General features: G+C 43.6%; 2 non-coding genes and 1 pseudogene across 2 annotated transcripts; 1 reads left to right on the top strand and 2 right to left on the bottom strand.

Annotated features, from left to right (window-relative positions):
- The first annotated feature begins 5939 nt into the window (after positions 1-5939).
- LOC113564699 lies at positions 5940-10270 on the top strand (annotated as a pseudogene).
- Positions 10271-31993: 21723 nt separating this feature from the next.
- Positions 31994-32172, bottom strand: LOC113564701. Its single transcript, XR_003408248.1, has one exon. It is a non-coding gene; the product is annotated as a 5.8S ribosomal RNA (ribosomal RNA).
- A 35276-nt stretch (positions 32173-67448) lies between these two features.
- LOC113564692 lies at positions 67449-67627 on the bottom strand. Its single transcript, XR_003408246.1, has one exon. It is a non-coding gene; the product is annotated as a 5.8S ribosomal RNA (ribosomal RNA).
- Between the last annotated feature and the right edge of the window lie 4462 nt (positions 67628-72089).

Genomic DNA, 72089 nt, shown 5'->3' with positions numbered 1-72089 from the left:
TTTAGACCGTCGTAAGACAGATTAGTATTACACTACTAATGACAAAACGTTGTTGCGACAGAATTCCTGCGTAGTACGAGAGGAACCGCAGGTACGGACCAATGGCACAATACTTGTTCGAGCGAACAGTGGTATGACGCTACGTCCGTTGGATTATGCCTGAACGCCTCTAAGGTCGTATCCGTGCTGGACTGCAATGATAAATAAGGGGCATTTTGCATTGTATGGCTTCTAAACCAATTAAAGTTTATAATTTACTCTATAAACGGCAATGGATGTGATGCCAATGTAATTTGTAACATAGTAAATTGGGAGGATCTTCGATCACCTAATGCCGCGCTAGTTACATATAAAAGCATTATTTAATACAATGACAAAGCCTAGAATCAATTGTAAACGACTTTTGTAACAGGCAAGGTGTTGTAAGTGGTTGACCAGCTGCCATACTGCGACCCACTGAAGCTTATCCTTTGCTTAATGATTCGATATAAAATATATAAGTACTCATGTACTTATAATGGGAAGCAGCATTCCATCCCACGGCGCCCAGAGTAGCCAAATGCCTCGTCATCAATTTGGTGACGCATATGATATTGTCCCTATCATATTAAAGAAATAAAGAACTTAAAGAAATCAAGTCAAGTTGCCAAGACGCATATGATAATGTCCTTATCATATTATAGAACTAAAGAACTTAAAGAAATCAAGTTGCCAAATGCTGTGTCAATTTAGCCATTGTCAGTTTTTTGACAACTCTCGTCGAGTGCTGACGTATAAAGTGTTTAATTTCCGAGTGATTTTCGCTGCGAAAAAGTTAACCTGAAATCTTTAAAAATGTACAGACAGTTTGGCCAAGTCCTGGAGTGCGTGTGATACACGAACGCAAGTTCATGCAACGTGTCCTTTGGCTGCAGATGGTATTTAATTTATTTGCAAAAGTGCACGTAGCTAGCAAATCAGCTGACTGGTGTCACCAGTCGTCGCCTACTCAGCTGGTGGAACAGCTGTTCCAGTGGTGTGTGTACTGGCTAAACCGAGTCCTATAACCACAACCAGTTTCGACATAGGTGGCGCCTTTACCCCTATAGTTAAAAATTACTCCGGCAGAGGGCGTCAATCAGTCGCATAAAGCAACGGCAGGTGGCGCTTTTTGCTCCCCCTTCTGCGTGCTACTGCACGCAGTTCCCGTGGGCAAAAACGCCATGGAAGTGGATAATGTAGCTTTACCCACTTCTAAGAAAAATGGTTGGCAAACGCTGGTGCCTAAGAAGAATGCAGGCAAGCGCAAGGTGCCACCTATCGTAGCCACGACTGTAAACCCCAAAGTTCCAAAGGTACTAAAACACATAAAGAAGACGTCGGCCACTGGCAGCTCCAGCTCCAGTGAAAGTGAATCTGACTATGAATCCGAGGAACCAGGTGAGGTACGACAGTTCACCGTGCCCCAAAAGAAAAAGACAGCTAAGCTGGCCAAAGTGAATGAGGTCAGCGATGCTAAGGAGCTGTTGTCAAACACCAACCGATTCGCTGCACTGCCTATCGAAGAGGACGTTATTACCAGGGAACCAGCTATACCAGTGGAGGCCGCTGTACCCAAGCCCCCTCCAATCATAATACCTGGGGTGCACAGCATCGCAGACATGCTAGCTGACCTTGGAGAAGTCACCGAGCCAGGTAGCTTCGCTTACAAGGCTACCGCAGGAGGTAGCGTAAAAATTATGCGGAAAGACAGCTCGACATATCGGAAAATTGTTAACCACATGGACAACCACAACATGGCCTTCAGGACTTTCCAGCTCAAGGAAAACCGAGCTTTTCGCGTGGTAATTAAGGGGCCACATTCAACAACGCCAGTTGACTACATCACTGAAGAATTAAAGGGGCTCGGACACATTGTTCGAGACATCAAGAACGCCATCTCAAGAACCACAAAGAACGAAAAGAGGCCCATACACCACCAGCGACAACCAACAACGCCACATCCTGTGGCTTTAGCTACGTTGACGTCAGCAGGGGAGGATACCCCCAGCAACAGCAACCCAAACACATCTTCAACCAACAAGGTCTCATTGACCGGGAGGCAGCGTGGGAGGAGAGAATAATGAGGCGCATGGAGAACATGATGGCCTCAATTTTCTCCCAGTTTAAAGACATGGTGATGGCCATGTTCTCCTGCCAGAGAACCATGCCATGTACACAGAAATAGTAATCTGGAAAGCTAACGGCTTGGCGAGAAACAAGCCAGAAGTGGAGCTCTACCTGAAAACCAACCAGGTGGATGTGAGACCCACTTTACAACGAGGTCTCACTTCAAAATCCCTGGCTACGAAGTGGACAGGATCAGAAGTAGATCCACAGTAATCGTGCGAAGTGGATTACTGTACGAGGAGATGGAGCCGGTGCAGCTGGACTGCATCCAATGCGCCTGGATTCAGCTGCTGACACATTCGGGCAAAATTTATATCGCGGCAGCATACTTGCCTCCGCGTTACACAATTAGGCATCCCGAGTTGTCATTGCAACTGAAAAACTTGGGTCCCAAATTTCTTATTGGCGGAGACTATAATGCCAAGCACACATGGTGGGGCTCCAGGATTGTCAACCCCAAGGGCAGCAATCTGCTGAGGTGCGTCAAAGAGTTGGGCTGCAATCTGCACACAACGGGAGAGCCGACATACTGGCCAAGTGACTCTAAGAAAATAATGGACCTCCTTAATCTAGGCATCAGTAGAGGCATCGACCCGGCGAAAGTATCTACAGTTGGGTGCTACGAGCTGTGCTCTGACCACACCATGGTCAGGATACTACTTAGGACCTCCTTCCTAAGGACTCCCGGAGGCACCAAACTGATCAGGCGAAATACCGTCACAACTGTGTTTAAAAGCTGCCTTGAAGAAAACGTTGACCCACATCCGGCTATCAGCACTGGAGGAGATATTGACGATGCCGTTGCTAGCCTTACTGGCAAAATCCACTAGGCGGCAAGGTTGGCCAAAACCCACACCTCTTACCAACAGTGGGAGACTCCAAGTGGCCCGCAGGGACAACCATCTATGGTCGACTGAACTGGCGTCGATGGTATCGGAGAAAGTCTAACAGAGCTCCGTCTGACAAGAGGGCCTACAACAGAGCCTGTAAGCAGCCATGAAGATGCTTCATGACTCAAAAAGCAAGGCGGTCGAGTAGTACCTAGTAGAACTGGAGCCTGGCAATGCTGAGCACTGGAACGCCACCAAATACCTGAAAAGGCCTGTGCGGAGGGTGCAACCTGTTAAAACAGCTGCAACCAGTGGAAACCAGTTTCCAGCTATTCGCCCTAAGTGATGACGAAGACGTTGAAGAGACAAAGCAGTTCGTTGACGCAGCCTGCCCGATGGACCTGCCTATCGCAGAGATAGGTAGTCAGGAGATTCTGGATGAGATCTCGTGCTTGAAGCTCACCAAATCTCCTGGCCATGACCAAATCGACGCAGCTGCCCTCAAGCTACTTTCAGCGAACTGCATAGAGTTCCTACACAAGCCGGGCAAGCCAGAAGCCGAGCTAGGCTCATATAGGCCGATCAGTCTACTCGCCATCCTGTCAAAAATCCTGGAGAAGCTGTTCCCCAAGAAGTTGCTGACCATTCTGGAAGAAAAGAGGATCATCCCCGACCACCAGTTCGGTTTTAGGCAAGGACATGGCGCCATTCAGCAGTGCCACCGGGTCGTCTCCAGGGTCTTGGACGCCTTCGAAAACAAGAAATATTGCGCAGCAGTCTTTCTGGATGTAAGGCAGGCTTTCGACAGGGTGTGGCACCTCGGCCTGCTATTTAAGCTGAAGCAACAGTTACCGACCCCATACTACATGTTCCTTAAGGCATACGTCGAAGAGAGGAGGTTTTACGTGAGGAGCAGTAACTCCAAATCACCCCAACACGTGGTGAGAGCCGGAGTACCTCAGGGCAGCGTACTCGGTCCTGTGCTGTACAACATATTCACCTCAGATATGCCAGTATCTGAAGACAACAAAATATTGACATGCACCTACGCGGACGACACAGCGCTCCTGTGCTCTGACGCAACTTCTACTCTGGCAGCGCAAGACACGATTCAGTCATGGCTGAAGAGGTGGAACATCAATATAAACGCTGACAAATCCACCTACGTCACGATTACACTCAGGCCAGGCAACTGTCCACCCGTCCACATCAACGGCACCAACATACCGTCCAATGCGACGGCCAAGTACCTGGAACTAACAATTAAATACTTGTATTTTTTCATATGTTCCTCCTATTTAAAAACCTGCATTAGTGCTCTTAAACGAGTGTTATTGTGGGTCGGTACTATTACTTTTAACAAATTAGAGTGAAATAAGTCCTCTGTTCTGCTTTCATTGGTTTTCAGATCAAGAGGTAATGATTAATGATTAAGCAGTTTGGGGGCATCAGTATTACGACGCGAGAGGTGAAATTCTTGGACCGTCGTAAGACTAACTTAAGCGAAAGCATTTGCCAAAGATGTTTTCATAAATAAAGAACGAAAGAGGTTCGAAGGCGATCAGATACCGCCCTAGTTCTAACCATAAACGATGCCAACTAGCAATTGGGTGTAGCTACTTTTATGGCTCTCTCAGTCGCTTCCCGAGAAACCAAAGCTTTTGGCCTCCGGGGGAAGTATGGTTGCAAAGCTGAAACTTAAAGGGCACCACCGGCTTAATTTAACTTAACACGGGAAAACTTACCAAGTCCGAACATAAGTGTGTAAGACAGATTAATAGCTCTTTCTCGAATCTATGGGTGGTGGTGCATAGTCGTTCTTAGTTCGTGGAGTGATTTGTCTGGTTTATGGTGCTGAAGCTTATATAGCCTTCATTCATGGTGGTAGTAAAATGTTTATTGTGTTTGAATATGTTTATGTAAGTGGAGTTGTACCTGTTGGTTTGTCCCATAATAGGGGCACTAGCTTCTTAAATGGATAAATTGCGTCTAGCAATAATGAGATTGAGCAATAACAGGTCTGGGACATCTAGTCCTGGGCTGCATGCGCGCTACAATGAAAGTATCAACGTGTATTTCCTAGACCGAGAGGACACTTTCATGCTTGGGATTGTGAACTGAAACTGTTCACATGAACTTGGAATTCCCAGTAAGTGTGAGTCATTAACTCGCATTGATCCCTGCCATTTGTACACACCGCCCGTCGCTACTACCGATTGAATTATTTAGTGAGGTCTCCGGACGTGATCACTGTGACGCCTTGCGTGTTACGGTTGTTTCGCAAAAGTTGACCGAACTTGATTATTTAGAGGAAGTAAAAGTCGTAACAAGGTTTCCGTAGGTGAACCTGCGGAAGGATCATTATTGTATAAAATCCGTACCGTTAATAAAAATTTGTTATAATACAAATACATTTTGAATTTACCAAAATTACTTACCAAATTAAAAAATTTACCAAATTTAAATTACCATATTATCAAATTTACTAGATTACCAAAATTACCAAATTACAAAAGCAAAGCGCATAATATGATATGATTATAGAACAAAACGATTTAATTGAATCAAAATAAAAAATTATATATAAATATATATTAAAATAAATGTTAAAATCAAAATAAAATGAAGATGGGTTTTTATTTATATGAGGCTTTGGCAACCTCAGAAGATTTTAACATTACAAAATGCTGTGTAATGGCGGGCACAACAAAAAAAATATTATATATATGTGGCTTTAAAATGTAAAAATAAAATTTCGAATATTGGAGATCGAAGGTATATCTCCAGATATATATTTAAAATCTATAATTGTCTCTTATTAATGATTCGGAAATAGAAAAAACTTGGTTATGTTATTATTCTTCGTTGGTTCGTTTAATGGAAAACACTTTGCTACAAGAAATAATGGAAATTTTATAACGAATTTAATAAAATGTTTTTATCATTATGTATAAAGAATTAATGGCAAGAAAAAGTTATATACAACCTCAACTCATATGGGAGCATATTAATTAGGGGAGGAAAAGAAACTGACAAGGATTTTCTTAGTAGCGGCGAGCGAAAAGAAAACAGTTTAGCACTAAGTCACTTTGTCTATGTGGCAAATGTGAGATGCAGTGTATGGAGCGTCAATATTCTAGTATGAGAAATTAACGCATAAAAGGTGCCAGGCCTGTATAAAGTTAATGATTACTAGATGATATTTCCAAAGAGTCGTGATACTTGAAAGTGCAGCACTACGTAGGTGGTAAACTCCATCTAAAACTAAATATAACCATGAGACCGATAGTAAACAAATACCGTGAGGGAAAGTTGAAGAGAACTCTGAATAGAGAGTTAAACAGTACGTGAAACTGCTTAGATGAACCTGAATATCCGTTATGGAAAATTCATCATTAAAATTGTAATATTTAAATAATATTATGAGGATAGTATGCATTTTTTCCATATAAGGACATTGTAATCTATTAGCATAAACCAAATGATTATCATTGATTTTTGTGTTTATTATATGCACTTGTATGATTAACAATGCGAAAGATTCAGGATACCTTCGGGACCCATCTTGAAACACGGACCAAGGAGTCTAGCATATGTGCAAGTTATTGAGATATAAACCTAATAGCGTAATTAACTTGACTAATAATGGGATTAGTTTTTTAACTATTTATAGCTAATTAACACAATCCCGGGGCGTTCTATATAGTTATGTATAATGTATATTTATATTATTTATGCCTCTAACTGGAACGTACCTTGAGCATATATGCTGTGACCCGAAAGATGGTGAACTATACTTGATCAGGTTGAAATCAGGGGAAACCCTGATGGAAGACCGAAACAGTTCTGACGTGCAAATCGATTGTCAGAATTGAGTATAGGGGCGAAAGACCAATCGAACCATTTAGAAGCTGGTTCCTTCCGAAGTTTCCCTCAGGATAGCTGGTGCATTTTAATATTATATAAAATAATCTTATCTGGTAAAGCGAATGATTAGAGGCCTTAGGGTCGAAACGATATTTCCCAAACGATCTATTCCCAAATTAACAACTCATGCAGATACCATGAAAGGCGTTGGTTGCTTAAAACAGCAGGACGGTGATCATGGAAGTCGAAATCCGCTAAGGAGTGTGTAACAACTCACCTGCCGAAGCAACTAGCCCTTAAAATTGATGGCGCTTAAGTTGTATACCTATACATTACCGCTAAAGTAGATGATTTATATTACTTGTGATATAAATTTTGAAACTTTAGTGAGTAGGAAGGTACAATGGTATGCGTATAAGTGTTTGGCGTAAGCCTGCATGGAGCTGCCATTGGTACAGATCCTGGTGGTAGTAGCAAATAATCGAATGAGACCTTGGAGGACTGGGTTTTGTGTGAACAGTGGTTGATCACGAGTTAGTCGGTCCCAAGTTCAAGGCGAAAGCCGAAAATTTTCAAGTAAAACAAAAATGCCAAATTATATAAACAAAGCGAAAATAATACACTTGAATAATTTTGAACGAAAGGGAATATGGTTCCAATTCCGTAACCTGTTATTAAATATGGGCCTCGTGCTCATCCTGGCAACAGGAACGACCATAAAGAAGCCGTCGAGAGATAACGGAAGAGTTTTCTTTTCTGTTTTTCTTTTTTATATACCATAGAAGTCTTTCGCAGAGAGATATGGTAGATGGGCTAGAAGAGCATGACATATACTGTTGTGTCGATATTTTCTCTTCCGACCTTGAAAATTTATGGTGGGGATACGCAAACTTCTCAACAGGCCGTACCAATATCCGCAGCTGGTCTCCAAGGTGAAGAGTCTATGTCGATAGAATAATGTAGGTAAGGGAAGTCGGCAAATTAGTTACTTGTTCCCCGGATAGTTTAGTTACGTAGCCAATTTTGGAACTTTCTTGCTAAAATTTGTAAGAATACTATTTGGGTTAAACCAATTAGTTCTTATTAATTATAACGATTATCAATTAACAATCAATTCAGAACTGGCACGGACTTGGGGAATCCGACTGTCTAATTAAAACAAAGCATTGTGATGGCCCTAGCGGGTGTGGACACAATGTGATTTCTGCCCAGTGCTCTGAATGTCAAAGTGAAGAAATTCAAGTAAGCGCGGGTCAACGGCGGGAGTAACTATGACTCTCTCAAGGTAGCCAAATGTCTCGTCATCTAATTAGTGACGCGCATGAATGGATTTACGAGATTCCTACTGTCCCTATCTACTTACTGTCACGGACGTGTTTTCTACGTTAATACGGTTATTTTTGGTGTAAATCCGCGTTATGACACCGCCGCACAGGTAGCTGCGAGGAGGCGACTGTCCTCCTGCCATAGACTGATCCTGCTTGGATGTCTATCTGTATGCCGAACAGTGTCCACCGCGGCACTGCAGGTTCTTGCTGGAGCCTCCCCGCTTGATTTGGCAGCTAAGAAATTAGAGGTCAAATACAAGCTGAAGCGTGGATAACCGCTATAGGAGAACGACTGGCTCTATGGCGAGGACATTGCGCGTCTAAGCCGGGAGCAAAAAGAGATTCGTCTAGAGGAATGCTTGCTATTGAGTTGGCAAAGCAGATGGGATGACGACAGCGAACCAGGACGGGTGACGCACAGGTTCATCCCGGACGTCACCCTTGTCTATCGGGATCCAAATTTTGGTTTCTCGATGATGGCGTCTGTCTTGCTCACTGGGCACGGGTCGTTCAACGCATTTCTGCATGGGAGAGCCCTCAGCGATACCACTGCTTGCGCATGTGGTGATCCATACGAGGATTGGGTGCACGTGTTGTGCGCCTGCCCCCTATATGCAGATTTGCGAGACCTCGACGGACTTGGAATGCAGCGCGCTGGCGAGGACTGGACATTTGAAAGAATCCTGGAGGATCGGGAGAGAACCCAACGTCTTCGCTGAGTTGGCGTTCCGCAGAAGAAGGGGCACTTAGCCTGACGCTTCGCCGTGTGGTTAGCGGTCGAGAATACTGCCACAGCTTGCCGCAGCTTGTCGTAGGAGGCGACTAATGCGGCAATAGGTCACTCCGCCCGTGCTTGTCGGCTAGGGGAAGTGCTTGCCCGGCAAGCAAGCACTCGAATTGCTACCGGGGTGGTCGCTATGTACATAGCTATAGCCTCCAGACCGGGACATTTTGTCTAGCGTATTTGGACACATGCATCATATGCTCACTTGTGGGTGTATAGGGTGCCGTGGTTGTAATCCCTTCAATGTGGAACACGCCACGTAAAACAAGTTCGGAGGGATCCGATTCAAACACTGTCCCTATCTACTATCTAGCGAAACCACAGCCAAGGGAACGGGCTTGGAATAATTAGCGGGGAAAGAAGACCCTTTTGTGCTTGACTCTAATCTGGCAGTGTTAGGAGACATAAGAGGTGTAGAATAAGTGGGAGATATTAGACCTCGGTTCGGTATCGCCACTACTCTTATTGTTTCCGTACTTACTTGATTAAATGGAACGTGTATCATTTCCTAGCCATTATACGGATATATTTATTATATCTTATGGCATTGGGTTTTGATGCAAGCTTCTTGATCAAAGTATCACGAGTTTGTTATATAATCCCAAACAAATTCATTAATAAAACGATGCATTTATGTATTTTTGGTTTGAAAATTTGGTATAACTCCAATTACTCAGGTATGATCCAATTCAAGGACATTGCCAGGTAGGGAGTTTGTCTGGGGCGGTACATCTCTCAAATAATAACGGATGTGTCCCAAGGCCAGCTCAGTGCGGACAGAAACCACACATAGAGCAAAAGGGCAAATGCTGACTTGATCTCGGTGTTCAGTACACAAAAGCTCAGCCTATCGATCCTTTTGGTTTAAAGAGTTTTTAACAAGAGGTTTCAGAAAAGTTACCATAGGGATAACTGGCTTGTGGCGGCCAAGCGTTTATAGTGATCATTGTGAAGCAAAATTCACCAAGCGTTGGATTGTTCACCCATGCAAGGGAACATGAGCTGGGTTTAGACCGTCGTGAGACAGGTTAGTATTACCCTACTAATGACAAAACGTTGTTGCGGCAAGGGGCAATTTGCATTGTATGGCTTCTAAACCATTTAAAGTTTATAATTTACTTTGTAACATAGTAAATTGGGAGGATCTTCGATCACCTGATGCCGCGCTAATTACATATAAAAGCATTATTTAATACAATGATAAAGCCTAGAATCAATTTTAAACGACTTTTGTAACAGGCAAGGTGTTGTAAGTGGTTGAGCAGCTGCTATATTGCGACCCACTGAAGCTTATCCTTTGCTTGATGATTCGATATAAAATATATAAGTACTCATCATGTCTTTATAATAGGAAGCAGCATTCCATCCCTCAGCGCCCAGAGTGCCAAATGCCTCGTCATCAATTTAGTGGAGTTTTTTGACAACTCTCGTCGAGTGCTGACGTGCCTACGAGTGAGTGAGTGATTTCTGAGTGATTTTCGCTGTAAAAAGTTAACCTGGAATCTTTAAAAAAGTACAGAAAGTTGGGCCAAGTCCTGGAGTGCGTGTGATACACAAACGCAAGTTCATGCAACGTGTCCTTTGGCTGCATATGGTATTTAACTTATTTGCAAAAGTGCACGTAGCTAGCAAATCAGCTGACTGGTGTCACCAGTCGTCGCCTACTCAGCTGGTGGAACAGCTGTTCCAGTGGTGTGTGTACTGGCTAAACCGAGTCCTATAACCACAACCATTTTCGACATAGGTGGCGCCTTTACCCCTATAGTTAAAAATTACTCCGCCAGAGGGCGTCAATCAGTCGCATAAAGCGCCAGCAGCACACACTCATACAGAAAAGGCAAAAATCTTAAAGACACGTGCTACTGCACGCAGTTCCCATGGACAAAAACGCTATAGAAGCGGATAATGTGGCTTCTAAGAAAAATGGTTGGCAAACGCTGGTGCCTAAGAAGAATGCAGGCAAGCGCAAGGAGCCACCTATCGTAGCCACGACTGTAAGCCCCAAAGTTCCAAAGGTACTAAAACACATAAAGAAGACGTCGGCCACTGGCAGCTCCAGCTCCAGCTCCAGTGAAAGTGAATCTGACAATGAATCCGAGGAACCAGGTGAGGTACGACAGTTCACCGTGCCTCAAAAGAAAAAGACAGGTAGCTTCGCTTACAAGGCTACCAGAGGAGGTAGCGTAAGAATTATGCCGAAAGACAGCTCGACATATCGGAAAATTGTTAACCACATGGACAACCACGACATGGCCTTCAGGACTTTCCAGCTCAAGGAAAACCGAGCTTTTCGCGTGGTAATTAAGGGGCTACATTCAACAACGCCAGTTGACTTCATCACTGAAGAACTGAAGGGGCTCGGACACACTGTTCGAGACATCAAGAACGCCATCTCAAGAACCACAAAGAACCCTATGGCTATGTTCTTTGTAAACTTGGAGCCTTCAAGTAACAATAAAAAGGTGTTCGAGAGGCTCTGCCACGCTGTGGTCTCTACCGAGAGCCCAGAAAATTCAATGACCTGGTGCAGTGCTACCGCTGCCAGGCTTACGGGCATACCAAGAGGTACTGCAGATTGCAGTACACGTGCTTAAAGTACGGTCAGGGGCATGCATCTATCGAGTGCACTAAGGCCAAAGACGCTCCTGCTACATGCGGTAACTGCGGGGAGGCGCACACTGCGTCATACCAAGGCTGTCGTGTATATATCGTGGCCAAGAAGAGGGCTTCCCCTAAGCCAAAAGCGAAGGCAATGACTCCACCGCCGAGAGAGGCCCATACACCACCAGCGACAACCAACAACGCCACATACTCTGGCTTTAGCTACGCTGACGTCCCCAGGGGAGGATATCCCCAGCAACAGCAACCCAAACACATCTTCAACCAACAAGGTCTCATTGACCGGGAGGCAGCGTTGGAGGCGCATGGAGAACATGATGGACTCAATGTTCTCCCAGTTTAAAGACATGGTGATGGCCATGTTCTCCTGCCAGAGAACCATGCCATGAACACACAAATAGTAATCTGGAATGCTAACGGCTTGTCGAGGAACAAGCCAGAAGTGGATCTCTACCTGAAAACCAACCAGGTAGATGTGATGCTGGTCAGCGAGACCCACTTTACAACGAGGTCTCACTTCAAAATCCCTGGCTACGAGGTGGTCAACGCCTTGCACCCGGCGGACAGGATCAGAGGTGGAGCAACAGTAATCGTGCGAAGTGGATTACTGCACGAGGAGGTGGAGCCGGTGCAGCTGGATTGGATGCAATGCGCCAGGACTCAGCTGCTGACACATTCGGGCAAAATCTGAATCGCGGCAGCATACTTGCCTCCGCGTTACACAATTAGCCATCCCGAGTTGTCTTTGCTGCTGAAAAACTTGGGTCCCAAATTTCTTATTGGCGGAGACTTCAATGCCAAGCACACATGGTGAGGCTCCAGGATTGTCAACCCCAAGAACAGCACTCTGCTGAGGTGCGTCAGAGAGTTGGGCTGCAATCTGCACACAACGGGAGAGCCGACATACTGGCCCAGTGACCCTAACAAAATACCGGACCTCCTTGGCACTCAGGCTATCAGCACTGGAGGAGACATTGATGATGCCGTTGCTAGCCTTACTGGCAAAATCCAGCAGGCGGCAAGGTTTGGCTCCAAGTGGCCCGCAGAGACAACCATCTATGGTCGACTGAACTGGCGTCGATGGTATCGGAGAAAAGGAGGCTGAGGAGAGTCTGGCAGTCTGGCAGAGCTCCGTCTGACAAGAGGGCCTACAACAGAGCCTGTAAGCAGCTCAAACAGATGCTTCATGACTCGAGAAGCAAGGCGCTCGAGGAGTACCTAGTAGACTGGAGCCTGGCAATGCTGAGCACAACATCTGGAAAGTCATCAAATACCTGAAGAGGCCTGTGCGGAGGGTGCCACCATCTGGTCCGTTTGCGGACCATCTGGAAACCAGTTTCCAGCCATTCGCCCAATTTGATGACGAAGACGTGGAAGAGACGAAACAGTTCGTTGACGCAGCCGATGGACCTGCCTACCGCAGAGATAGGTAGTCAGGAGATTCTGGATGAGATTTCGTGCTTGAAGCTCACCAAATCTCCTGGCCATGACAAAATTGACGCAGCTGCCCTCAAGCTACTCCCAGCGAACTGCATAAAGTTCCTGAAGGCTCTGATGAACCAATGCTTAGGACTGGGACACTTTCCTTCTCAGTGGAAGTGCGCTGAGGTTTTCCTCATTCACAAGCCGGGCAAGCCAGAAGCCGAGCTAGGCTCATACAGGCGGCATACTGTCAAATATCCTGGAGAAGCTGTTCCTCAAGAGGTTGCTGACCATCCTGGAGGTAAAGAGGATCATCCCCGACCACCAGTTCGGTTTCAGGCAAGGACATGGCGCCATTCAGCAGTGCCACCGGGTCGTCTTCAGGGTCTTGGATGCCTTCGAAAACAAGAAATATTGCGCGGCAGTCTTTCTGGATGTGAGGCAGGCTTTCGACAGGGTGTGGCACCTCAGGCCGAGGTATTCAAGCTGAAGCAACAGTTACCGACCCCATACTAAATGTTCCTTAAGGCATACGTCGAAGAGAGGAGGTTTTACGTGAGGAGCAGTAACTCCAAATCACCCCAACACGTGGTGAGAGCCGGAGTACCCCATGGCAGCGTACTCGGTCCTGTGCTGTACAACATATTCACCTCAGATATGCCAGTATCTGAAGACAACCGAATATTGACATGCACCTACGCGGACGACACAGCGCTCCTGTTCTCTGACGCAACTCCTACTCTGGCAGCGCAAGGGCTGCAACACGAGCTGGACACGATTCAGTCATGGCTGAAAAGGTGAAACATCACCATAAACGCTGACAAATCCACCTAATCCACTCAGACTAGGCAACTGTCCACCCGTCCACATTAACGGCACCAGCATACCGTCTAATGCGAAGCCCAAGTACCTGGGACTAACCCATGGAAGGACCACTTAGGGGAAAAAGTAAAACTCATGAGGCACAAATGCCGCTCCATGACATGGCTCCTGTGCAGACGAAACACGCTACCCACTACTGCTCTACAAAGCCATCATAAAGCCGGCTTGGACATACGGCATTGAGCTGTGGGGCACTGCCTCCCCTACAAATATCAAAAAACTACAGAGAGCAGAATGCCGCATTCTAAGATTTATCCTCAACTGTCCTTACTACGTGAGGGACACAACAATCAAAAGGCACCTCAAAATGCAAAGTGTCGCCGAGGAATCCAGGAAAGCTAGCAGGAGGCACCTGGAGAAGCTGGAGAACTACCAGAACCAACTTGCAATCAACCTTCTTGACAACAGCCTACAGCGCAGAAGACTCCGAAGAAACCACCCACTTGACCTACCTTTCCGGATTCCCTAAAGGAATCCTCTGATGACCCTAGCTAACAAATATAAGATTGCCTAAGGAATCTACATAACCGCCAACGTACCACAAAATTTAATTGATTGCCCTTCTGGGCAGATGTAAATAGGGATTCTGTAAACCTAGAAAAAAAAAAAAGAAATCAATTTAGTGACGCATATGATATTGTCCCTATCATATTATAGAAATAAAGATATTAAGAAATCAAGCCAACTTGCCAAGACGCATATGACATTGTCCCTAACTTATTATAGTAATAAAGAACTTAAAGAAATCAAGTCAAGTTGCCCAGAGGCATAAGATATTGTCCCTATCATATTATAGAAATAAATAACTTAAAGAAATCCAGTCAAGTTGCCAAATGCTTTGTCATTAATTTAGTCCGTTTTTTGACAGCTCTCGTCGAGTGCTGACGTGCCTACGAATAAAGTGTTTATTTTCTGAGTGATTTTCGCCGTGAAAAAGTTAACCTGGAATCTTTAAAAACGTACAGACAGTTGGGCCAAGTCCTGGAGTGCGTATGATACACGATCGCAAGTTCATGCAACGTGTCCTTTGACTGCAGATGGTATTTAACTTATTTGAAAAAGTGCACGTAGCTAGCAAATCAGCTGACTGGTGTCACCAGTCGTCGCCTACAGCTGTTCCAGCTGGGTGTACTGGCTAAACTGAATCCGATAACACCAACCAGTTTCGACATAGGTGGCGCCTTAACCGCTATAGTTAAGAATGCAGGCAAGCGCAAGGAGCCACCTAACGTAGCCACGACTGTAAACCCCAAAGTTCCCAAGGTTCTAAAACACATAAAGAAGAAGACTGGCAGCTCCAGCTCCAGCTCCAGTGAAAGTGAAAGTGAATCTGACAATGAATCCGAGGAACCAGGTGAGGTACAACAGTTCACCGTGCCCCAAAAGAAAAAGACAGCTAAGCTGACCAAAGTCAATGAGGTCAGCGATGTTGAGGAGCTGCTGTCAAACACCAACCGATTCGCTGCACTGCCTATCGAAGAGGACGTTGTTACCAAGGAACCAGCTATATCAGTGGAGGCTGCTGTACCCAAGCCCCCTCCAATCATAATACCTTGGGTGCACAGCATCGCAGGCATGCTAGCTGACCTTGAAGAAGTCACCGAGCCAGGTAGCTTCGCTTACAAGGCTACCGGAAAAGGTAGCGTAAAAATTATGCCGAAAGACAGCTGGACATATCGGAAAATTGTTAACCACATGGACAACCACAACATGGCCTTCTGGACTTTCCAGCTCAAGGAAAACCGAGCTTTTCGCGTGGTAATTAAGGGGCTACATTCAACAATGGGACACATTGTTCGAGACATCAAGAACGCCATCTCAAGAACCACAAAGAACCCCATGACAAAAAGGTGTTCACAACCGAGGAGCCCAGAAAGTTCAATGACCTGGTGCAGTACCAATAGGTACTGCAGTCTGCAGTACACTTGCGTAAAGTGCGGTCACGGGCATGCCTCTATCGAGTGCCCTAAGGCCAAGGACGCTCCTGCTACATGCGGTAACTGCGGGGAGGCGCACACTGCGTCATACCAAGGCTGCCGTGTATATATCGAGGCCAAGAAGAGGGCTTTCCCCAAGCCAAAAGCGAAGGCAATGACTCCACCGCCGATAGTAACCCATACACCACCAGCGGCAGCCAAGAACGCCACATACTCTGGCTGTAGCTACGCTGACGTCACCAGGGGAGTATACCGCTAGCAACAGCAACCCAAACACATCTTCAACCAACAAGGTCTCATTGACCGGGAGGCAGCCTTGGAGGAGACAATAATGAGGCGCATGGAGAACATGATGGCCTCAATGTTCTCCCAGTTTAAAGACATGGTGATGGCCATGTTCTCCTGCCATAGAACCATGCCATGAACACACAAATAGTAATCTGGAATGCTAACGGCTTGTCGAGGAACAAGCCAGAAGTGGATCTCTACCTGAAAACCAACCAGGTAGATGTGACGCTGGTCAGCGAGACCCACTTTACAACGAGGTCTCACTTCAAAATCCCTGGCTACGAGGTGGTCAACGCCTTGCACCCGGCGGACAGGATCAGAGGTGGAGCAACAGTAATCGTGCGAAGTGGATTACTGCACGAGGAGGTGGAGCCGGTGCAGCTGGATTGGATGCAATGCGCCAGGACTCAGCTGCTGACACATTCGGGCAAAATCTGAATCGCGGCAGCATACTTGCCTCCGCGTTACACAATTAGCCATCCCGAGTTGTCTTTGCTGCTGAAAAACTTGGGTCCCAAATTTCTTATTGGCAGAGACTTCAATGCCAAGCACACATGGTGAGGCTCCAGGATTGTCAACCCCAAGAACAGCACTCTGCTGAGGTGCGTCAGAGAGTTGGGCTGCAATCTGCACACAACGGGAGAGCCGACATACTGGCCCAGTGACCCTAACAAAATACCGGACCTCCTTGGCACTCAGGCTATCAGCACTGGAGGAGACATTGATGATGCCGTTGCTAGCCTTACTGGCAAAATCCAGCAGGCGGCAAGGTTTGGCTCCAAGTGGCCCGCAGAGACAACCATCTATGGTCGACTGAACTGGCGTCGATGGTATCGGAGAAAAGGAGGCTGAGGAGAGTCTGGCAGTCTGGCAGAGCTCCGTCTGACAAGAGGGCCTACAACAGAGCCTGTAAGCAGCTCAAACAGATGCTTCATGACTCGAGAAGCAAGGTGCTCGAGGAGTACCTAGTAGACTGGAGCCTGGCAATGCTGAGCACAACATCTGGAAAGTCATCAAATACCTGAAGAGGCCTGTGCGGAGGGTGCCACCATCTGGTCCGTTTGCGGACCATCTGGAAACCAGTTTCCAGCCATTCGCCCAATTAGATGACGAAGACGTTGAAGAGACGAAACAGTTCGTTGACGCAGCCGATGGACCTGCCTACCGCAGAGATAGGTAGTCAGGAGATTCTGGATGAGATTTCGTGCTTGAAGCTCACCAAATCTCCTGGCCATGACAAAATTGACGCAGCTGCCCTCAAGCTACTCCCAGCGAACTGCATAAAGTTCCTGAAGGCTCTGATGAACCAATGCTTAGGACTGGGACACTTTCCTTCTCAGTGGAAGTGCGCTGAGGTTTTCCTCATTCACAAGCCGGGCAAGCCAGAAGCCGAGCTAGGCTCATACAGGCGGCATACTGTCAAATATCCTGGAGAAGCTGTTCCTCAAGAGGTTGCTGACCATCCTGGAGGTAAAGAGGATCATCCCCGACCACCAGTTCGGTTTCAGGCAAGGACATGGCGCCATTCAGCAGTGCCACCGGGTCGTCTTCAGGGTCTTGGATGCCTTCGAAAACAAGAAATATTGCGCGGCAGTCTTTCTGGATGTGAGGCAGGCTTTCGACAGGGTGTGGCACCTCAGGCCGAGGTATTCAAGCTGAAGCAACAGTTACCGACCCCATACTACATGTTCCTTAAGGCATACGTCGAAGAGAGGAGGTTTTACGTGAGGAGCAGTAACTCCAAATCACCCCAACACGTGGTGAGAGCCGGAGTACCCCATGGCAGCGTACTCGGTCCTGTGCTGTACAACATATTCACCTCAGATATGCCAGTATCTGAAGACAACCGAATATTGACATGCACCTACGCGGACGACACAGCGCTCCTGTTCTCTGACGCAACTCCTACTCTGGCAGCGCAAGGGCTGCAACACGAGCTGGACACGATTCAGTCATGGCTGAAAAGGTGAAACATCACCATAAACGCTGACAAATCCACCTAATCCACTCAGACTAGGCAACTGTCCACCCGTCCACATTAACGGCACCAGCATACCGTCTAATGCGAAGCCCAAGTACCTGGGACTAACCCATGGAAGGACCACTTAGGGGAAAAAGTAAAACTCATGAGGCACAAATGCCGCTCCATGACATGGCTCCTGTGCAGACGAAACACGCTACCCACTACTGCTCTACAAAGCCATCATAAAGCCGGTTTGGAGATACGGCATTGAGCTGTGGGGCACTGCCTCCCCTACAAATATCAAAAAACTACAGAGAGCAGAATGCCGCATTCTAAGATTTATCCTCAACTGTCCTTACTACATGAGGAACACAACAATCAAAAGGCACCTCAAAATGCAAAGTGTCGCCGAGGAATCCAGGAAAGCTAGCAGGAGGCACCTGGAGAAGCTGGAGAACTACCAGAACCAACTTGCAATCAACCTCCTTGACAACAGCCTACAGCGCATAAGACTCCGAAGAAACCACCCACTTGACCTACCTTTCCGGATTCCCTAAAGGAATCCTCTGATGACCCTAGCTAACAAATATAAGATTGCCTAAGGAATCTACATAACCGCCAACGTACCACAAAATTTAATTGATTGCCCTTCTGGGCAGATGTAAATAGGGATTCTGTAAACCTAGAAAAAAAAAAAAGAAATCAATTTAGTGACGCATATGATATTGTCCCTATCATATTATAGAAATAAAGATATTAAGAAATCAAGCCAACTTGCCAAGACGCATATGACATTGTCCCTAACTTATTATAGTAATAAAGAACTTAAAGAAATCAAGTCAAGTTGCCCAGAGGCATAAGATATTGTCCCTATCATATTATAGAAATAAATAACTTAAAGAAATCAAGTCAAGTTGCCAAATGCTTTGTCATTAATTTAGTCCGTTTTTTGACAGCTCTCGTCGAGTGCTGACGTGCCTACGAATAAAGTGTTTATTTTCTGAGTGATTTTCGCCGTGAAAAAGTTAACCTGGAATCTTTAAAAACGTACAGACAGTTGGGCCAAGTCCTGGAGTGCGTATGATACACGATCGCAAGTTCATGCAACGTGTCCTTTGACTGCAGATGGTATTTAACTTATTTGAAAAAGTGCACGTAGCTAGCAAATCAGCTGACTGGTGTCACCAGTCGTCGCCTACAGCTGTTCCAGTGGTGTGTGTACTGGCTAAACTGAATCCGATAACACCAACCAGTTTCGACATAGGTGGCGCCTTAACCGCTATAGTTAAAAATTTCTCCGCCAGAGGGCGTCAATCAGTCGCATAAAGCGCCAGCAGGTATCGCTTTTTCCACCCCCCTTCTGCGACGGACAATTACACACACTCATACAGAAAAGGCAAAAATCTTAAAGATACGTGATACTGCACGCAGTTCTCATGGGCAAAAACGCCATGGAAGTGGATAATGTGGCTTTGCCCACTTCTAAGAAAAATGGTTGGCAATAGCTGGTGCCTAAGAAGAATGCAGGCAAGCGCAAGGAGCCACCTAACGTAGCCACGACTGTAAACCCCAAAGTTCCCAAGGTTCTAAAACACATAAAGAAGAAGACTGGCAGCTCCAGCTCCAGTGAAAGTGAAAGTGAATCTGACAATGAATCCGAGGAACCAGGTGAGGTACGACAGTTCACCGTGCCCCAAAAGAAAAAGACAGCTAAGCTGACCAAAGTCAATGAGGTCAGCGATGTTGAGGAGCTGCTGTCAAACACCAACCGATTCGCTGCACTGCCTATCGAAGAGGACGTTGTTACCAAGGAACCAGCTATATCAGTGGAGGCTGCTGTACCCAAGCCCCCTCCAATCATAATACCTTGGGTGCACAGCATCGCAGGCATGCTAGCTGACCTTGAAGAAGTCACCGAGCCAGGTAGCTTCGCTTACAAGGCTACCGGAAAAGGTAGCGTAAAAATTATGCCGAAAGACAGCTGGACATATCGGAAAATTGTTAACCACATGGACAACCACAACATGGCCTTCTGGACTTTCCAGCTCAAGGAAAACCGAGCTTTTCGCAGAGATAGGTAGTCAGGAGATTCTGGATGAGATTTCGTGCTTGAAGCTCACCAAATCTCCTGGCCATGACAAAATTGACGCAGCTGCCCTCAAGCTACTCCCAGCGAACTGCATAAAGTTCCTGAAGGCTCTGATGAACCAATGCTTAGGACTGGGACACTTTCCTTCTCAGTGGAAGTGCGCTGAGGTTTTCCTCATTCACAAGCCGGGCAAGCCAGAAGCCGAGCTAGGCTCATACAGGCGGCATACTGTCAAATATCCTGGAGAAGCTGTTCCTCAAGAGGTTGCTGACCATCCTGGAGGTAAAGAGGATCATCCCCGACCACCAGTTCGGTTTCAGGCAAGGACATGGCGCCATTCAGCAGTGCCACCGGGTCGTCTTCAGGGTCTTGGATGCCTTCGAAAACAAGAAATATTGCGCGGCAGTCTTTCTGGATGTGAGGCAGGCTTTCGACAGGGTGTGGCACCTCAGGCCGAGGTATTCAAGCTGAAGCAACAGTTACCGACCCCATACTAAATGTTCCTTAAGGCATACGTCGAAGAGAGGAGGTTTTACGTGAGGAGCAGTAACTCCAAATCACCCCAACACGTGGTGAGAGCCGGAGTACCCCATGGCAGCGTACTCGGTCCTGTGCTGTACAACATATTCACCTCAGATATGCCAGTATCTGAAGACAACCGAATATTGACATGCACCTACGCGGACGACACAGCGCTCCTGTTCTCTGACGCAACTCCTACTCTGGCAGCGCAAGGGCTGCAACACGAGCTGGACACGATTCAGTCATGGCTGAAAAGGTGAAACATCACCATAAACGCTGACAAATCCACCTAATCCACTCAGACTAGGCAACTGTCCACCCGTCCACATTAACGGCACCAGCATACCGTCTAATGCGAAGCCCAAGTACCTGGGACTAACCCATGGAAGGACCACTTAGGGGAAAAAGTAAAACTCATGAGGCACAAATGCCGCTCCATGACATGGCTCCTGTGCAGACGAAACACGCTACCCACTACTGCTCTACAAAGCCATCATAAAGCCGGCTTGGACATACGGCATTGAGCTGTGGGGCACTGCCTCCCCTACAAATATCAAAAAACTACAGAGAGCAGAATGCCGCATTCTAAGATTTATCCTCAACTGTCCTTACTACGTGAGGAACACAACAATCAAAAGGCACCTCAAAATGCAAAGTGTCGCCGAGGAATCCAGGAAAGCTAGCAGGAGGCACCTGGAGAAGCTGGAGAACTACCAGAACCAACTTGCAATCAACCTTCTTGACAACAGCCTACAGCGCAGAAGACTCCGAAGAAACCACCCACTTGACCTACCTTTCCGGATTCCCTAAAGGAATCCTCTGATGACCCTAGCTAACAAATATAAGATTGCCTAAGGAATCTACATAACCGCCAACGTACCACAAAATTTAATTGATTGCCCTTCTGGGCAGATGTAAATAGGGATTCTGTAAACCTAGAAAAAAAAAAAAGAAATCAATTTAGTGACGCATATGATATTGTCCCTATCATATTATAGAAATAAAGATATTAAGAAATCAAGCCAACTTGCCAAGACGCATATGACATTGTCCCTAACTTATTATAGTAATAAAGAACTTAAAGAAATCAAGTCAAGTTGCCCAGAGGCATAAGATATTGTCCCTATCATATTATAGAAATAAATAACTTAAAGAAATCCAGTCAAGTTGCCAAATGCTTTGTCATTAATTTAGTCCGTTTTTTGACAGCTCTCGTCGAGTGCTGACGTGCCTACGAATAAAGTGTTTATTTTCTGAGTGATTTTCGCCGTGAAAAAGTTAACCTGGAATCTTTAAAAACGTACAGACAGTTGGGCCAAGTCCTGGAGTGCGTATGATACACGATCGCAAGTTCATGCAACGTGTCCTTTGACTGCAGATGGTATTTAACTTATTTGAAAAAGTGCACGTAGCTAGCAAATCAGCTGACTGGTGTCACCAGTCGTCGCCTACAGCTGTTCCAGCTGGGTGTACTGGCTAAACTGAATCCGATAACACCAACCAGTTTCGACATAGGTGGCGCCTTAACCGCTATAGTTAAGAATGCAGGCAAGCGCAAGGAGCCACCTAACGTAGCCACGACTGTAAACCCCAAAGTTCCCAAGGTTCTAAAACACATAAAGAAGAAGACTGGCAGCTCCAGCTCCAGCTCCAGTGAAAGTGAAAGTGAATCTGACAATGAATCCGAGGAACCAGGTGAGGTACAACAGTTCACCGTGCCCCAAAAGAAAAAGACAGCTAAGCTGACCAAAGTCAATGAGGTCAGCGATGTTGAGGAGCTGCTGTCAAACACCAACCGATTCGCTGCACTGCCTATCGAAGAGGACGTTGTTACCAAGGAACCAGCTATATCAGTGGAGGCTGCTGTACCCAAGCCCCCTCCAATCATAATACCTTGGGTGCACAGCATCGCAGGCATGCTAGCTGACCTTGAAGAAGTCACCGAGCCAGGTAGCTTCGCTTACAAGGCTACCGGAAAAGGTAGCGTAAAAATTATGCCGAAAGACAGCTGGACATATCGGAAAATTGTTAACCACATGGACAACCACAACATGGCCTTCTGGACTTTCCAGCTCAAGGAAAACCGAGCTTTTCGCGTGGTAATTAAGGGGCTACATTCAACAATGGGACACATTGTTCGAGACATCAAGAACGCCATCTCAAGAACCACAAAGAACCCCATGACAAAAAGGTGTTCACAACCGAGGAGCCCAGAAAGTTCAATGACCTGGTGCAGTACCAATAGGTACTGCAGTCTGCAGTACACTTGCGTAAAGTGCGGTCACGGGCATGCCTCTATCGAGTGCCCTAAGGCCAAGGACGCTCCTGCTACATGCGGTAACTGCGGGGAGGCGCACACTGCGTCATACCAAGGCTGCCGTGTATATATCGAGGCCAAGAAGAGGGCTTTCCCCAAGCCAAAAGCGAAGGCAATGACTCCACCGCCGATAGTAACCCATACACCACCAGCGGCAGCCAAGAACGCCACATACTCTGGCTGTAGCTACGCTGACGTCACCAGGGGAGTATACCGCTAGCAACAGCAACCCAAACACATCTTCAACCAACAAGGTCTCATTGACCGGGAGGCAGCCTTGGAGGAGACAATAATGAGGCGCATGGAGAACATGATGGCCTCAATGTTCTCCCAGTTTAAAGACATGGTGATGGCCATGTTCTCCTGCCATAGAACCATGCCATGAACACACAAATAGTAATCTGGAATGCTAACGGCTTGTCGAGGAACAAGCCAGAAGTGGATCTCTACCTGAAAACCAACCAGGTAGATGTGACGCTGGTCAGCGAGACCCACTTTACAACGAGGTCTCACTTCAAAATCCCTGGCTACGAGGTGGTCAACGCCTTGCACCCGGCGGACAGGATCAGAGGTGGAGCAACAGTAATCGTGCGAAGTGGATTACTGCACGAGGAGGTGGAGCCGGTGCAGCTGGATTGGATGCAATGCGCCAGGACTCAGCTGCTGACACATTCGGGCAAAATCTGAATCGCGGCAGCATACTTGCCTCCGCGTTACACAATTAGCCATCCCGAGTTGTCTTTGCTGCTGAAAAACTTGGGTCCCAAATTTCTTATTGGCGGAGACTTCAATGCCAAGCACACATGGTGAGGCTCCAGGATTGTCAACCCCAAGAACAGCACTCTGCTGAGGTGCGTCAGAGAGTTGGGCTGCAATCTGCACACAACGGGAGAGCCGACATACTGGCCCAGTGACCCTAACAAAATACCGGACCTCCTTGGCACTCAGGCTATCAGCACTGGAGGAGACATTGATGATGCCGTTGCTAGCCTTACTGGCAAAATCCAGCAGGCGGCAAGGTTTGGCTCCAAGTGGCCCGCAGAGACAACCATCTATGGTCGACTGAACTGGCGTCGATGGTATCGGAGAAAAGGAGGCTGAGGAGAGTCTGGCAGTCTGGCAGAGCTCCGTCTGACAAGAGGGCCTACAACAGAGCCTGTAAGCAGCTCAAACAGATGCTTCATGACTCGAGAAGCAAGGTGCTCGAGGAGTACCTAGTAGACTGGAGCCTGGCAATGCTGAGCACAACATCTGGAAAGTCATCAAATACCTGAAGAGGCCTGTGCGGAGGGTGCCACCATCTGGTCCGTTTGCGGACCATCTGGAAACCAGTTTCCAGCCATTCGCCCAATTAGATGACGAAGACGTTGAAGAGACGAAACAGTTCGTTGACGCAGCCGATGGACCTGCCTACCGCAGAGATAGGTAGTCAGGAGATTCTGGATGAGATTTCGTGCTTGAAGCTCACCAAATCTCCTGGCCATGACAAAATTGACGCAGCTGCCCTCAAGCTACTCCCAGCGAACTGCATAAAGTTCCTGAAGGCTCTGATGAACCAATGCTTAGGACTGGGACACTTTCCTTCTCAGTGGAAGTGCGCTGAGGTTTTCCTCATTCACAAGCCGGGCAAGCCAGAAGCCGAGCTAGGCTCATACAGGCGGCATACTGTCAAATATCCTGGAGAAGCTGTTCCTCAAGAGGTTGCTGACCATCCTGGAGGTAAAGAGGATCATCCCCGACCACCAGTTCGGTTTCAGGCAAGGACATGGCGCCATTCAGCAGTGCCACCGGGTCGTCTTCAGGGTCTTGGATGCCTTCGAAAACAAGAAATATTGCGCGGCAGTCTTTCTGGATGTGAGGCAGGCTTTCGACAGGGTGTGGCACCTCAGGCCGAGGTATTCAAGCTGAAGCAACAGTTACCGACCCCATACTACATGTTCCTTAAGGCATACGTCGAAGAGAGGAGGTTTTACGTGAGGAGCAGTAACTCCAAATCACCCCAACACGTGGTGAGAGCCGGAGTACCCCATGGCAGCGTACTCGGTCCTGTGCTGTACAACATATTCACCTCAGATATGCCAGTATCTGAAGACAACCGAATATTGACATGCACCTACGCGGACGACACAGCGCTCCTGTTCTCTGACGCAACTCCTACTCTGGCAGCGCAAGGGCTGCAACACGAGCTGGACACGATTCAGTCATGGCTGAAAAGGTGAAACATCACCATAAACGCTGACAAATCCACCTAATCCACTCAGACTAGGCAACTGTCCACCCGTCCACATTAACGGCACCAGCATACCGTCTAATGCGAAGCCCAAGTACCTGGGACTAACCCATGGAAGGACCACTTAGGGGAAAAAGTAAAACTCATGAGGCACAAATGCCGCTCCATGACATGGCTCCTGTGCAGACGAAACACGCTACCCACTACTGCTCTACAAAGCCATCATAAAGCCGGTTTGGAGATACGGCATTGAGCTGTGGGGCACTGCCTCCCCTACAAATATCAAAAAACTACAGAGAGCAGAATGCCGCATTCTAAGATTTATCCTCAACTGTCCTTACTACATGAGGAACACAACAATCAAAAGGCACCTCAAAATGCAAAGTGTCGCCGAGGAATCCAGGAAAGCTAGCAGGAGGCACCTGGAGAAGCTGGAGAACTACCAGAACCAACTTGCAATCAACCTCCTTGACAACAGCCTACAGCGCATAAGACTCCGAAGAAACCACCCACTTGACCTACCTTTCCGGATTCCCTAAAGGAATCCTCTGATGACCCTAGCTAACAAATATAAGATTGCCTAAGGAATCTACATAACCGCCAACGTACCACAAAATTTAATTGATTGCCCTTCTGGGCAGATGTAAATAGGGATTCTGTAAACCTAGAAAAAAAAAAAAGAAATCAATTTAGTGACGCATATGATATTGTCCCTATCATATTATAGAAATAAAGATATTAAGAAATCAAGCCAACTTGCCAAGACGCATATGACATTGTCCCTAACTTATTATAGTAATAAAGAACTTAAAGAAATCAAGTCAAGTTGCCCAGAGGCATAAGATATTGTCCCTATCATATTATAGAAATAAATAACTTAAAGAAATCAAGTCAAGTTGCCAAATGCTTTGTCATTAATTTAGTCCGTTTTTTGACAGCTCTCGTCGAGTGCTGACGTGCCTACGAATAAAGTGTTTATTTTCTGAGTGATTTTCGCCGTGAAAAAGTTAACCTGGAATCTTTAAAAACGTACAGACAGTTGGGCCAAGTCCTGGAGTGCGTATGATACACGATCGCAAGTTCATGCAACGTGTCCTTTGACTGCAGATGGTATTTAACTTATTTGAAAAAGTGCACGTAGCTAGCAAATCAGCTGACTGGTGTCACCAGTCGTCGCCTACAGCTGTTCCAGTGGTGTGTGTACTGGCTAAACTGAATCCGATAACACCAACCAGTTTCGACATAGGTGGCGCCTTAACCGCTATAGTTAAAAATTTCTCCGCCAGAGGGCGTCAATCAGTCGCATAAAGCGCCAGCAGGTATCGCTTTTTCCACCCCCCTTCTGCGACGGACAATTACACACACTCATACAGAAAAGGCAAAAATCTTAAAGATACGTGATACTGCACGCAGTTCTCATGGGCAAAAACGCCATGGAAGTGGATAATGTGGCTTTGCCCACTTCTAAGAAAAATGGTTGGCAATAGCTGGTGCCTAAGAAGAATGCAGGCAAGCGCAAGGAGCCACCTAACGTAGCCACGACTGTAAACCCCAAAGTTCCCAAGGTTCTAAAACACATAAAGAAGAAGACTGGCAGCTCCAGCTCCAGCTCCAGTGAAAGTGAAAGTGAATCTGACAATGAATCCGAGGAACCAGGTGAGGTACAACAGTTCACCGTGCCCCAAAAGAAAAAGACAGCTAAGCTGACCAAAGTCAATGAGGTCAGCGATGTTGAGGAGCTGCTGTCAAACACCAACCGATTCGCTGCACTGCCTATCGAAGAGGACGTTGTTACCAAGGAACCAGCTATATCAGTGGAGGCTGCTGTACCCAAGCCCCCTCCAATCATAATACCTTGGGTGCACAGCATCGCAGGCATGCTAGCTGACCTTGAAGAAGTCACCGAGCCAGGTAGCTTCGCTTACAAGGCTACCGGAAAAGGTAGCGTAAAAATTATGCCGAAAGACAGCTGGACATATCGGAAAATTGTTAACCACATGGACAACCACAACATGGCCTTCTGGACTTTCCAGCTCAAGGAAAACCGAGCTTTTCGCGTGGTAATTAAGGGGCTACATTCAACAATGGGACACATTGTTCGAGACATCAAGAACGCCATCTCAAGAACCACAAAGAACCCCATGACAAAAAGGTGTTCACAACCGAGGAGCCCAGAAAGTTCAATGACCTGGTGCAGTACCAATAGGTACTGCAGTCTGCAGTACACTTGCGTAAAGTGCGGTCACGGGCATGCCTCTATCGAGTGCCCTAAGGCCAAGGACGCTCCTGCTACATGCGGTAACTGCGGGGAGGCGCACACTGCGTCATACCAAGGCTGCCGTGTATATATCGAGGCCAAGAAGAGGGCTTTCCCCAAGCCAAAAGCGAAGGCAATGACTCCACCGCCGAAAGTAACCCATACACCACCAGCGGCAGCCAAGAACGCCACATACTCTGGCTGTAGCTACGCTGACGTCACCAGGGGAGTATACCGCTAGCAACAGCAACCCAAACACATCTTCAACCAACAAGGTCTCATTGACCGGGAGGCAGCCTTGGAGGAGACAATAATGAGGCGCATGGAGAACATGATGGCCTCAATGTTCTCCCAGTTTAAAGACATGGTGATGGCCATGTTCTCCTGCCATAGAACCATGCCATGAACACACAAATAGTAATCTGGAATGCTAACGGCTTGTCGAGGAACAAGCCAGAAGTGGAGCTCTACCTGAAAACCAACCAGATGGATGTGATACTGGTCAGCGAGACCCACTTTACAACGAGGTCTCACTTCAAAATCTCTGGCTACGAAGTGGTCAACGGCTTGCACCCGGCGGACAGGATCAGTGGTGGAGCAACAGTAATCGTGCGAAGTGGATTACTGTACGAGGAGATGGAGCCGGTGCAGCTGGACTGGAACATTGCGCCAGGATTCAGCTGCTTACACATTCGGGCAAAATTTATATTGCGGCAGCATACTTGCCTCCGCGTTACACAATTAGCCATTTCTTATTGGCGGAGACTTTAATGCCAAGCACACATGGTGAGGCTCCAGGATTGTCAACCCCCAGAGCCGCACTCTGCTGAGGTGCGTCAGAGAGTTGGGCTGCAATCTGCACACAACGGGAGAGCCGACATACTTTCCCAGGGACCCTAATAAAATACCGGACCTCCTTAATCTAGACATCAGTAGAGGCATCGACCCGGCGAAAGTATATACAGTTGGGTGCTACGAGCTCTGCTCTGACCACAGCATGGTCAGGATACTAGTTAGGACCTCCTTCCTAAGGACTCCCGGAGGCACCAAACTGATCAGGCGAAATACCGACACAACTGTGTTTAAAAGCTGGCTTGAAGAAAACGTTGACCCACATCCGGCTATCAGCACTGGAGGAGACATAGACGAAGCCGTTGCTAGCCTTACTGGCAAAATCCACTAGGCGGCAAGGTTGGCCACACGCACACCTCGTACCAACAGTGGAAGACTCCAAGTGGCCCGCAGGGACAACCATCTATGGTCGACTGAACTGGCGTCGATGGTATCGGAGAAAAGGAGGCTGAGGAGAGTCTGGCAGTCTAGTTCCTGGTTCCTCGGATTCATTGTCAGATTCACTTTCACTTTCACTGGAGCTAGAGCTGGAGCTCCCAATGGCCGACGTCTTCATCTTTACGTGTTTTAGTACCTTGGGAACTTTGGGGTTTACAGTCGTATCACGTTCGGTGGCTCCTTGCGCTTGCCTGCATTCTTCTTAGGCACCAGCGTTTGCCAACCGTTTTTCTTAGAAGTGGGCAAAGCCACATTATCCACTTTCATAGCGTTTTTGCCCATGGGAACTGCGTGCAGTAGAACGTGTTTTTAAGATTTTTGCCATTTCTATATGAGTGTGTGTAATTGTCAGGCGCAGAAGGGGGGAGCAAAAATCGACACCTGCTGGCGCTTTATGGGACTGATTGACGCCCTCTGGAGGAGAAATTTTTAACTATACGGGTAAAGGCGCCACCTAGGTCGAAACTGGTTGTGGTTATCGGATTCAGTTTAGCCAGTACACACCACTGGAACAGCTGTTCCACCACCTTAGTAGGCGACGACTGGTGACACCAGTCAGCTGATGTTAAATACCATCTGCAGCCAAAGGACACGTTGCATGAACTTGCGTTCGTGTATCACACGCACTCCAGGACTGTCTGTACGTTTTTAAAGATTCCAGGTTAACTTTTTTACAGCGAAAATCACTCAGAAAATAAACACTTTTATCGTAGGCACGTCAGCACTGGACGAGAGTTGTTAAAAAAACTGGCACGGCCTGTTGAGAAGTTTGCGTGTCCCCACCATAAATTTTCAAGGTCACAGGAGAAAATATGGACACAACAGTATATGTCATGCTCTTCTAGCCCATCTACCATATCTCTCTGCGAAAGACTTCCATGGTAGTTCGGCTATAAAACAGAAAAGAAAACTCTGCCGATATCTCTCGACGACTTCTTTATAGCCCATATTTAATAACAAACGGATACTCAACAGGTTACGGAATTGGAACCGTATTCCCTTTCGTTCAAAATTTTTCAAGTGTGTTATTTATATAATTTGGCATTTTTGTTTTACTTGAAAAGTTTCGGCTTTCGCCTTGAACTTAGGACCGACTAACTCGTGATCAACCACTGTTCACACGAAACCCTTCTCCACTTCAGTCCTCCAAGGTCTCATTCGATTATTTGCTACTACCACCAAGATCTGTACCAATGGCAGCTCCATGCAGGCTTACGCCAAACACTTTTACGCATACCATTGTACCTTCCTACTCACTAAAGTTTCAAAATGTATATCCCAAGTAATATAAATCATCTACTTTAGGGGTAACGTATAGGTATAAAACATAAGCGACATCATTTTATGGGCTAGTTGCTTCGGAAGGTGAGTTGTTACACACTCCTTAGCGGATTTCGACTTCTATGATCACCGTCCTGCTGTTTTAAGCAACCAACGCCTTTCATGGTATCTGCATGAGTTGTTAATTTTGGCACCGTAACATTACGTTTGGTTCATCCCACAGCGCCAGTTCTGCTTACCAAAAGTGGCCCACTGGGCATATTAGATCATAACATTGAACTTCATATCAAGAAAGTTAAGGTTCTTACCCATTTAAAGTTTTAGAATAGGTTAAGATCGTTTCGACCGTAAGGCCTCTAATCATTCGCTTTACCAGATAAGATTATTTTATATATTATTAAAATGCACCAGCTATCCTGAGGGAAACTTCGGAAGGAACCACCTACTAGATGGTTCGATTGGTCTTTCGCCCCTATACTCAATTCTGACAATCGATTTGCACGTCAGAACTGTTTCGGTCTTCCATCAGGGTTTCCCCTGACACCAACCTGATCAAGTATAGCTCACCATCTTTCGGTTCACAGCATATATGCTCAAGGTACGTTCCAGTTAGAGGCATAAATAATATAAATATACATTATACATAACTATATAGAACGCCCCGGGATTGTGTTAATTAGCTATAAATAGTTAAAAAACTAATCTCATTATTAGTCAAGTTAATTACTCTAATAGGTTTATATCCCAATAACTTGCACATATGTTAGACTCCTTGGTCCGTGTTTCAAAACGGGTCCCGAAGGTATCCTGAATCTTTCGTATTGTTAATCATACAATAAATATCATATAATAAACACATATTATATAATTCCGAAAAATTAACGCACCGTAATCATATTAATCTATCAGCACTTTATCGAATTAATAACATTTATTCTGTGTTTAAATGCTAGCAATTTAATTGGAATAAACTATAAGTTATATTTTATGATAAATTTGGTATATGCTAATAGATTACAATATCCTTATATGGAAAAAATTCACACTATCCTCATAATATTATTTAAATATTACAATTGTAATGATGCATTTTCCATAACGGATATTCAGGTTCATCGGGCTTAACCTCTAAGCAGTTTCACGTACTATTTAATTCTCTATTCAGAGTTCTTTTCAACTTTCCCTCACGGTACTTGTTTACTATCGGTCTCATGGTTAAATTTAGTTTTATATGGAGTTTACCACCCACTTAGTGCTGCACTATCAATCAACACGACTCTTTGGAAACATCATCTAGTAATCATTATGGTTATACGGGCCTGGCACCCTCTATGGGTAAATGGCCTCATTTAAGAAAGACCTAAATGTTAATTTCTCATACTAGAATATTGACGCTCCATACACTGCATCTCACATTTGCCATATAGACAAAGTGACTTAGTGCTGAACTGTTTTCTTTTCTTGTTAGTTTATTTTCCTCCCCTAATTAATAGGCTTAAATTCAGGGGGTAATCCCATATGAGTTGAGGTTGTATATAACTTTTTCTTGCCATTAATTCTTTATACATAATAATAAAAACATTTTATTAAATTATTTCTTGTAGCAAAGTGTTTTCCATTAAACGAACCAACGAAGAATAATAACATACTCAGGTTTTTTCTATTTCCGAATCATTAATAAGAGACAATTCTAGATGATAAATAATTCCATTTTTTATGCTAGACATTTCTCAGTATTACTTGATCGAAAAAGAAAATATTTCTATTCGTTTTTCACATCCAAATGTGAGATAATGTTTTTCATATATATTTTTTAATATTATGAATAAAAAAATTATTATTTTAACCAATAATATTATTGGATAATATTATAATATTATATATTATTATAATATACCATATGCTTATAAAATTTATAAACAACTTAATTAGCATAGTCTTACCCTCAACCATATGTAGTCCAAGCAGCACTATAAAATGAATTAAAGTACTTAACAGCATGGACTGCGATATGCGTTCAAAATGTCGATGTTCATGTGTCCTGCAGTTCACACGATGACGCACAGTTTGCTGCGTTCTTCATCGACCCACGAGCCGAGTGATCCACCGCTTAGAGTTTTATAATTAATGTTTATATAATGTCAATTTTGTTTTTATTGAAAGAAATTAAAAATACACCATTTTACTGGCATATATCAATTCCATCAATAAATGTATTTTTATACCTAAAATAAATGCTGCGAAATGTCTTAGTTTCATATAAGCATTATGTATCATATAATCTGGTTATTTACGGTTTATATTTAACTATGTTTGGGCGATACTTACTGCAATTTATATAAAACATTAACCTGATGGGTACCAGGTACAACATTGTATATTTTCGGTTGTTGCATTACCCAACGTATTCTCATAACTAAGAAGAACAACGCGCAACGCGTGTATATTATGGTCCATATACACACAAAGTTCACCATTGACAATGCATTTGGAAAGTTGACTTGATTTCATTAAGTTCTTTAGTTTTATAACATGATAGGGACAATATCATATGTAATATGTCTTAGCAACTTGACTTGATTTCTTTAAGTTCTTTATTTCTATTAGATGTTAGGGACAATATCATATGCGTCTTGGCAACTTGACTTGATTTCTTTAAGTTATTTATTTCTATAATATGATAGGGACAATATCATATGATTTCTTTAAGTTATTTATTTCTATAATATGATAGGGACAATATCATATGCGTCTTTGCAACTTGACTTGATGTCTTGAAGTTCTTTAGTTCTATACTATGATAGGGATAATATCGTATGCGTCTGAGCAACTTGACTTGATTTCTTTAAGTTCTTTAGTTCTATAATATGATAGGGACAATATCTTATGCCTCTGGGCAACTTGACTTGATTTCTTTAAGTTATTTATTTCTTTAATATGATAGGGACAATATCATATGCGTCTTGGCAACTTGACTTGATTTCTTTAAGTTCTTTAGTTTTATAACATAATAGGGACAATATCATATATGTCTTGGCAACTTGACTTGATTTCTTTAATTTCTTTACTTCTATTAGATGTTAGGGTCAATATCATATGCGTCTTGGCAACTTGACTTGATTTCTTTAAGTTTTTTATTTCTATAATAAGTTAGGGACATTCTCATATGCGTCTTGGCAACTTGGCTTGATTTCTTAATTTCTTTCTTTCTATAATATGATAGGGACAATATCATATGCGTCACTAAATTGATTTCTTTTTTTTTTTTTCTAGGTTTACAGTATCCCTATTTACATCTGCCCAGAAGGGCAATCAATTAAATTTTGTGGTACGTTGGCGGTTATGTAGATTCCTTAGGCAATCTCATATTTGTTAGCTAGGGTTATCATAGGAATCCTTTAGGGAATCCGGAAAGGTAGGTCAATTGGGTGGTTTCTTCGGAGTCTTCTGCGCTGTAGGCTGTTGTCAAGGAGGTTGATTGCAAGTTGGTTCTGGTAGTTCTCCAGCTTCTCCAGGTGCCTCCTGCTAGCTTTTCACACTTTGCATTTTGAGGTCCCTTTTGATTGTTGTGTTCCTCACGTAGTAAGGGCAGTTGAGGATAAATCTTAGAATGCGGCATTCTGCTCTCTGTAGATTTTTTAATGTTTGTAGGGGAGGCAGCCGGCTTTATGATGACTTTGTAGAGCAGTAGCTAGGGTCTAGTGTGTAGCGTGCTTCGTCTGCCCAGAAGACAGGTCATGGAGCGGCATTTGGGCCGCATGAGTTTTACTTTTTCCCCTATGTGGCCCTTCCATGAGAGACGCTTGTCCAGGGTTAGTCCCAGGTACTTGGCCTTCGCATTGGACTGTATGTTGGTGTCGTTGATGTGGATCCGCATCCAAGACCCTGGAGACAACCCGGAACCCTCTTGAGGAACAGCTTCTTGAGGATTTTTGACAGGATGGCGAGTAGACTGATGGGCCTGTATGAGCCTAGCTCGGCTTCTGGCTTGCACGGCTTGTGAATGAGGATAACCTCAGCGCACTTCCACTGAGAAGGAAAGTGTCCCAGTCTTAAGCATTGGTTCATCAGAGCCTTCAGGAACTCTATGCAATTCGCTGGGAGTAGCTTGAGGGCAGCTGCGTCGATTTTGTCAAGGCCAGGAGATTTGGTGAGCTTCAAGCACGAGATCTCATCCAGAATCTCCTGACTACCTATCTCTGCGATAGGCAGGGCCATCGGGCAGGCTGCGTCATCGAACTGCTTCGTCTCTTCAACGTCTTCGTCATCACATAGGGTGAATGGCTGGAAACTGGTTTCCAGATGGTCGGCAAACGCATTCGCTTTCTCTTGGCTTGACCGGCACCATACACCTGCAGCTGTTTTAATTGTGGCACCCTCCGCACAGGCCTTTTCAGGTATTTGGTGGAGTTCCAGATGTTGTGCTCAGCATTGCCAGGCTCCAGTTCTACTAGGTACTGCTCGAGCGCCTTGCTTCTTGTGTCATGAAGCATCTGTTTGAGCTGCTTACAGGCTCTGTTGTAGGCCTGAGACTGAGCGACTGAGAGAGCCATGATAGTAGCTACACCCAATTTCTAGCTGGCATCGTTTATGGTTAGAACTAGGGCGGTATCTAATCGCCTTCGAACCTCTAACTTTCGTTCTTGATTAATGAAAACATCTTGGGCAAATGCTTTCGCGGTATCTAATCGCCTTCGAACCTCTAACTAACTAAAATGCTTTCGCTTAAGTTAGTCTTACGACGGTCCAAGAATTTCACCTCTCGCGTCGTAATACTAATGCCCCCAAACTGCTTCTATTAATCATTACCTCTTGATCTGAAAACCAATGAAAGCAGAACAGAGGTCTTATTTCACTCTAATTTGTTCAAAGTAATAGTACCGGCCCACAATAATACTCGTTTAAGATCACTAATGCAGGTTTTTAAATAGGAGGAACATATGAAAAAATACATGTATTTAATCACATAAAAGAACTCCACCGGTAATACGCTTACATACATAAAGGTACTAACCACAATTGTAAGTTGTACTACCCGTATGAAGCACAAGTTCAACTACGAACGTTTTAACCGCAAAAACTTTAATATACGCTATTGGAGCTGGAATTACCGCGGCTGCTGGCACCAGACTTGCCCTCCAATTGGTCCTTGTTAAAGGATTTAAAATGTACTCATTCCAATTACAGGGCCTCGGATATGAGTCCTGTTTTGTTATTTTTTGTCACTACCTCCCCGAGCTGGGAGTGGGTAATTTACGCGCCTGCTGCCTTCCTTGGATGTGGTAGCCGTTTCTCAGGCTCCCTCTCCGGAAACGAACCCTGATTCTCCGTTACCCGTTGCAACCATGGTAGTCCTAGATACTACTATCAAAAGTAGATAGGGCAGACATTTGAAAGATCTGTCGTCGGTACAAGACCATACGATCTGCATGTTATCTAGAGTTCAACCAATATAACGATCTTGCGATCGCTTGGTTTTAGCCTAATAAAAGCACATGTCCCATAAGGTTCATGTTTTAATTGCATGTATTAGCTCTAGAATTACCACAGTTACCCAAGTAACTGTTAACGATCTAAGGAACCATAGCTGATATAATGAGCCTTTTGCGGTTTCATGGCTTAATCTTTGAGACAAGCATATAACTACTGGCAGGATCAACCAGAATAATGTTTCTTTCTTCATATTCCATTCATATTTTTCGAATTGGAGTAAGCAATATAAATATTATAGATTTCCATTTTATATAATTCCATTAATTTTATCATTTTGAAAAAAAATACTTCAATATTTTGCTTTTGGGTAAAATTTTAAATCTCTTTTAATTCGATTACGGCCATTTTTATATAGCATTCGTAATCGTATATTCCCTTATTTTTGTATACTTGTTTCACCATTATTAACAAGTTCATATAATATAAATTTCTATAATTGTAAAATATCATTTTTTTTCCAACATACATAATTATTGTATCTACAAATGTAAAATTTTTGTTTAACCAATATAAATATTGAGTTAAATCATTTGCAATTTGATGATAAATTTAAAATTTATCTTTATCCATATAACTCTCTGGTAATACATAACGTAAAACCGAGCGCATATGATTACTATATTAAACATTTTGTAATTGTTCCAACATTTAATAAATATGAATATATATATTATACCGCGGTAACGATAGTAAAGAAATACCAATAAATTTGCCTGCCTCCAAAAATTAACGGTAATATATGGAAACGATTTGTTATTCTATTTATAATAGAGACTTGGCTGTAGTTTCAACGATATTATTTAAAGTCGTATATTCCTATTAACCGCGGAGCCAAGTCCCATGTTCATAAGAACTGAGAAACTTTGTACGGATAATAATATACTTTATTTATAAGTAACCAAATTTAAATCATCATGATCCGAAATATATATTTCGAATAATGCATGAGGTCGGCAACCACTGCCTCTACCTATAGTAGTTTTTGAACCCGCTGTCCTCAAGGCGGGTATTTTCAATTCTGTTTGCCACCCAACACGTCCTATTCTCTTATATATTAAGAGAATAATACATTAATTTTTCCTTTATTCATATATAATTGAATTATTTTTTCCATTATTCATATGATAAGTGCTCATTTTCATATGCTTTATATTTAATTTCCTTATATTATTGTCAAAATCATATGAATCATAAGTTTTGAACAATACGAGAGGTCGGCAACCACTGCCTACCTATAGTAGTTTTGTTCACTTATATCGGTTTTCTCTATAACACTAAGAGAATATAGGAGTATTTCTAAATGTTTTTTCCTATATACATACAATAAATATTCCTTTTCATATGTTTTATATTTAATTTCCTTATATCATTGTCAAAATCATATGAATCATAAGTTTTGAACAAAACGAGAGGTCAGCAACCACTGCCACAGTCACTTCCTAACTCTCGTCGAGTGCTGACGTGCCTACGAATAAAGTGTTTATTCTCTGAGTGATTTTCGCTGTGAAAAAGTAATCCTGGAATCTTTAAAAACGTACAGAAAGTTGGCCCAAGTCCTGAAATGCGTGTGATACACGAACGCAAGTTCATGCAACGTGTCCTTTGGCTGCAGATGGTACTTAACTTATTTGCAAAAGTGCACGTGTATAGCAAATCAGCTGACTGGTGTCACCAGTCGTCGCCTACTCAGCTGGTGGAACAGCTGTTCCAGTGGTGTGTGTACTGGCTAAATTGAATCCGATAACCACAACCAGTTTCGAAATAGGTGGCGCCTTTACCCCTATAGTAAAAAATTTCTCCGCCAGAGGGCGTTAATCAGTCCCATAAAGCGCCAGCAGGTGGCGCTCTTTGCTCCCCCCTTCTGTGCCTGACAATTACACACACACTCATACAGAAAAGGCAAAATCCTAAATACACGTGCTACTGCACGCAGTTACCATGGGCAAAAACGATATGGAAGTGGATAATATGGCTCTGCCCACTTCTAAGAAAAATAGTTGGCAAACGCTGGTGCCTAAGAAGAATGCAGGCAAGCGCAAGGAGCCACCTAACCTAGCTACGACTGTAAACCCCAAAGTACCCAAGGTACTAAAACACATAAAGAAGAAGACGTCGGCCACTGGCAGCTCCAGCTCCAGCTCCAGCTCCAGCCCCAGCGAATCTGACAATGAATACGAGGAACCAGGTGAGGTACGACAGTTCACCGTGCCCCAAAAGAAAAAGACAGCTAAGCTGGCCAAAGTCAATGAGGTCAGCGATGCTGAGGAGCTGCTGTCAAACACCAACCGATACGCTGCACTGCCTATCGAAGAGGACGTTGTTACCAAGGAACCAGCTATACCAGTGGAGGCCACAGTACCCAAGCCCCCTCCAATCATAATACCTGGGGTGCACAGCATCGCAGACATGTTAGCTGACCTTGGAGAAGTAACCGAGCCAGGTAGCTTCGCTTACAAGGCTACCAGAGGCGGTAGCGTTAGAATTATGCCGAAAGACAGCTCGACATATCGGAAAATTGTCAACCACATGGACAACCACAACATGGCCTTCAGGACTTTCCAGCTCAAGGAAAACCGAGCTTTTCGCGTGGTAATTAAGGGGCTACATTCAACAACGCCAGTTGACTTCATCACTGAAGAACTGAAGGGGCTCGGACACACTGTTCGAGACATCAAGAACGCCATCTCAAGAACCACAAAGAACCCTATGGCTATGTTCTTTGTAAACTTGGAGCCTTCAAGTAACAATAAAAAGGTGTTCGAGATCAACAGGCTCTGCCACGCTGTGGTCTCTACCAAGGAGCCCAGAAAATTCAATGACCTGGTGCAGTGCTACCGCTGCCAGGCTTTCGGGCATACCAAGAGGTACTGCAGATTGCAGTACACGTGCTTAAAGTAGGGCATGCATCTATCGAGTGCACTAAGGCCAAAGACGCTCCTGCTACAGGCGCACACTGCGTCATACCAAGGCTGTCGTGTATATATCGTGGCCAAGAAGAGGGCTTCCCCTAAGCCAAAAGCGAAGGCGATGACTCCACCGCCGAAAGAGGCCCATACACCACCAGCGACAATCAACAACGCCACATTCTCTGGCTCTAGCTACGCTGACGTCACCAGGGGAGGATACCCCCAGCAACAGCAACCCAAACACACCTTCAACCAACAAGGTCTCATTGACCGGGAGGCAGCGTTGGAGAAGAGAATAATGAAGCGCATGGAGAACATGATGGCCTCAATGTTCTCCCAGTTTAAAGACATGGTGATGGCCATGTTCTCCTGCCAGAGAACCATGCCATGAATACACAAATAGTAATCTGGAATGCTAACGGCTTGGCGCGGAACAAGCCAGAAGTGGAGCTCTACCTGAAAACCAACCAGATAGATGTGATGCTGGTCAGCGAGACCCACTTTACAACGAGGTCTCACTTCAAAATCCCTGGCTACGAGGTGGTCAACGCCTTGCACCCGGCGGACAGGATCAGAGGTGGAGCCACAGTAATCGTACGAAGAGGATTACTGTACGAGGAGATGGAGCCGGTGCAGCTGGAATGGATGCAATGCGCCAGGATTCAGCTGCTGACACATTCGGGCAAAATCTGTATCGCGGCAGCATACTTGCCCCCGCGTTATACAATTAGCCATCCCGAGTTGTCACTGCAGCTGAAAAACTTGGGTCCCAAATTTCTTATTGGCGGAGACTTTAATGCCAAGCACACTTGGTGGGGCTCCAGGATTGTCAACCCCAAGGGCAGCACTCTGCTTAGGTGCGTCAGAGAGTTGGGCTGCAATCTGCACACAACGGGTGAGCCGACATACTGGCCCAGTGACCCTAACAAAATACCGGACCTCCTTGATCTAGGCATCAGTAGAGTCATCGACCCGGCGAAAGTATCTACAGTTGGGTGCTACGAGCTGTGGTCTGACCACAGCATGGTCAGGATACTACTTAGGACCTCCTTCCTAAGTACCCCCAGAGGCACCAAACTGATCAGGCGAAATACCGACATAACTGTGTTTAAAAGCTGGCTTGAAGAAAACGTTGACCCACATCCGGCTATCAGCACTGGAGGAGACATAGACGAAGCCGTTGCTAGCCTTACTGGCAAAATCCAGCAGGCGGCAAGGTTGGCCACACCCACACCTCCTACCAACAGTGGGAGACTCCAAGTGGCCCGCAGGGACAACCATCTATGGTCGACTGAACTGGCGTCGATGGTATCGGAGAAAAGGAGGCTGAGGAGAGTCTGGCAGACTAGCAGAACACCGTCTGACAAGAGGGCCTACAACAGAGCCTGCAAGCAGCTCAAACAGATGCTTCATGACTCGAGAAGCAAGGCGCTCGAGGAGTACCTAGTAGAACTGGAGCCTGGCAATGCTGAGCACAACATCTGGAACGCCACCAAATACCTGAAGAGGCCTGCGCGGAGGGTGCCACCTGTCAAAACAGCTGCAGGTGTATGGTGCCGGTCAAGCCAAGAGAAAGCGGATGCGTTTGCTGACCATCTGGAAACCAGTTTTCAGCCATTCGCCCTATGTGATGACGAAGACGTTGAAGAGACGAAGCAGTTCGTTGACGCAGCCTGCCCGATGGACCTGCCTATCGCAGAGATAGGTAGTCAGGAGATTCTGGATGAGATCTCGTGCTTGAAGCTCACCAAATCTCCTGGCCACGACCAAATCGACGCAGCTGCCCTCAAGCTACTCCCAGCGAACTGCATAGAGTTCCTGAAGGCTCTGATGAACCAATGCTTAAGACTGGGACACTTTCCTTCTCAGTGGAAGTTCGCTGAGGTTATCCTCATACACAAGCGGGGCAAGCCAGAAGCCGAGCTAGGCTCATACAGGCCGATCAGTCTACTCACCATCCTGTCAAAAATCCTGGAGAAGCTGTTCCTCAAGAGGTTGCTGACCATTCTGGAGGAAAAGAGGATCATCCCTGACCACCAGTTCGGTTTTAGGCAAGGACATGGCGCCATTCAGCAGTGCCACCGGGTCGTCTCCAGGGTCTTGGATGCCTTCGAAAACAAGAAATATTGCGCAGCAGTCTTTCTCGATGTGAGGCAGGCTTTCGACAGGGTGTGGCACCTCGGCCTGCTATTTCAGCTGAAGCAACAGTTACCGACCCCATACTACATTTTCCTCAAGGCATACGTCGAAGAGAGGAGGTTTTACGTGAGGAGCAGTAACTCCAAATCACCCCAACACGTGGTGAGAGCCGGAGTACCTCAGGGCAGCGTACTCGGTCCTGTGCTGTACAACATATTCACAACAACCATACAACAATGTACAACAATATTGACATGCACCTACGCGGACGACACAGCGCTCCTGTGCTCTGACGCAACTCCTACCCTGGCAGCGCAAGGGCTGCAACACGAACTGGACACGATTCAGTCATGGCTGAAAAGGTGGAACATCACCATAAACGCTGACAAATCCACCTACGTCACGTTTACACTCAGACCAGGCAACTGTCCACCCGTCCACATCAACGGCACCAACATACCGTCCAATGCGAGGGCCAAGTACCTGGGACTAACCCTGGACAAGCGTCTCACATGGAAGGACCACATAGGGGATAAAGTAAAACTCATGTGGCACAAATGCCGCTCCATGACATGGCTCCTGGGCAGACGAAGCACGCTACCCACTAGATACAAACTACTGCTCTACAAAGCCATCATAAAGCCGGCTTGGACATACGGCATCGAGCTGTGGGGCACTGCCTCCCATACAAATATCAAAAGACTACAGAGAGCAGAATGCCGCATTCTAAGATTTATCCTCAACTGTCCTTACTACGTGAGGAACACGACAATCAAAAGGGACCTCAAAATGCAAAGTGTCGCCGAGGAATCCAGGAAAGCCAGCAGGAGGCACCTGGAGAAGCTGGAGAACCACCAGAACCAACTTGCTGTCAACCTCCTGAACAACAGCCTACAGCGCAGAAGACTCCGAAGAAACCATCCACTTGACCTACCTTTCCGGGTTCCCTAAAGGAATCCTCTGATGACCCTAGCTAACAAATATAAGATTGCCTAGGGAATCTACATAACCGCCAACGTACCACAAAATTTAATTGATTGCCCTTCTGGGCAGATGTAAATAGGGATACTGTAAACCTAGAAAAAAAAAAAAATCAATTTAGTGACGCATATGATAGTGTCCCTATCATATTATAGAAATAAAGAAATTAAGAAATCAATCCAACATACATAATTATTGTATCTACAAATGTACAATTTTTGTTTAACCAATATAAATATTGAGTTAAATCATTTGCAATTTGATGATAAATTTAAAATTTATCTTTATCCATATAACTCTCTGGTAATACATAACGTAAAACCTAGCGCATATGATTTCTATATTAAACATTTTGTAATTGTTCCAACATTTAATAAATATGAATATATATATTATGGAGTAATATCTCCCATAGTTACAAAACTCAAAATATTCATGCAGTTTTTGCATAAAGACAAGCTCGATTGGGATGAAAGCTTGCCTTTAAATCTTCATACATCATGGTTGGAGCATAAATCGCAATTCTCAACTGCCAGATATCTCAAATTTCCTCGTTTCGTCTTGCTTCCTTCTGCGTCTTTGGAAATACATGGATTCTGCGATGCCAGCATATCCGCTTATGGTGCCTGTATATATGTTCGCTCAGAAAGTCAAGGATCTATTACTTCGCATTTACTTTGTGCTGAATCAAGAGTTTCTCCTTTAAAAACACTCACAATCCCCAAATTGGAATTGGCGGCAGCACACCTACTTTCTGACCTCATATACAACATCTCTAAAATCGTTCCATCTTCTTGCAGCTTTTATTGTTGGTCGGATTCAACTATAGCTCTCTCCTGGATTCGTGAAGCCCCATCCAATTTCAACATATTTGTTTCTAACAGGGTGGCTCAAATACAAGATAATACCAAAAACATGACATGGAGACATGTGCCAACGCAGATGAACCCAGCCGACATATTATCTCGTGGATGTTCGCCTCTTGAGCTAGTCACATTGAGCCAATGGTGTGAAGGGCCTGCCTTTCTACGCTCAGAGTCAAACAATTGGCCTGCAATCGTGCCACCTATAGCAGAGCTTCCCGAACGTCGTCGTCAAGTTTTAGTTGCAGCTCATCAACTTGATATATCGTTTAGCTGCAAATATCAAAACTCATTTGGCAAACTGCAGCGAGTCTTCGCTTACATTCATCGCTTTTTGGAACTTCGATTCAAAGATCGCCCTCGCTGAAAGGGTGAACTTACGGTTCAAGACATTCGAAGTGGCACTTATTTACTTATCAAAGGCATACAATTGATTAATTTTGCTGACGAGTTTAAGGCTTTGCACTCGAAAAAGGAACTCTCATCCAAAAGCGATCTACTTTCCTTGCATCCATTTATCGACGAGACTGGATTAATACGAGTTGGCGGTCGACTGCAAAATTCACTTTTGGACTTCAACGCGCGACATCCCATACTGCTTCCAAAACGACATGCCGTGACTTCATCAATGATTTTGTTCTACCATCAGAAGTTCCTACACGCTGGACCACAAAGTCTTCTTGCTACGATTCGGCAAATATTTGGCCAATCGGTGGCCAATTGTCAGCAAGTGCGTACGATGTTTTCGTCTGAAGCCAAAGTTGTGCGAGCATATTATGGCTCCATTGTCAGCCGATCGTGTGCAGCCAAATCGCCCATTTCTCATCACAGGAGTCGATTTTTGTGGCCCATTTTATTGCAAATCTGAAGTGAGAAACAGGCCTGCATCCAAATGCTACATCTCAATTTTTGTTTGCTTCACCACTAAGGCAACACATTTGGAAGTGGTTGAAGACCTCTCTACGTCATCATTCATCGCTGCTCTTAAACGATTCGTTAGTATCAGAGGAAAACCAAATACAATTTGGTCCGACAACGCAACAAACTTTGTTGGTGCAAAGAATGAGCTCAAGGAACTTCGTCAACTCTTCCTCAGTGATTCGCAAACCAAGGATTTCAACAACGCCCTTTCCTCAATCGGTGTAAAATGGCATTTTATCCCACCTCGATCTCCTCACTTTGGTGGATTATGGGAGGCGGCTGTAAAATCGGCCAAATTTCATTTTTATCGAGTTGTTGGAAAAACGATCCTGACCTTTCATGAACTGCGCACTCTTGTTTGTGAAATCTCTGCTTTGCTAAACTCACGACCTCTCTGTCCAATTACAGAAAATCCTAGCGACTTAGATGTTTTGACTCCTGGTCACTTTTTGATTGGGTCAACCTTTGCTACCTTCGATGAGCCTGACGTCACGCATTTGGACCTTAATCGTCTTGGTCGATGGCAACGCGTCTGCCAAATTCAGCAAAACTTTTGGCGAAAGTGGAGCTCCAATTACCTCTCTCTTCTTCAAGAGCGTGGCAAGTGGTGCAAGGCCGTTCGAAATCTGGAGCCAAACAACATTGTCGTCATCAAAGAAGACAACCTTCCTCCACTTCAATGGCGATTGGGAAGAATTGAAGAAACCATTCCTGGCGAAGATAGAAGCGTGCGTGTTGCCATAATACGCACTTCTACTGGACTAATCAAGAGAGCCGTCAACAAGATTGCTGTTCTGCCCGTCGATACCACTTCGGTTGAAAGGATGCCTCTTCCAACGGGGGGAGCATGTCGGGAGCAGAACTAGCGATCTATTTAATTTCTCTAAAACATTTATAAATAATCTTTCTTGCCCACTGTAATCGGTCACTTCTTGCACATATTAGCTTTCAATTATCTCACTATTTTATTATCGCTTTCTTCTTTAACGAGCTTTTGCGCATGCTCAGCTTCTTACGCTTTTGCTTTGGACTCTTCAAGTCAGTCGTAAGTCGTTCTTCGTTTGTTCTAATCTGTCTCTCGCGACACTTACATTCTAAGCGCACTTAACTAATGCTGTATGTATAATAAACAAAATCGTTAATAAATTATATAAGAATTATAAAATATCGTTTGTACTAATTTGATATTAATTATTAAAAAGGGCTGTCAAACCAGTCAGTCCTCGTAACACATGTATTAGCTCTAGAATTACCACAGTTACCCAAGTAACTGTTAACGATCTAAGGAACCATAACTGATATAATGAGCCTTTTGCGGTTTCATGGCTTAATCTTTGAGACAAGCATATAACTACTGGCAGGATCAACCAGAATAATGTTTCTTTCTTCATATTCAATTCATATTTTTCGAATTGGAGTAAGCAATATAAATATTATAGATTTCCATTTTATATAATTCCATTAATTTTATCATTTTGAAAAAAAATACTTCAATATTTTGCTTTTGGGTAAAATTTTAAATCTCTTTTAATTCGATTACGGCCATTTTTATATAGCATTCGTAATCGTATATTCCCTTATTTTTTTATACTTGTTTCACCATTATTAACAAGTTCATATAATATAAATTTCTATAATTGTAAAATATCATTTTTTTTCCAACATACATAATTATTGTATCTACAAATGTACAATTTTTGTTTAACCAATATAAATATTGAGTTAAATCATTTGCAATTTGATGATAAATTTAAAATTTATCTTTATCCATATAACTCTCTGGTAATACATAACGTAAAACCGAGCGCATATGATTTCTATATTAAACATTTTGTAATTGTTCCAACATTTAATAAATATGAATATATATATTATACCGCGGTAACGATATAATTTTCCAACCAATAAATTTGCCTGCCTCCAAAAATGAACGTTAATATATGTAAACGATTTGTTATTCTATTTATAATAGAAACTTGACTGTTGTTTCAACGATATTATCTAAAGTCGTTATTCCTATTAACCGCGGAGCCAAGTCCCATGTTCATAAGAACTGAGAAACTTTGTACGGATAATATACTTTATTTGTAAGTAACGAAATTTAAATCATCATGATCCGAAATATATATTTCGAATAATGCATGAGGTCCGCAACCACTGCCTCTACCTATAGTAGTTTTTGAACCCGCTGTCCTCAAAGCGGGTATTTTCAATTCTGTTTGCCACCCAACACGTCCTATTCTCTTATATATTAAGAGAATAATACATTAATTTTTCCTTTATTCATATATAATTGAATTATTTTTTCCATTATTCATATGATAAGTGCTTATTTTCATATGCTTTATATTTAATTTCCTTATATTATTGTCAAAATCATATGAATCATAAGTTTTGAACAATACGAGAGGTCGGCAACCACTGCCTACCTATAGTAGTTTTTGAACCCTCTGCCGATCAGAGCGTCGTTTACACTACTATTACCTCTCACTTATATCGGTTTTCTCTATAACACTAAGAGAATATAGGAGTATTTCTAAATTTTTTTCATATATACATACAATAAATATTCCTTTTCATATGTTTTATATTTAATTTCCTTATATTATTGTCAAAATCATATGAATCATAAGTTTTGAACAAAACGAAAGGTCGGCAACCACTGCCTACCTATAGTAGTTTTTGAACCCTCTGTCGATCAGAGCGTCGTTTACACTACTATTTCCTTTCACTTACATGGGTTTTTCTCTATAATACTAAGTGAATATAGGAGTATTTCTAAATTTTTTCCTTTATACATAAAATATATATTCCTTTTCAGATGTTTTTTATTTAATTTCCTTATATTATTCAAAAAATATATCAATATAATATATCAAAAATATTTCATATATTTTTCTTTATATTTAATTATATATATTTATTTGATAGGGACAATATCATATGCGTCTTGGCAACTTGACTTGATTTCTTTAAGTTCTTTCTTTCTATAATATGATAGGGACAATATCATATGCGTCTTGGCAACTTGACTTGATTTCTTTAAGTTATTTATTTCTATAATATGATAGGGACAATATCATATGATTTCTTTAAGTTGTTTATTTCTATAATATGATAGGGACAATATCATATGCGTCTTTGCAACTTGACTTGATGTCTTGAAGTTCTTTAGTTCTATACTATGATAGGGACAATATCTTATGCCTCTGGGCAACTTGAGTTGATTTCTTTAAGTTCTTTATTTCTTTAATATGATAGGGACAATATCAAATGCGTCTTGGCTACTTGACTTGATTTCTTTAAGTTCTTTACTTCTATTAGATGTTAGGTTCAATATCATATGCGTCTTGGCAACTTGGCTTGATTTCTTAATTTCTTTCTTTCTATAATATGAAAGGGACAATATCATATGCGTCACTAAATTGATTTTTTTTTTTTTTTCACACTTTGCATTTTGAGGTCCCTTTTGATTGTTGTGTTCCTCACGTAGTAAGGGCAGTTGAGGATAAATCTTAGAATGCGGCATTCTGCTCTCTGTAGATTTTTTAATGTTTGTAGGGGAGGCAGTGCCCCACAGCCTAAGGCCGTATGTCCAAGCCGGCCTTATGATGACTTTGTAGAGCAGTAGCTAGGGTCTAGTGTGTAGCGTGCTTCGTCTGCCCAGGAGACAGGTCATGGAGCGGCATTTGTGCCTCATGAGTTTTACTTTTTCCCCTATGTGGCCCTTTCATGAGAGACGCTTGTCCAGGGTTAGTCCCAGGTACTTGGCCTTCGCATTGGACTGTATGTTGGTGTCGTTGATGTGGATCCGCATCCAAGACCCTGGAGACAACCCGGAACCCTCTTGAGGAACAGCTTCTTGAGGATTTTTGACAGGATGGCGAGTAGACTGATGGGCCTGTATGAGCCTAGCTCGGCTTGTGGCTTGCACGGCTTGTGAATGAGGATAACCTCAGCGCACTTCCACTGAGAAGGAAAGTGTCCCAGTCTTAAGCATTGGTTCATCAGAGCCTTCAGGAACTCTATGCAATTCGCTGGGAGTAGCTTGAGGGCAGCTGCGTCGATTTTGTCAAGGCCAGGAGATTTGGTGAGCTTCAAGCACGAAATCTCATCCAGAATCTCCTGACTACATATCTCTGCGATAGGCAGGGCCATCGGGCAGGCTGCGTCATCGAACTGCTTCGTCTCTTCAACGTCTTCGTCATCACATAGGGTGAATGGCTGGAAACTGGTTTCCAGATGGTCGGCAAACGCATTCGCTTTCTCTTGGCTTGACCGGCACCATACACCTGCAGCTGTTTTAATTGTGGCACCCTCCGCACAGGCCTTTTCAGGTATTTGGTGGAGTTCCAGATGTTGTGCTCAGCATTGCCAGGCTCCAGTTCTACTAGGTACTCCTCGAGCGCCTTGCTTCTCGTGTCATGAAGCATCTGTTTGAGCTGCTTACAGGCTCTGTTGTAGGCCTGAGACTGAGCGACTGAGAGAGCCATGATAGTAGCTACACCCAATTTCTAGCTGGCATCGTTTATGGTTAGAACTAGGGCGGTATCTAATCGCCTTCGAACCTCTAACTTTCGTTCTTGATTAATGAAAACATCTTGGGCAAATGCTTTCGCGGTATCTAATCGCCTTCGAACCTCTAACTTTCGTTCTTGATTAATGAAAACATCTTGGGCAAATGCTTTCGCTTAAGTTAGTCTTACGACGGTCCAAGAATTTCACCTCTCGCGTCGTAATACTAATGCCCCCAAACTGCTTCTATTAATCATTACCTCTTGATCTGAAAACAAATGAAAGCAGAACAGAGGTCTTATTTCACTCTAATTTGTTCAAAGTAATAGTACCGGCCCACAATAATACTCGTTTAAGATCACTAATGCAGGTTTTTAAATAGGAGGAACATATGAAAAAATACATGTATTTAATCACATAAAAGAACTCCACCGGTAATACGCTTACATACATAAAGGTACTAACCACAATTGTAAGTTGTACTACCCATATGAAGCACAAGTTCAAATACGAACGTTTTAACCGCAACAACTTTAATATACGCTATTGGAGCTGGAATTACCGCGGCTGCTGGCACCAGACTTGCCCTCCAATTGGTCCTTGTTAAAGGATTTAAAATGTACTCATTCCAATTACAGGGCCTCGGATATGAGTCCTGTTTTGTTATTTTTTGTAACTACCTCCCCGAGCTGGGAGTGGGTAATTTACGCGCCTGCTGCCTTCCTTGGATGTGGTAGCCGTTTCTCAGGCTCCCTCTCCGGAAACGAACCCTGATTCTCCGTTACCCGTTGCAACCATGGTAGTCCTAGATACTACCATCAAAAGTAGATAGGGCAGACATTTGAAAGATCTGTCGTCGGTACAAGACCATACGATCTGCATGTTATCTAGAGTTCAACCAATATAACGATCTTGCGATCGCTTGGTTTTAGCCTAATAAAAGCACATGTCCCATAAGGTTCATGTTTTATGTCGGGAGCAGAACTAGCGATCTATTTAATTTCTCTAAAACATTTATACTTTTGCCAATTTAAACTTTAACGTAAATCACATTTTCAAGTAATCTTTCTTGCCCACTGTAATCGGTCACTTCTTGCACATATTAGCTTTCAATTATCTCACTATTTTATTATCGCTTTCTTCTTTAACGAGCTTTTGCGCATGCTCAGCTTCTTACGCTTTTGCTTTGGACTCTTCAAGTCAGTCGTAAGTCGTTCTTCGTTTGTTCTAATCTGTCTCTCGCGACACTTACATTCTAAGCGCACTTAACTAATGCTGTATGTATAATAAACAAAATCGTTAATAAATTAAATAAGAATTATACAATATCGTTTGTACTAATTTGATATTAATTATTAAAAAGGGCTGTCAAACCAGTCAGTCCTCGTAACATTGGTGACCACGACGTGATCTACCACTAATTTTCCGTTCGGTTAATTATTTAAATATCGTTTTTAATAATTATTAAAAAACGCTTTTTACATATTCGGTGTAAAGGCTCTAAACGAACAAAAAACTCAAACATTTTTAAAAAATTCTTTTGTACACGTGTTTCAAAAGTTAAATACAAAATTTTGAGAAGTGCATAGTGGATCACATATGCTTGGTTTACATACCATACAGCTAGTTTCAAGTGCCACGCCACATACATTTTCGTTCTTTTCTATCGCGTGATATTTCGAAGTGACCAAATAACTGTTTCAAAGGTTCACTAACCTTTAAGAGTATATACATTCGGACCTTATATTCATTTTGTACAGTTTTTAGACTTTTCGAAAAATTATAAAAATGAATTCGGAGATTACGGGATCTCCTAACCCTACTGTGGCATCAAGGGACATTGATTTTTATAAGGCTAAACCGTCTTCAATATTTCGGCAAATCGTGGTTTTAAACAACTTTTTAACTCAAGAAGAGCTAAATAATTTTGATGAGTCGGATCTTGAGGTGCGCATTGAAATTTCTGCTCGAATGCAATCAGACTTTGACGCATCTCAGACCACTCTAGAGAAGCTCGACTTATTGGAGTTGACTTCTGACGCGCGAACCGAATTTAACCAAGTCTATTGCAATGTCAGATCAAAATTAAATCGTGAACTCAATCGCTTACAAAAATCCTTAATTGCTAATTCCACGGTAATTCGAAATGTGATCGAGGATCAAAGTACTTTTCGGTGTTCAGCTAGCAGCTCTCGACTCCCTGAATTCAAATTACCGCGTTTCTCCGGTTCTTACATGGATTGGCCAGATTTTTACTCCATGTTCAAGAACGCAGTTGGAAAACTCGAGGATCTGAGCAAAGTGGAGAAATTTCAGCATCTAAGATCTTGCTTAGATGGCGCTGCGTTGGACACTATACGATCCCTGGAGCTGACAAGTGAAAATTATGATATCGCATTGGATTTATCATTGAAACGTTTTGATAACAAATTATTACACTTTCAGGCACACGTACGGTCAATTTTTGGGTTCAAAGGTGTTGAGAGAGGTTCTGCAGGCAGTCTACGTGAATTGAGCGACAAAATTAATTCACATTTACGGGCTTTGAGCACAATAACATCATCGCAGGAAATTGCTGATGGAATGCTGATTCATCTCATCGCTTCAAAATTGGATCCAGCTACACGCGAAAAATGGCAACAGTCTTTGCCAACGTACAAGCTTCCGAAATGGACCGAGATGTCAACGTTTTTAGAGAAGAGATGCCGAATGATGGAAAATTTGGAAATCGCTGTGGTAACCCAAACATCCAGCGCTCAAGTGGGAAAATTAAAACCGTATCGAAATGCCCTCATCTCTTCGTCTGGCCCCTCTTGCCCATTGTGCAACGCCAAAGACCATAATTTGTTTAAGTGCCCTAAATTCTTGAATTTGATTCCAACGATGCGTTACAAGGAGGCAAAGCGTCTTCATCTTTGCCTAAACTGCCTTCATAAGGGGCACAGCTGACAACAGTGCAAGTCTGGGCATTGCAAGCATTGCCAATCCAAACACCACTCATTGCTTCACATGGATTTGAGCACCAGCACTGTCGTTAGGCAATCTCCTCTTGATTCTCAGCCCAATTCATCTTCTATTCTTGTATCTAAATCTACATCGATTGCATCACCTAAGCCCAAAAATGAAAATCAGACCGAATACGTGATGCTAGCCACAGCTGTAGTTTATCTCAAAAATCGCTCTGGAGTTTTTGTTCCTTGTCGAGCTCTATTAGATAATGCAGCTCAACTAAATTTAATCACCACTCGCCTCGCCAACCAACTTCGGCTGAAATCCCATCGAACTGGCATACGGATTTCGGGAGTTGGAGAAACTTCTCTCTCATCAAATAGTTCAATCGACGTTGAGCTTAAATCTCGTGATTCATCGTATCACACATCGCTTACTGCTGCCGTACAAAACACAATCACCGGCTATCATCCGCATTTTGACATTAAATCTTCTGATTGGAATATTCCTCTGAACATTCATCTTGCGGATCCACTTTTTAATAAAAGCCAACGAATAGACCTTTTAATTGGAGGTGGTCTATATTATGGATTACTTTGCGCGGGCCAAATTAAAATTGCAGAAAATTTGCCCTATCTTCAAAAGACACGACTCGGTCCAACTATGGATCGTAGGTGGAATTGTTGCTCCCTCATCAAGAAGCTTTTCAGCATTGGCTGTATCAAACTTAGAAGCATCCCATTCTCCAGAAGTTGAAGATTTACCTAACATTTTGAAAAGATTTTGGGAGATAGATCATTGCGTTGGATCTGCATCTTCCATATCGGACGATGATTTGCTGTGTGAGCAGCTATTTCAAAAGGGATATTCTCGACTCAGCTCTGGACAATATTCAGTTCGTTTGCCAGCTAAATTTCCTTTGAACTCTCTTGGAGACTCTTATGAGCGTGCATTACGCCGTCTTAAGTCTCTCGAAAACAAATTTGCTAAAGACTTGGATTTAAAGTTGCAATACTCAGCCTTTCTTAAGGAATACCTCGATTTGAAACACATGTCGCTTTCTAACAAGCAGTCTACTTTGCCTCAATTCTATTTGTCACATCACTGCGTTCGCAAAACGGATAGTACAACAACAAAATTGCGTGTTGTATTTGATGGGTCAGCCAAATCAACCACAAACCAATCATTGAATGATCTTCTTTTGGCTGGACCATCAATTCAACCCAAGCTATTCACCACGTTACTTCGATTCCGATTTTTCAGGATTGCCTTGTGTGGCGATATTTGCAAGATGTACCGTTGTGTCCGCATGACACATCCTGATCAATATCTGCAGTGCATTTTGTGGCGCGACAATCCTGATGGCGAGGTCAAGGTATACACTTTGGATACGGTGACCTACGGAACTAAGCCGGCTGCTTTCTTAGCAATTCGAGCTATGCAGCAATTAGCTCAGGACGAGGAGGCTGATCTACCACTAGCAGCAAATATCATTACAAAAACTCTTAGTCTTGTTTAGGACCCAAGTCGCGATCATTTGATCTTTAATTTCTCAACAGATCTCGCTGTCGAAAAAGCAACAAAAAGATCCATCCTGTCAACCATCGCTAAATTTTATGATCCTCTTGGATTAATATCTCCCATAGTTACAAAACTCAAAATATTCATGCAGTTGTTCCATAAAGACAAGCTCGATTGGGATGAAAGCTTGCCTTTAAATCTTCATACATCATGGTTGGAGCTTAAATCGCAATTCTCAACTGCCAGATATCTCAAATTTCCTCGTTTCGTCTTGCTTCCTTCTGCGTCTTTGGAAATACATGGATTCTGCGATGCCAGCATATCCGCTTATGGTGCCTGTATATATGTTCGCTCAGAAAGTCAAGGATCTATTACTTCGCATTTACTTTGTGCTAAATCAAGAGTTGCTCCTTTAAAAACACTCACAATCCCCAAATTGGAATTGGCTGCAGCACACCTACTTTCTGACCTCATATACAACATCTCTAAAATCGTTCCATCTTCTTGCAGCTTTTATTGTTGGTCGGATTCAACTATAGCTCTCTCCTAGATTCGTGAAGCCCCATCCAATTTCAACATATTTGTTTCTAACAGGGTGGCTCAAATACAAGATAATACCAAAAACATGACATGGAGACATGTGCCAACGCAGATGAACCCAGCCGACATATTATCTCTTGGATGTTCGCCTCTTGAGCTAGTCACATCGAGCCAATGGTGTGAAGGGCCTGCCTTTCTACGCTCAGAGTCAAACAATTGGCCTGCAATCGTGCCACCTATAGCAGAGCTTCCCGAACGTCGTCGTCAAGTTTTAGTTGCATCAACTTGATATATCGTTTAGCTGCAAATATCAAAACTCATTTGGCAAACTGCAGCGAGTCTTCGCTTACATTCATCGCTTTTTGGAACTTCGATTCAAAGATCGCCCTCGCTCAAAGGGTGAACTTACGGTTCAAGACATTCGAAGTGGCACTTATTTACTCATCAAAGGCATACAATTGATTAATTTTGCTGACGAGTTTAAGGCTTTGCACTCGAAAAAGGAACTCTCATCCAAAAGCGATCTACTTTCCTTGCATCCATTTATCGACGAGACTGGATTAATACGAATTGGCGGTCGACTGCAAAATTCACTTTTGGACTTCAACGCGCGACATCCCATACTGCTTCCAAAACGACATGCCGTGACTTCATCAATGATTTTGTTCTACCATCAGAAGTTCCTACACGCTGGACCACAAAGTCTTCTTGCTACGATTCGGCAAAGATTTTGGCCAATCGGTGGACGAAAAACAGTTGCAGCCATTGTCAGCAAGTGCGTACGATGTTTTCGTCTGAAGCCAAAGTTGTGCGAGCATATCATGGCTCCATTGCCAGCCGATCGTGTGCAGCCAAATCGCCCATTTCTCATCACAGGAGTCGATTTTTGTGGCCCATTTTATTGCAAATCTGAAGTGAGAAACAGGCCTGCATCCAAATGCTACATCTCAATTTTTGTTTGCTTCACCACTAAGGCAACACATTTGGAAGTGGTTGAAGACCTCTCTACGTCATCATTCATCGCTGCTCTTAAACGATTCGTTAGTATCAGAGGAAAACCAAATACAATTTGGTCCGACAACGCAACAAACTTTGTTGGTGCAAAGAATGAGCTCAAGGAACTTCGTCAACTCTTCCTCAGTGATCCGCAAACCAAGGATTTCAACAACGCCCTTTCCTCAATCGGTGTAAAATGGCATTTTATCCCACCTCGATCTCCTCACTTTGGTGGATTATGGGAGGCGGCTGTAAAATCGGCCAAATTTCATTTTTATCGAGTTGTTGGAAAAACGATCCTGACCTTTCATGAACTGCGCACTCTTGTTTGTGAAATCTCTGCTATGCTAAACTCACGACCTCTCTGTCCAATTACAGAAAATCCTAGCGACTTAGATGTTTTGACTCCTGGTCACTTTTTGATTGGGTCAACCTTTGCTACCTTCGATGAGCCTGACGTCACGCATTTGGACCTTAATCGTCTTGGTCGATGGCAACGCGTCTGCCAAATTCAGCAAAACTTTTGGCGAAAGTGGAGCTCCAATTACCTCTCTCTTTTTCAAGAGCGTGGCAAGTGGTGCAAGGCCGTTCGAAATCTGGAGCCAAACAACATTGTCGTCATCAAAGAAGACAACCTTCCTCCACTTCAATGGCGATTGGGAAGAATTGAAGAAACCATTCCTGGCGAAGATGGAAGCGTGCGTGTTGCCATAATACGCACTTCTACTGGACTAATCAAGAGAGCCGTCAAAAAGATTGCTGTTCTGCCCGTCGATACCACTTCGGTTGAAAGGATGCCTCTTCCAACGGGGGGAGCATGTCGGGAGCAGAACTAGCGATCTATTTAATTTCTCTAAAACATTTATACTTTTGCCAATTTAAACTTTAACGTAAATAAATTTTCAAATAATCTTTCTTGCCCACTGTAATCAGTCACTTCTTGCACATATTAGCTTTCAATTATCTCACTATTTTATTATCGCTTTCTTCTTTAACGAGCTTTTGCGCATGCTCAGCATCTTACGCTTTTGCTTTGGACTCTTCAAGTCAGTCGTAAGTCGTTCTTCGTTTGCTCTAATCTGTCTCTCGCGACACTTACATTCTAAGCGCACTTAACTAATGCTGTATGTATAATAAACAAAATCGTTAATAAATTAAATAAGAATTATACAATATCGTTTGTACTAATTTGATATTAATTATTAAAAAGGGCTGTCAAACCAGTCAGTCCTCGTAACATTGGTGACCACGACGTGATCTACCACTAATTTTCGGTTCGGTTAATTATTAAAATATCGTTTTTAATAATTATTAAAAAACGCTTTGTACATATTCGGTGTAAAGGCTCTAAACAAACAAAAAATTCAAACATTTTTAAAAAATTCTTTTGTACACGTGTTTCAAAAGTTAAATACAAAATTTTGAGAAGTGATCTCCTAACCCTACTGTGGCATCAAGGGACATTGATTTTTATAAGGCTAAATCGTCTTCAATATTTCGGCAAATCGTGGCTTTAAACAACTTTTTAACTCAAGAAGAGCTAAATAATTTTGATGAGTCGGATCTTGAGGTGCGCATTGAAATTTCTGCTCGAATGCAATCAGACTTTGACGCATCTCAAACCACTCTAGAGAAGCTCGACTTATTGGAGTTGACTTCTGACGCGCGAACCGAATTTAACCAAGTCTATTGCAATGTCAGATCAAAATTAAATCGTGAACTCAATCGCTTACAAAAATCCTTAATTGCTAATTCCACGGTAATTCGAAATGTGATCGAGGATCAAAGTACTTTTCGGTGTTCAGCTAGCAGCTCTCGACTCCCTGAATTCAAATTACCGCGTTTCTCCGGTTCTTACATGGATTGGCCAGATTTTTACTCCATGTTCAAGAACGCAGTTGGAAAACTCGAGGATCTGAGCAAAGTGGAGAAATTTCAGCATCTAAGATCTTGCTTAGATGGCGCTGCGTTGGACACTATACGATCCCTGGAGCTGACAAGTGAAAATTATGATATCGCATTGGATTTATCATTGAAACGTTTTGATAACAAATTATTACACTTTCAGGCACACGTACGGTCAATTTTTGGGTTCAAAGGTGTTGAGAGAGGTTCTGCAGGCAGTCTACGTGAATTGAGCGACAAAATTAATTCACATTTACGGGCTTTGAGCACAATAACATCATCGCAGGAAATTGCTGATGGAATGCTGATTCATCTCATCGCTTCAAAATTGGATCCAGCTACACGCGAAAAATGGGAAGAGTCTTTGCCAACGTACAAGCTTCCGAAATGGACCGAGATGTCAACGTTTTTAGAGAAGAGATGCCGAATGATGGAAAATTTGGAAAACGCTGTGGTAACCCAAACATCCAGCGCTCAAGTGGGAAAATTAAAACCGTATCGAAATGCCCTCATCTCTTCGTCTGGCCCCTCTTGCCCATTGTGCAACGCCAAAGACCATAATTTGTTTAAGTGCCCTAAATTCTTGAATTTGATTCCAACGATGCCTTACAAGGAGGCAAAGCGTCTTCATCTTTGCCTAAACTGCCTTCATAAAGGGCACAGCTGACAACAGTGCAAGTCTGGGCATTGCAAGCATTGCCAATCCAAACACCACTCATTGCTTCACATGGATTTGAGCACCAGCACTGTCGTTAGGCAATCTCCTCTTGATTCTCAGCCCAATTCATCTTCTATTCTTGTATCTAAATCTACATCGATTGCATCACCTAAGCCCAAAAATGAAAATCAGACCGAATACGTGATGCTAGCCACAGCTGTAGTTTATCTCAAAAATCGCTCTGGAGTTTTTGTTCCTTGTCGAGCTCTATTAGATAATGCAGCTCAACTAAATTTAATCACCACTCGCCTCGCCAACCAACTTCGGCTGAAATCCCATCGAACTGGCATACGGATTTCGGGAGTTGGAGAAACTTCTCTCTCATCAAATAGTTCAATCGACGTTGAGCTTAAATCTCGTGATTCATCGTATCACACATCGCTTACTGCTGCCGTACAAAACACAATCACCGGCTATCATCCGCATTTTGACATTAAATCTACTGATTGGAATATTCCTCTGAACATTCATCTTGCGGATCCACTTTTTAATAAAAGCCAACGAATAGACCTTTTAATTGGAGGTGGTCTATATTATGGATTACTTTGCGCGGGCCAAATTAAAATTGCAGAAAATTTGCCCTATCTTCAAAAGACACGACTCGGTCCAACTATGGATCGTAGGTGGAATTGTTGCTCCCTCATCAAGAAGCTTTTCAGCATTGGCTGTATCAAACTTAGAAGCATCCCATTCTCCAGAAGTTGAAGATTTACCTAACATTTTGAAAAGATTTTGGGAGATAGATCATTGCGTTGGATCTGGATCTTCCATATCGGACGATGATTTGCTGTGTGAGCAGCTATTTCAAAAGGGATATTCTCGACTCAGCTCTGGACAATATTCAGTTCGTTTGCCAGCTAAATTTCCTTTGAACTCTCTTGGAGACTCTTATGAGCGTGCATTACGCCGTCTTAGGTCTCTCGAAAACAAATTTGCTAAAGACTTGGATTTAAAGTTGCAATACTCAGCCTTTCTTAAGGAATACCTCGATTTGAAACACATGTCGCTTTCTAACAAGCAGTCTACTTTGCCTCAATTCTATTTGCCACATCACTGCGTTCGCAAAACGGATAGTACAACAACAAAATTGCGTTTTGTATTTGATGGGTCAGCCAAATCAACCACAAACCAATCATTGAATGATCTTCTTTTGGCTGGACCATCAATTCAACCCAAGCTATTCACCACGTTACTTCGATTCCGATTTTTCAGGATTGCCTTGTGTGGCGATATTTGCAAGATGTACCGTTGTGTCCGCATGACACATCCTGATCAATATCTGCAGTGCATTTTGTGGCGCGACAATCCTGATGTCGAGGTCAAGGTATACACTTTGGATACGGTGACCTACGGAACTAAGCCGGCTGCTTTCTTAGCAATTCGAGCTATGCAGCAATTAGCTCAGGACGAGGAGGCTGATCTACCACTAGCAGCAAATATCATTCGCCGAGACTTTTATGTAGATGACTTAATTTCGGGAGGCGATTCTGTTGATGAAGTAACGCAAATTCGGATGCAGGTCAAAGAGCTGTTACGACGTGGTCACTTCCCAATAAGAAAATGGTATTCCAATGAAGCTGCCGCTCTCGAAGGCGAATCTGAAGAGGATTTAGAAAAGCTGCTTCAGTTTCACGACGGAACTGACATTACAAAAACTCTTGGTCTTGTTTAGGACCCAAGTCGCGATCATTTGATCTTTAATTTCTCAACAGATCTCGCGGTCGAAAAAGCAAAAAAAAGATCCATCCTGTCAACCATCGCTAAATTTTATGATCCTCTTGGATTAATATCTCCCATAGTTACAAAACTCAAAATATTCATGCAGTTGTTGCATAAAGACAAGCTCGATTGGGATGAAAGCTTGCCTTTAAATCTTCATACGTCATGGTTGGAGCATAAATCGCAATTCTCAACTGCCAGATATCTCAAATTTCCTCGTTTCGTCTTGCTTCCTTCTGCGTCTTTGGAAATACATGGATTCTGCGATGCCAGCATATCCGCTTATGGTGCCTGTATGTATGTTCGCTCAGAAAGTCAAGGATCTATTACTTCGCATTTACTTTGTGCTAAATCAAGAGTTTCTCCTTTAAAAACACTCACAATCCCCAAATTGGAATTGGCGGCAGCACACCTACTTTCTGACCTCATATACAACATCTCTAAAATCGTTCCATCTTCTTGCAGCTTTTATTGTTGGTCGGATTCAACTATAGCTCTCTCCTGGATTCGTGAAGCCCCATCCAATTTCAACATATTTGTTTCTAACAGGGTGGCTCAAATACAAGATAATACCAAAAACATGACATGGAGACATGTGCCAACGCAGATGAACCCAGCCGACATATTATCTCGTGGATGTTCGCCTCTTGAGCTAGTCACATTGAGCCAATGGTGTGAAGGGCCTGCCTTTCTACGCTCAGAGTCAAACAATTGGCCTGCAATCGTGCCACCTATAGCAGAGCTTCCCGAACGTCGTCGTCAAGTTTTAGTTGCAGCTCATCAACTTGATATATCGTTTAGCTGCAAATATCAAAACTCATTTGGCAAACTGCAGCGAGTCTTCGCTTACATTCATCGCTTTTTGGAACTTCGATTCAAAGATCGCCCTCGCTCAAAGGGTGAACTTACGGTTCAAGACATTCGAAGTGGCACTTATTTACTCATCAAAGGCATACAATTGATTAATTTTGCTGACGAGTTTCAGGCTTTGCACTCGAAAAAGGAACTCTCAACCAAAAGCGATCTACTTTCCTTGCATCCATTTATCGACGAGACTGGATTAATACGAATTGGCGGTCGATTGCAAAATTCACTTTTGGACTTCAACGCGCGACATCCCATACTGCTTCCAAAACGACATGCCGTGACTTCATCAATGATTTTGTTCTACCATCAGAAGTTCCTACACGCTGGACCACAAAGTCTTCTTGCTACGATTCGGCAAAGATTTTGGCCAATCGGTGGACGAAAAACCGTTGCAGCCATTGTCAGCAAGTGCGTACGATGTTTTCGACTGAAGCCAAAGTTGTGCGAGCATATCATGGCTCCATTGCCAGCCGATCGTGTGCAGCCAAATCGCCCATTTCTCATCACAGGAGTCGATTTTTGTGGCCCATTTTATTGCAAATCTGAAGTGAGAAACAGGCCTGCATCCAAATGCTACATCTCAATTTTTGTTTGCTTCACCACTAAGGCAACACATTTGGAAGTGGTTGAAGACCTCTCTACGTCATCATTCATCGCTGCTCTTAAACGATTCGTTAGTATCAGAGGAAAACCAAATACAATTTGGTCCGACAACGCAACAAACTTTGTTGGTGCAAAGAATGAGCTCAAGGAACTTCGTCAACTCTTCCTCAGTGATTCGCAAACCAAGGATTTCAACAACGCCCTTTCCTCAATCGGTGTAAAATGGCATTTTATCCCACCTCGATCTCCTCACTTTGGTGGATTATGGGAGGCGGCTGTAAAATCGGCCAAATTTCATTTTTATCGAGTTGTTGGAAAAACGATCCTGACCTTTCATGAACTGCGCACTCTTGTTTGTGAAATCTCTGCTATGCTAAACTCACGACCTCTCTGTCCAATTACAGAAAATCCTAGCGACTTAGATGTTTTGACTCCTGGTCACTTTTTGATTGGGTCAACCTTTGCTACCTTCGATGAGCCTGACGTCACGCATTTGGACCTTAATCGTCTTGGTCGATGGCAACGCGTCTGCCAAATTCAGCAAAACTTTTGGCGAAAGTGGAGCTCCAATTACCTCTCTCTTCTTCAAGAGCGTGGCAAGTGGTGCAAGGCCGTTCGAAATCTGGAGCCAAACAACATTGTCGTCATCAAAGAAGACAACCTTCCTCCACTTCAATGGCGATTGGGAAGAATTGAAGAAACCATTCCTGGCGAAGATGGAAGCGTGCGTGTTGCCATAATACGCACTTCTACTGGACTAATCAAGAGAGCCGTCAACAAGATTGCTGTTCTGCCCGTCGATACCACTTCGGTTGAAAGGATGCCTCTTCCAACGGGGGGAGCATGTCGGGAGCAGAACTAGCGATCTATTTAATTTCTCTAAAACATTTATACTTTTGCCAATTTAAACTTTAACGTAAATCACATTTTCAAATAATCTTTCTTGCCCACTGTAATCGGTCACTTCTTGCACATATTAGCTTTCAATTATCTCACTATTTTATTATCGCTTTCTTCTTTAACGAGCTTTTGCGCATGCTCAGCTTCTTACGCTTTTGCTTTGGACTCTTCAAGTCAGTCGTAAGTCGTTCTTCGTTTGTTCTAATCTGTCTCTCGCGACACTTACATTCTAAGCGCACTTAACTAATGCTGTATGTATAATAAACAAAATCGTTAATAAATTAAATAAGAATTATACAATATCGTTTGTACTAATTTGATATTAATTATTAAAAAGGGCTGTCAAACCAGTCAGTCCTCGTAACACATGTATTAGCTCTAGAATTACCACAGTTACCCAAGTAACTGTTAACGATCTAAGGAACCATAACTGATATAATGAGCCTTTTGCGGTTTCATGGCTTAATCTTTGAGACAAGCATATAACTACTGGCAGGATCAACCAGAATAATGTTTCTTTCTTCATATTCCATTCATATTTTTCGAATTGGAGTAAGCAATATAAATATTATAGATTTCCATTTTATATAATTCCATTAATTTTATCATTTTGAAAAAAAATACTTCAATATTTTGCTTTTGGGTAAAATTTTAAATCTCTTTTAATTCGATTACGGCCATTTTTATATAGCATTCGTAATCGTATATTCCCTTATTTTTTTATACTTGTTTCACCATTATTAACAAGTTCATATAATATAAATTTCTATAATTGTAAAATATCATTTTTTTTTCCAACATACATAATTATTGTATCTACAAATGTACAATTTTTGTTTAACCAATATAAATATTGAGTTAAATCATTTGCAATTTGATGATAAATTTAAAATTTATCTTTATCCATATAACTCTCTGGTAATACATAACGTAAAACCGAGCGCATATGATTTCTATATTAAACATTTTGTAATTGTTCCAACATTTAATAAATATGAATATATATATTATACCGCGGTAACGATATAATTTTCCAACTTTACGGCAGGTATCATATTAGTAAATAAATACCAATAAATTTGCCTGCCTCCAAAAATGAACGTTAATATATGTAAACGATTTGTTATTCTATTTATAATAGAAACTTGACTGTTGTTTCAACGATATTATCTAAAGTCGTTATTCCTATTAACCACGGAGCCAAGTCCCATGTTCATAAGAACTGAGAAACTTTGTACGGATAATATACTTTATTTGTAAGTAACGAAATTTAAATCATCATGATCCGAAATATATATTTCGAATAATGCATGAGGTCCGCAACCACTGCCTCCTATAGTAGTTTTTGAACCCGCTGTCCTTAAAGCGGGTATTTTCAATTCTGTTTGCCACCCAACACGTCCTATTCTCTTATATATTAAGAGAATAATACATTAATTTTTCCTTTATTCATATATAATTGAATTATTTTTTCCATGATTCATATGATAAGTGCTCATTTTCATATGCTTTATATTTAATTTCTTTATATTATTATTATTATTTTTTTTTTTTTTTTTTTATATATTACAGTATCTTTATTTACATCTGCCCAGGAGGGCAATCAATTAAATTATGTGGTACGTTGGCGGTTGTGTAGATTCCCTAGGCAATCTTATATTTGTTAGCTAGGGTCATCAGAGGATTCCTTTAGGGAACCCGGAAGGGTAGGTCAAGTGGATGGTTTCTTCGGAGTCTTCTGCGCTGTAGGCTGTTGTCCAGGAGGTTGACAGCAAGTTGGTTCTGGTGGTTCTCCAGCTTCTCCAGGTGCCTCCTGCTGGCTTTCCTGGATTCCTCGGCGACACTTTGCATTTTGAGGTCCCTTTTGATTGTCGTGTTCCTCACGTAGTAAGGACAGTTGAGGATAAATCTTAGAATGCGGCATTCTGCTCTCTGTAGTTTTTTGATATTTGTATTGGAGGCAGTGCCCCACAGCTCAATGCCGTATATCCAAGCCGGCTTTATGATGGCTTTGTAGAGCAGTAGTTTGTATCTAGTGGGTAGCGTGCTTCGTCTGCCCAGGAGCCATGTCATGGAGCGGCATTTGTGCCTCATGAGTTTTACTTTTTCCCCTATGTGGTCCTTCCATGTGAGACGCTTGTCCAGGGTTCGTCCCAGGTACTTGGCCTTCGCATTGGACAGTATGTTGGTGCCGTTGATGTGGACGGGTGGACAGTTGCCTGGTCTGAGTGTAAACGTGACGTAGGTGGATTTGTCAGCGTTTATGGTGATGTCCACCTTTTCAGCCATGACTGAATCGTGTCCAGCTCGTTTTACAGCCCTTGCGCTGCCGGAGTAGAAGTTGCGTCTGAGCACAGGAGCGCTGTGAGTGCGCAGGAGTCAATATTCTGTTGTCTTCAGAAACTGGCTTATCTGAGGTGAATATGTTGTACAGCACAGGACCGAGTTCGCTGTTGTAACAGTACCACGTGTTGGGGTGATTTGGGGTTGGTAACTGTTGCTTCAGCTTGAATAGCAGGCCGAGGTGCCACACCCTGTCGAAAGCCTGCCTCACATCCAGAAAGACTACTGCGCAATATTTCTTATTTTCGAAGGCATCCAAGACCCTGGAGACGACCCGGTGGCACTGCTGAAACCGAACTGGTGGTCGGGGATGATCCTCTTTTCCTCCAGAATGGTCAGCAAGCTCTTGAGGAACAGCTTCTCCAGGATTTTTGACAGGATGGCGAGTAGACTGATGGGCCCTTATGAGCCTAGCTCGGCTTCTGGCTTGCCCGGCTTGTGAATGAGGATGACCTCAGCGCACTTCCACTGAGAAGGAAAGTGTCCCAGTCCTAAGCATTGGTCCATTAGAGCCTTGAGGAACTCTATGCAGTTTGCTGGGAGTAGCGCATCCGCTTTCTCTTGGCTTGACCGGCACCATACCCCTGCAGCTGTTTTAACAGGTGGCACCCTCCGAACAGGCCTCTTCAGGTATTTGGTGGCGTTCCAGATGTTGTGCTCAGCATTGCCAGGCTCCAGTTCTACTAGGTACTCCTCGAGCGCCTTGCTTCTCGAGTCATGAAGCATCTGTTTGAGCTGCTTACAGGCTCTGTTGTAGACCCTCTTGTCAGACGGAGCTCTGCTAGACTGCCAGACTCTCCTCAGCTTCCTTTTCTCCGATACCATCGACGCCAGTTCAGTCGACCATAGATGGTTGTCCCTGAGGGCCACTTGGAGTCTCCCACTGTTGGTACGAGGTGTGGGTGTGGCCCACCTTGCCGCCTGTTGGATTTTGCCAGTAAGGCTAGCAACGGCATCGTCTATGTCTCCTCCAGTGCTGATAGCCGGATTGTGTCGGTATTTCGCCTGATCAGTTTTGTGCCTCCGGGAGTCCTTAGGAAGGGAGTCCTCGTAGCACCCAACTGTAGATACTTTCGCCGGGTCGATGCCTCTACTGATGCCTAGATCAAGGAGGTCCGGTATTTTGTTAGGGTCACTGGGCCAGTATGTCGGTTTTCAGGTAGAGCTCCACTTCTGGCTTATTCCTCGACAAGCCGTTAGCATTCCAGATTACTATTTGTGTGTTCATGGCATGATTCTCTGGCAGGAGAACATGGCCATCACCATGTCTTTAAATTGGGAGAACATTGAGGCCATCATGTTCTCCATGCGCCTCATTATTCTCTCCTCCAATGCTGCCTCCCGGTCAATGAGACCTTGTTGGTTGAAGATGTGTTTGGGTTGCTGTTGCTGGGGGTATCCTCCCCTGGTGACGTCAGCGTAGCTAAAGCCAGAGAATGTGGCGTTGTTTGTTGTCGCTGATGGTGTATGGGCCTCTTTCGGCGGTGGAGTCATTGCCTTCGCTTTTGGCTTGGGGAAAGCCCTCTTCTTGGCCTCGATATATACACGACAGCCTTGGTATGACGCAGTGTGCGCCTCCCCGCAGTTACCGCATGTAGCAGGAGCGTCTTTGGCCTTAGTGCACTCGATAGAGGCATGCCCTTGAACGCACTTCACGCAAGTGTCTGCAGTAAGCAACCTCGGTTTTCCTTGAGCTGAAAAGTCCTGAAGGCCATGTTGTGGTTGTCCATGTGGTTAACAATTTTCCGATATGTCGAGCTGTCGTTCGGCATAATTCTTAATTCTTATTTTTTTCTTCTTAATCTTATTCTTATTCTATTCTTATTTTTAACTATAGGGGTAAAGGCGCCACTTACGTCGAAATTGGTTGTGGTTATCGGATTAAGTTTAGCCAGTACACACACCACTGGAACAGCTGTTCCACCAGCTGAGTAGGCGACGACTGGTGACACCAGTCAGCTGATTTCCTAGCTACGTGAACTTTTACAAATAAGTTAAATACTATCTGCAGCCAAAGGACACGTTGCATGAACTTGCGTTCGTGTATCACACGCACTCCGGACTTGGCCCAACTGAAGCATCTTATTAAAAGCATCATTAAAGATTCCAGGTTAACTTTTCACAGCGAAAATTACTCAGAAAATAAACACTTTTTTCGTAGGCACGTCAGCACTGGACGAGAGTTGGCAAAAAACTGGTACGGCCTGTTGAGAAGTTTGCGTGTCCCCACCATAAATTTTCAAGGTCCGAGGAGAAAATATAGACACAACAGTATATGTCATGCTCTTCTAGCCCATCTACCATATCTTCTCTGCGAAAGACTTCCATGGTAGTTCGGCTATAAAACAGAAAAGAAAACTCTGCCGATATCTCTCGATGGCTTCTTTATGGCCCATATTTAATAACAAACGGATACTCAACAGGTTAGGGAATTGGAACCGTATTCCCTTTCGTTCAAAATTATTCAAATGTATTATTTTCGCTTTGTTTATATAATTTTGCATTTTTGTTTTACTTTAAAAGTTTCGGCTTTCGCCTTGAACTTAGGACCGACAAACTCGTTATCAACCACTGTTCAGACGAAACCCTTCTCCACTTCAGTCCTCCAAAGTCTCATTCGATTATTTGCTACTACCACCAAGATCTGTACCAATGGCAGCTCCATGCAGGCTTACGCCAAACACTTCTAGGCATACCATTGTACCTTCCTACTCACTAAAATTTTAAAATGTATATCACAAGTAATATAAATCATCTACTTTAACGGTAACGTATAGGTATAAAACTTAAGCGCCATCCATTTTAAGGGCTAGTTGCTTCGGCAGGTGAGTTGTTACACACTCCTTAGCGGATTTCGACTTCTATGATCACCGTCCTGCTGTTTTAAGCAACCAACGCCTTTCATGGTATCTGCATGAGTTGTTAATTTGGGCACCGTAACTTTACGTTTGGTTCATCCCACAGCGCCAGTTCTGCTTACCAAAAGTGGCCCACTGGGCATCTTAGATCATAACCTTGAACTTCATATCAAGAAAGTAAAGGTTCTTACCCATTTAAAGTTTGAGAATAGGTTAAGATCGTTTCGACCCTAAGGCCTCTAATCATTCGCTTTACCAGATAAGATTATTTTATATATTATTAAAATGCACCAGCTATCCTGAGGGAAACTTCGGAAGGAACCACCTACTAGATGGTTCGATTGGTCTTTCGCCCCTATACTCAATTCTGACAATCGATTTGCACGTCAGAACTGTTTCGGTCTTCCATCAGGGTTTCCCCTGACTTCAACCTGATCAAGTATAGTTCACCATCTTTCGGTTCACAGCATATATGCTCAAGGTACGTTCCAGTTAGAGACATAAATAATATAAATATACATTATACATAACTATATAGAACGCCCCGGGATTGTTTTAATTAGCTATAAATAGTTATAAAACTAATCTCATTATTAGTCAAGTTAATTACTCTATTAGGTTTATATCCCAATAACTTGCACATATGTTAGACTCCTTGGTCCGTGTTTCAAAACGGGTCCCGAAGGTATCCTGAATCTTTCGTATTGTTAATCATACAATAAATATCATATAATAAACACATATTATATAATTCCGAAAAATTAACGCACTGTAATCCTCTATCACCACTTTATCAAATTAATAACATTTATTCTGTGTTTAAATGTTAGCAATTTAATTGGAATAAACTATAAGTTATATTTTATGATAAATTTGGTATATGCTAAAAGATTACAATGTCCTTATAAAGAAAAAAAGTCACACTATCCTCATAATATTATTTAAATATTACAATTGTAATGATGCATTTTCCATAACGGATATTCAGGTTCATCGGGCTTAACCTCTAAGCAGTTTCACGTACTGTTTAATTCTCTATTCAGAGTTCTTTTCAACTTTCCCTCACGATACATGTTTACTATCGGTCTCATGGTTATATTTAGTTTTATATGGAGTTTACCACCCACTTAGTGCTGCACTATCAAGCAACACGACTCTTTGGAAACATCATCTAGTAATCATTATGGTTATACGGGCCTGGCACCCTCTATGGGTAAATGGCCTCATTTAAGAAAGACCTAAATCGTTAATTTCTCATACTAGAATATTGACGCTCCATACACTGCATCTCACATTTGCCATATAGACAAAGTGACTTAGTGCTGAACTGTTTTCTTTTCTTGTTAGTTTCTTTTCCTCCCTTACGCAGGTTTTTTCTATTTCCGAATCATTAATAAGAGACAATTCTAGATGAAAAATAATTCTATTTTTTATGCTAGACATTTCTCAGTATTACTAGATCGAAAAAGAAAATATTTATCTTCGTTTTTCACATCCAAATGTGAGATAATGTTTTTCATATATATTTTTTAATATTATGAATAAAAAAATTATTATTTTAACCAATAATATTATTGGATAATATTATAATATTATATATATTATTATAATATACCATATGCTTATAAAATTTATAAACAACTTAATTAGCATTGTCTTACCCTCAACCATATGTAGTCCAAGCAGCACTATAAAATGAATTAAAGTACTTAACAGCATGGACTGCGATATGCGTTCAAAATGTCGATGTTCATGTGTCCTGCAGTTCACACGATGACGCACAGTTTGCTGCGTTCTTCATCGACCCACGAGCCGAGTGATCCACCGCTTAGAGTTTTATAATTCATTTTTATATAATGTCAATTTTGTTTTTATTGAAAGAAATTAAAAATACACCATTTTACTGGCATATATCAATTCCTTCAATAAATGTATTTTTATACCTAAAATAAATGCTGCGAAATGTCTTAGTTTCATATAAGCATTATGTATCATATAATCTGGTTATTTACGGTTTATATTTAACTATGTTTGGGCGATACATACTGCAATTTATATAAAACATTAACCTGATGGGTACCAGGTACAACATTGTATATTTTAGGTTGTTGCATTAGCCAACGTATGCTCATAACTAAGAAGAACAACGCGCAACGCGTGTATATTATTGTCCATATACACACAAAGTTCACCATTGACAATGCATTTGGCAACTTGACTTTATTTCATTAAGTTCTTTAGTTTTATAACATGATAGGGACAATATCATATGTAATATGTCTTAGCAACTTGACTTGATTTCTTTAAGTTCTTTATTTCTATTAGATGTTAGGGTCAATATCATATGCGTCTTGGCAACTTGACTTGATTTCTTTAACTTATTTATTTCTATAATAAGTTAGGGACAATGTCATATGCGTCTTGGCAACTTGACTTGATTTCTTAATTTCTTTCTTTCTATAATATGATAGGGACAATATCATATGCGTCACTAAAAATCTTATATTTGTTAGCTAGGGTCATCAGAGGATTCCTTTAGGGAATCCGGAAAGGTAGGTCAAGTGGGTGGTTTCTTCGGAGTCTTCTGCGCTGTAGGCTGTTGTCAAGGAGGTTGATTGCAAGTTGGTTCTGGTAGTTCTCCAGATTCTCCAGGTGCCTCCTGCTAGCTTTTCACACTTTGCATTTTGAGGTCCCTGTTGATTTTTTTGTGATCCTCACGTAGTAAGGGCAGTTGAGGATGATTCTTAGAATGCGGCATTCTGCTCTCTGTAGATTTTTTAATGTTTGTAGGGGAGGCAGTGCCCCACAGCCTAATGCCGTATGTCCAAGCCGGCTTTATGATGGCTTTGTAGAGCAGTAGTTTGTATCTAGTGGGTAGCGTGCTTCGTCTGCCCAGGAGCCATGTCATGGAGCGGCATTTGTGGCTCATGAGTTTTACTTTTTCCCCTATGTGGTCCTTCCATGTGAGACGCTTGTCCAGGTTTAGTCCCAGGTACTTGGCCTTCGAATTGGACGGTATGTTGGTGCCGTTGATGTGGACGGGTGGACAGTTCCCTAGTCTGAGTGTAAACGTGACGTAGATGGATTTGTCAGCGTTTATGGTGATGTTCCACCTTTTCAGCCATGACTGAATCGTGTCCAGCTCGTTTTACAGCCCTTGCGCTGCCAGAGTAGAAGTTGCGTCTGAGCACAGGAGCGCTGTGTCGTCCGCGTAGGTGCATGTCAATATTCTGTTGTCTTCAGATACTGGCTTATCTGAGGTGTATATGTTGTACAGCACAGGACCGAGTTCGCTGTTGTAACAGTACCACGTGTTGGGGTGATTTGGGGTCGGTAACTGTTGCTTCAGCTTGAATAGCAGGCCGAGGTGCCACACCCTGTCGAAAGCCTGCCTCACATCCAGAAAGACTACTGCGCAATATTTCTTATTTTCGAAGGCATCCAAGACCCTGGAGACGACCCGGTGGCACTGCTGAATGGCGCCATGTCCTTGCCTGAAACCGAACTGGTGGTCGGGGATGATCCTCTTTTCCTCCAGAATGGTCAGCAACCTCTTGAGGAACAGCTTCTCCAGGATTTTTGACAGGATGGCGAGTAGACTGATGGGCCCTTATGAGCCTAGCTCGGCTTCTGGCTTGCCCGGCTTGTGAATGAGGATGACCTCAGCGCACTTCCACTGAGAAGGAAAGTGTCCCAGTCTTAAGCATTGGTCCATTGGAGCCTTGAGGAACTCTATGCAGTTTGCTGGGAGTAGCTTGAGGGCAGCTGCGTCGATTTTGTCATGGCCAGGATTTTTGGTGAGCTTCAAGCACGAAATCTCATCCAGAACCTCCTGACTACCTATATCTGCGAAAGGCAGGTCCATCGGGCAGGCTGCGTCAACGAACTGCTTCGTCTCTTCAACGTCTTCGTCATCACATAAGGCGAATGGCTGGAAACTGGTTTCCAGATGGTCGCATCCGCTTTCTCTTGGCTTGACCGGCACAATACACCTGCAACTGTTTTAACAGTTGGCACCCTCCGCACAGGCCTTTTCAGGTATTTGGTGGCGTTCCAGATGTTGTGCTCAGCATTGCCAGGCTCCAGTTCTACTAGGTACTCCTTACAGGCTCTGTTGTAGGCCCTCTTGTCAGACGGGGATCTGCTAGACTGCCAGACTCTCCTCAGCCTCCTTTTCTCCGATACCATCGACGCCAGTTCAGTCGACCATAGATGGTTGTCCCTGCGGGCCACTTGGAGTCTCCCACTGTTGGTAGGAGGTGTGGGTGTGGCCAACCTTGCCGCCTGCTGGAGTTTGCCAGTAAGGCTAGCAACGGCATCGTCTATTTCTCCTCCAGTGCTGATAGCCGGATGTGGGTGAACGTTTTCTTCAAGCCAGCTTTTAAACACAGTTGTGTCGGTATTTCGCCTGATCAGTTTGGTGCCTCCGGGAGTCCTTATGAAGGAGGTCCTAAGTAGTATGCTGACCATGCTGTGGTCAGAGCACAGAGCACCCAACTGTAGATACTTTCGCCGGGTCGATGCCTCTACTGATGCCTAAATCAAGGAGGTATTTTGTTAGGGTTACTGGGCCAGTATGTCTCTTCCGTTGTGTGCAGATTGCAGCCCAACTCTCTGACGCACCTCAGCAGAGTGCTGCCCTTGGGGTTGACAATCCTGGAGCCCCACCATGTGTGCTTGGCATTAAGTCTCCGCCAATAAGAAATTTGGTACCCAAGTTTTTCAGCTGCAATGACAACTCGGGATGGCTAATTGTGTAACGGCTTCTGCACAGGCTCCATCTCCTCGTACAGTAATCCACTTAGCACGATTACTGTGGCTCCACCTCTGATCCTGTCCGCCGGGTGCAAGGCGTTGACCACTTCGTAGCCAGGGATTTTGAAGTGAGACCTGGTTGTAAAGTGGGTCTCGCTGACCAGCATCACATCCGCCTTGTTGGCTTTCAGGTAGAGCTCCACTTCTGGCTTGTTCCTCGCCAAGCCGTTAGCATTCCAGGTTACTATTTGTGTGTTCATGGCATGGTTCTCTGGCAGGAGAACATGGTCATCACCATGTCTTTAAACTGGGAGAACATTGAGTCCATCATGTTCTCCATGCGCCTCCAACGCTGCCACCCGGTCAATGAGACCTTGTTGGTTGAAGATGTGTTTGGGTTGCTGTTGCTGGGGGTATCCTCTCCTGGGGACGTCAGCGTAGCTAAAGCCAGAGTATGTGGCGTTGTTGGTTGTCGCTGGTGGTGTATGGGCCTCTCTCGGCGGTGGAGTCATTGCCTTCGCTTTTGGCTTGGGGGAAGCCCTCTTCTTGGTCTCGATATATACAGACGCAGTGTGCGCCTCCCCGCAATTACCGCATGTAGCAGGAGCGTCTTTGGCCTTAGTGCACTCGATAGAGGCATGCCCTTGACCGCACTTTACGTAAGTGTACTGCAGACTGCAGTACCTCTTGGTATGCCCGAAAGCCTGGCAGCGGTAGCACTGCACCAGGTCATTGAACTTTCTGGGCTCCTCGGTTGTGAACACCTTTTTGTTGTTGCTTGAAGGCTCCAAGTTTACAAAGAACATAGCCAAAGGATTCTTTGTGGTTCTTGAGATGGCGTTCTTGATGTCTCGAACAATGTGTCCCAGCCCCTTTAGTTCTTCAGTGATGTAGTCAACTGGCGTTGTTGAATGTGGCCCCTTAATTACCACGCGAAAAGCTCGGGTTTCCTTGAGATGGAAAGTCCTGAAGGCCATGTTGTGGTTGTCCATGTGGTTAACAATTTTCCGATATGTCGAGCTGTCTTTCGGCATAATTTTTACGCTACCTCCTCCGGTAGCCTTGTAAGCGAAGCTACCTGGCTCGGTGACTTCTCCAAGGTCAGCTAACATGTCTGCGATGCTTTGCACCACAGGTATTATGATTGGAGGGGGCTTGGGTACAGCGGCCTCCACTGGTATAGCTGGTTCCTCGGTAACAACGTCCTCTTCGATAGGCAGTGCAGCGAATCGGTTGGTGTTTGACAGCAGCTTCTTAGCATCGCTGACCTCATTGACTTTGGCCAGCTTAGCTGTCTTTTTCTTTTGGGGCACGGTGAACTGTCGTACCTCACCTGGTTCCTCGGATTCATTGTCAGAATAACTTTCACTGGAGCTGGAGCTGCCAGTGGCCGACGTCTTCTTCTTTATGTGTGTTTTAGTACCTTGGCAACTTTAAAGTTTACAGTCGTGGCTACGTTAGGTGGCTCCTTGCGCTTGCCTGCATTCTTCTTAGGCACCAACGTTTTCCAACCATTTTTCTTAGAAGTGGGCAAAGCCACATT

The sequence above is a fragment of the Drosophila erecta genome, unplaced genomic scaffold (genome assembly GCF_003286155.1).
Source record: "Drosophila erecta strain 14021-0224.00,06,07 unplaced genomic scaffold, DereRS2 tig00000329-arrow-arrow-pilon, whole genome shotgun sequence".
Taxonomy (NCBI): Eukaryota; Metazoa; Arthropoda; class Insecta; order Diptera; family Drosophilidae; genus Drosophila; species Drosophila erecta.
Note: the sequence above shows the minus strand (reverse complement) of the source record. Positions and strands in the feature narration are given on the sequence as shown.